This window comes from Bombus vancouverensis, unplaced genomic scaffold (assembly GCF_051014615.1).
Source record: "Bombus vancouverensis nearcticus unplaced genomic scaffold, iyBomVanc1_principal scaffold0029, whole genome shotgun sequence".
Taxonomy (NCBI): domain Eukaryota; kingdom Metazoa; phylum Arthropoda; class Insecta; order Hymenoptera; family Apidae; genus Bombus; species Bombus vancouverensis.
In genome coordinates, this window is record NW_027468920.1 from 498,553 (window position 1) to 560,723 (window position 62,171).

General features: G+C 37.8%; 2 protein-coding genes and 2 long non-coding RNA genes across 6 annotated transcripts; 1 reads left to right on the plus strand and 3 right to left on the minus strand.

Annotated features, from left to right (window-relative positions):
• Positions 1 to 2,571: 2,571 nt before the first annotated feature.
• LOC143304297 (uncharacterized) lies at positions 2,572 to 5,622 on the minus strand. Its single transcript, XR_013061029.1, has 3 exons — positions 5,234 to 5,622; positions 4,369 to 4,451; positions 2,572 to 4,134 (listed from the first exon to the last, which is right to left on the minus strand). It is a non-coding gene; the product is annotated as an uncharacterized LOC143304297 (long non-coding RNA).
• A 17,912-nt stretch (positions 5,623 to 23,534) lies between these two features.
• Positions 23,535 to 26,909, minus strand: LOC143304290 (uncharacterized). Its single transcript, XR_013061022.1, has 4 exons — positions 26,630 to 26,909; positions 25,762 to 25,844; positions 25,438 to 25,527; positions 23,535 to 25,337 (listed from the first exon to the last, which is right to left on the minus strand). It is a non-coding gene; the product is annotated as an uncharacterized LOC143304290 (long non-coding RNA).
• Positions 26,910 to 39,753: 12,844 nt separating this feature from the next.
• Positions 39,754 to 42,331, minus strand: LOC143304270 (uncharacterized). Its single transcript, XM_076626677.1, has one exon. The coding sequence runs from the start codon at positions 40,965 to 40,967 to the stop codon at positions 39,843 to 39,845; it is 1,125 nt and encodes a 374-aa protein (XP_076482792.1). The 5' UTR covers positions 40,968 to 42,331; the 3' UTR covers positions 39,754 to 39,842.
• Positions 42,332 to 42,435: 104 nt separating this feature from the next.
• LOC117162814 (survival motor neuron protein-like) lies at positions 42,436 to 45,587 on the plus strand. Of its 3 annotated transcripts, none has more exons than XM_076626679.1 (6): positions 42,436 to 42,572; positions 42,762 to 42,944; positions 43,070 to 43,184; positions 43,572 to 43,869; positions 43,989 to 44,068; positions 44,137 to 45,587. In XM_076626679.1, the coding sequence occupies exons 1-6, from the start codon at positions 42,528 to 42,530 to the stop codon at positions 44,193 to 44,195; spliced, it is 780 nt and encodes a 259-aa protein (XP_076482794.1). In that variant the 5' UTR covers positions 42,436 to 42,527; the 3' UTR covers positions 44,196 to 45,587. The 3 variants fall into 3 exon arrangements, with proteins under 3 accessions (XP_076482794.1, XP_076482793.1, XP_076482795.1); XM_076626678.1 differs by having other exon boundaries at positions 42,460 to 42,581; XM_076626680.1 differs by having other exon boundaries at positions 42,562 to 42,592.
• Positions 45,588 to 62,171: the final 16,584 nt, after the last annotated feature.

The following is a 62,171-nucleotide window of genomic DNA, read 5'->3' on the forward strand; positions in this document are numbered from 1 at the left end:
GGATCGGAAATCAACATTATCAAGAAACCTGCTATACTCGATTCAGCCATCATCGACGAAAAGGAATCAATCGAAGTGCGAGGAATTACGGCAACGAGCCTGGTCTTCTTAGGGCAGACGGTAATACAGATTGCGGGCCATCCGGTTGTTTTTCATGTAGTCGATGATTCATTGCTAATCGATCAAGACGGAATCCTAGGATCCGAATTTTTTGCAGGTTGTAAGGCTCGTTTAGATTATGAGGGAAAACATATCAGATGGGGAAATATTTATATTCCCTTCGATACTAAAGAAAAAATAATTATACCGAAGCGAAGTTCAATAACGTGTTCGATTAATATCGCTAATCCAGAGATAAAAGAGGGATTTATTCCAAGAATCGAGCCGAACAAGGGAATCTATCTTGGTAATGCAGTTGTGAGGAATCATAAAGGAAAAGGTTACATAAGAGTAATAAATACTACTTCGAGAGATTACGTATTTACAACACCAACGATGGTAATTAAAGAATTTGAAAATCCCCCCCCCCCCCCGCCCCCGCTTCCTAGGACAGCGTGCAATACAGTTCTAAGATCGGAGGAAAGTAGATACGATAAAATAAATGAGTTACTACGACTCGAACATTTGAACGAAGAAGAAAAGAAAAATGCTAAAAAATTGATTCGTAATAATCAAGATAGGTTTCATATTCCAGGAGATACATTGGAAGCAACCGAAGTTCTGGAACATAGGATAATTACAACGGATAATATACCCATCAATACTAAACAGTATCGATATCCACCAATACATCGAGAAGAAATAAATCGACAGGTCCAAGAACTACTAGATACGGACGTAGTGGAACCATCAATATCTCCATATAACTCCCCGTTATGGATTGTGCCCAAAAACCCGATTCGCAAGGAAATAAGCGCTGGAGATTAGTCATCGATTATAGAAAATTGAACGATAAAACGTTTGGCGATGCCTTCCCACTACCCAACATTACAGAAATATTGGATCAATTAGGAAGTGCAAAATATTTTTCCACGTTTGACTTGGCATCGAGCTTTCACCAGATCCGTATGTCACAGGAAGATGCCCACAAAACTGCATTTTCGACACCATACGGGCATTTTCAATTCAAAAGAATGCCCTTTGGATTAAAAGATGCCCCAGCAACATTTCAACGTTTGATGAATTCAATATTATCTGGTCTGCAAGGAATAGAACTATTCGTCTATCTGGATGACATAGTGCTTTATTCCACGTCTCTCCAAGAACACGAAATTAAATTTAATAAATTAATGGAAAGACTGAGGAAAGCTAAATTACGATTACAACCTGATAAGTGCGAATTTTTACGACACGAGGTGAATTATTTAGGACATATAATTAGTGAGGATGGCGTGAAACCCGACCCAAAGAAAGTCGAAGCCGTATCAAAATTTCCACGACCAAAGAGGGCGAAAAATATCAAACAATTTCTGGGACTAGCAGGATATTACAGAAGATTTATACCCCGATTTCCCCAATGTCGCGAAACCATTGACACAACTATTAAAGAAAGACACTTCCTTTAAATGGACAGAAAATCAAGAAAACGCATTCAATAATTTAAAGACAGCGTTAGTGACGAAACCCATCCTGCAATATCCAGACTTTTCGAAACCCTTTAACCTTACTACAGAGGCATCAGGATATGCAATAAGCGGTGTACTGAGTCAAGGGCCAATCGGAAAGGATTTGCCGATTGCGTATGCCTCAAGGCTATTAAATTCCGCCGAACAAAACTACTCTACCATAGAAAAGGAGTGTCTGGCAATTGTTTACAGCGCAATGCACTTCCGACCGTATCTTTACGGAAGAAAGTTTACCATCGTAACCGATCATAAACCTTTAGTGTGGATGCATTCTATCAAAGATCCTACTTCAAGAATTTGGAAATGGAAATTAAAGTTATCGGACTTCGAATTTGATATTGTATACAAAGAAGGCAGGGCGAACGCAAACGCAGACGCATTATCTAGGAACCCTCCGGAAGTTTGTTTACCAATCAGAAAGAGAGAGGAAGTCTCACCGATTCGCTATCCTGTCTCAAAAAGATTCGAAATAGATACGTCAACCGAAGACTCTCACATATTCGAAGCTAAACCACACGTCTTGCCTCAATCCAGTGATTCTAAAAATCAAGGAAAGGGTTTTACCCGAAAACATTTTACAATAGAAGAAACCCCCATAAAATATTTAGACCAAGCATTAGCAGAAATCGATGTAAGTACAGATAGAGAAATAACCAATCGAGAAAAAGAAGGCACGGATACAACAAGCGAAAAAGAGACCTCCACTGTAATTCCAGAACTAATTCAACAACGAGAAAAGGACACGAGACCTACGATAATTGCGGAACTAAGAATTTCAGAAACCCGAGACTCAATTGCGAGAGTAAATGACCATAAAGTAGTATTTATAGATATACATGGCAATCCGATAGATAAAGGAGCCTTACAAATGAAGGAAACGGGAAAATTACCTCGTTATGAAGATTTAATGTTAGAAAAAGCAAGATTGAATTACGATACTGGAAAATACATTGTATTCCTACCGATAAAGGAAAATAGAAATATTCCAATAACACCAGAAAATTTATTAAACTCGCTAAGATCTCTATTAGACGCAGTAAATGAAAAACAGTTAACTTCGTTCAGCATTAGCAAAGGAAACTTGGAGGAAATACCCTGGCGATATACAATCAGAAAATTAAAGGAAATATTTACGGAAAAAACCTTAACCATCACCATTTGCACTGGGGAAGTAATTACCCCATCTGTGGAAGCGCGGAACAACATAATACGAGAAAAACATGAATCAAGCGTAGCAGGACACAAAGGAATAACAAAAACTTATCAAAGAATACGACAACATTACTATTGGGAAAATATGAAAAAGGAAATTCAAGATTACGTAAGAACATGTAAGGAATGTCAATTGAAGAAACTCACAAGAATAAAAGCAAAGCAACCAATGGTACTTACAGACACACCAGGTAAAGCGTTCGATAAGGTTAGTATGGATATTATAGGTCCATTACCAAAAACCCAAAAGGGAAACGAATATATATTAACTATCCAAGACTTATTAACAAAATACTCAATTGGGATTCCACTAGGAGGAATCTCTTCAGCGGAGATAGCGGACGTTCATGTAAAGCGATTTATTTGTCGTTTCGGGTCACCGAGAGCTATTCTCACTGATCAAGGAACGAACTTTACATCCTCACTAATGAAGAAAGTAGCAAAGAGATTCCGCATCAAACAATATACCACGACGGCATATCATCCACAAAGTAACGGTTCAATCGAAAGATCTCACCACGTGCTGATAGAATATCTCAAATTATACATTGAAAATTCCAAAAATTGGGACGAATGGGTAGAATTAGCTATGTTTTCCTATAATACCTCTGTACACGAAGGAACGAAATTCTCCCCGCACGAATTAGTTTTTGGACATCTAGCCAGAGAACCTACTGGTGAAGTAATAATCGAAGAGAACATGGAACCAACTTACGCAGAATATGTCGAAGATCTGTTCGATAAAATTAACACCGTACAACGAATGGCAAGAGAAAATTTGATAAAATCCAAACTAAGATCAAAAGAATATTACGACCGACGAATCAACCCCCAAGATTTTAAAGTAGGAGATTCGATATATTTACTAAAAGAACCCAGTAAAGGAAAATTCTCCGATCAATATACTGGACCATACAAAGTGCTAGAAATCTTGCAGAACCAAAACGTCAAGATCGAAGTAAAAGGGATTCCGCGAACGGTGCATTTAAACAAGTTAAAACTAGCGCATAATCGAAATAAGCAATGAATAAAGCGATTTCAGTGGGCAACGTAGTGCGGTAGTATATGTTATAGTGCTGTTCGTCGAATACTACAGATATCGAACACCTAAAAGGAAAAAGGAAAATTATTATACGTGTTTCAATTATTGCTTAAATATAAAACGTGTTAACTCAATGAACAATTAACTAGTGAAAGTGAAAGTTACCTTGTGAACAAGTGATCAACATACAAGAAAGTGTACGTGCAAGTATAGGTTATGGATCGTTGTTCGTGGAACACAATGTATGACAGCTACCTAAAATAAGTGAATAAATTAGTTTCAATTGTCTCGGTGCAAAATACAAGGTTACTAAATGTTATAATTATATTATGGATAAATCAAAAGGAGGTGTAACACTGTTCGTCGAATAATACAGATAGCGAAAACCTAAAAAGAAAAAGGGAAAATTATTATGTGTACTCCAATTATTGTTTGAATATACAACATGTCGATTCAATAAATAATTAAAAGAGGGGAAGTGAAAGTTACCTTGTAAACAAGTAATCATCATACAAGAAGGTCTACATGCAAAATAGGTTATGGCTCCCTGCTTGCGGAACACCATGTACCAGCTGAAAATAAACGAACGAATTAACTTCAATTGCCTTAATGCAAAGAGCAGCATCGCTAAATGTTATAACGGTGCTGTGGAGGCGTGGCACCGTTCGTCGAATGACACAGATAGCGGAAACTTGGAAAAAGAAAAGAAGTTTATTACGAGTGTTCCAATTACTGTTTGAATGTAAAACGTGTTAGTTCAACGAATAACGAAAACAGTGAAAGTGCAACTTACCTCGTGAACAATCAATCACCATACAAGGAAGTGTACATGCATGGATTTCGCAGATTAACAAGAAGAAATAAAATAGCTGATAAATATAGAAAGTGGTTAGAAAATAATTAAGATAGATTAATTGAGAGTTAGTAATAAATATAACCGGAGTAAAAGGATATTTTATTATGTATTAATCTACGTAGTATTGTTATATTATTATATCTAACATGTAGAAATGGATTTTGTACGCATATATGTATATAATTCCAATCCAAGTAGTATTCATAATATTTATTTTCACTGATAACAAGTACGTAAAACCTAAAATAAAACAAAGGTATTAACAATAAAAAAAAAACAAAAAAAAAAGAAAAAGGGGAAGAAGAAAAAAAAAGAAGAAGAAAAAGGAAAGAAAAAAATATAATATATATAAATATAAAATTTTCTTTTTCTATAAAAGGTTATTCCTATTTCTGATAAACTCGAGAAATGAAAACATTGTACCATGATACACTGACGCAAAGATACACACCACACAGAAGAAACTAATAGAGAACGCTTTAAGCTTGGCAAACTTACCGCCCGACGAATTTGCATACACCATAACCAAAACCCAGGACACATGGCTTTGATTGTTATTTAATAAGGTTTTGGGTTTATAAAATAACGATTCACTTAGATTCGTTTTCTCCAATATATTTCAGTCTTATAACACGTCTTACCACACAGGAATCTCCAAGTCAATAGAACAACGTGGTCGACTTCTAAGACAAAAGAGCGTCGTTAGAAGTCGTACCAACTCAGCTTGTAGTAAGCAGCGATCGTACCAACTTAACATTTCTCAACACTCCCCTTTGATCGCTAGTTTCTACAAGCCCCATAGCTTTGGTAAATTGCTGAGTCTTAATCCTATTTAGGCCTTTGGTGAGAATGTCAGCCACATTCTCAGGACTAGGTACATAAGTATAATCTAGTATCCCCCTCGATACGCAGTTCTTAACGTAAAAGTAACGCACTTGGACGTGCTTAGAACTCTCAGCAACTATTTCGTCCTTTGACCATGAAATAGCTCCGATATTATCGCAGAATATCTTGCAGGGGCGAGGGCAATATGACAGTTGACCCAATTCCTTTAACAGTAAAGAAATCCACACTGTTTCCCTTGCTGCTTCCTGCATTGCCACAAATTCCGCTTCGCACGTCGATTGAGCTATAATCGGTTGTTTTTTGGATAGCCAGGATATCGCACCACCAGCGAGTATGAAAACATACCCGCTCCTGGATTTCCTGTCTACCGTACAACCCGCAAAATCCGAGTCGCAAAGCACCTTCAGATGTTGCCCGGTCCTTTGGTATACTAACTTCAAGTCTTTGGTCTTTAGTAAATATCTGAATACCCGCTTCACTGCTTTCCAATCGGATACAGTCGGATTCGCGAATCTTTGGCTTAGTTTCCCTATTGCACACGCAACATCAGGACGACTTACAGTAGCTACATACATTATGTGCCCCACAGCTTGTTCATATAATTTACTGTCGAAAGGCTCATCACGTTCAATATCAAAACCAGCCTCACATTCTCTAGCTAGCGGTGTCGACACTCCCACCACCCCAACCTCACGAGTAATGTCAAACAGATCCAGCATTTGACCTATCTGTACAGATTGATCGAATACTACAGTGGTGCTGTTTGGCTTACTCAGTTGGATGGACAGAAATTGAGTGTCTACACCTAGCATTCTAACATCTAATTTGTCCTTAATCCTAGTTTTGAATATCTCAATCCACTCATTCGTCCCAAACACAAGGATGTCGTCCACATACACAGCTACAATAAATTTTTTAGACGCATCCACATACACACATGGACCACTCACTCATGGGTTCAGACTCATACCTCTTAAAATGCTATTGATGTGTCTAAACCACATTCTTCCAGCTTGCTTCAGTCCATACAGGCTCTTTTTGAGCTTACACACAAATTTAGTTCTGTCTTTACCTGGAACTCTAAAGAGTTCTGGTTGCTCCATGTGTATATCCTCATCCAGAGGGTTGTTGAGATACGCACATTCCACATCGATGTGCTCGTAAACCCACTCATTTTCCGCACATAGAGCAAGCAGAATTCTTAGAGTTCTGCGTTTTGCTATTGGATTAAAGGTTTCTGAATAATCTACTCCAGGCCTCTGCCAGAATCCCCGAGCTACTAGCCTAGCCTCATACCTATCAGGGTCTCTCTTTATCACAAGCACCCACTTACAGTCTATAACGTTTTTATTTAAGGGTCTTTGCACAATGTCCCACACATCTTTACTTTTTAGATTGTCTAGTTCCTTCCTTATTGCATCAGTCCATTTTTGAGCGTCTGGCCCCCTCAGGGCTTCATACACATTCACAGGTACACACACGTTTTGAGTTTTACAAACAGTCGCAGTGTGAGCACAACAATCACATATTCTTGGTTTGTGTAGTCTTGCCGACCTCCTCGGCACAAACGGTACACTCACAGTATTCACTGGATTGTCCTCACACGTTAAACTGTCCATAAAGTAGTCGGTTTCCCCTTCGTCGTTTTCTCCGTCACTCTGTGTCTCGACGTCAGTTTGACCGGCTTCTCCCCTATGTTCAAAGGTTTCTACATCCCATATCCATTCCGAGGACTTATCCTTTATATGGTTAGTTTCCGCCTTAGCGCTCTTGTAGGGAAACGTGTTCTCCTCGAACCTGACATGACAGGATATTATCACCTTTTGGATCTTCGGTAGGTAAATTCTATAACCTTTGACCTGTCTGTCATATTCCACAAATATCCCCTCATCCGCTCTGCTCTCGAATTTTCCTCCGCTTGGACTCTTTAGATGCCAGACTCTGCATCCAAACACTCTCAGTCTGTTTATCTCCCCTTGGAGGTCACATCCCTTACCCTTCCATAATTCCAGTGGGATCTTGTCTCCGATGGCAGCGGATGGGCATAGGTTTCTTATGTGGCATGCCGTGTTCACAGCCTCCCCCCACAGATAGTCAGGGAGTCCAGATTGGATGAGTAAACATCTGGACATCTCGACCAGGGTTCTGTTCGCTCGTTCAGAGACCCCATTTTGTTCAGGGTTTCTAGGAACAGTTTTCCTGTGTAAGATGCCTTTCTCCTTCAGGTAGTTCTCGAAGTTTTCTCCTGTGTACTCACCCCCGTTATCTGTTTGAAGGGCACTTATCTTGGATTGGTGTAAAGCCTCCACCTCCGCCTGGTACTCCTTGAAGCACTTGAGTACTTCATTCTTCCTACTGATGATTCTAACGTTGACACATGTGGTGGGCTGTCTTCGGAAATGGTACTTTTGTCATTTTCCCTTTCACGCAGACCCCGCATGGTTCCTCATGTATCCTAGAGCCCTCCTTCACGTTCCTCACAGGGATCTTTCTCATCGCGTCCCCATGTAGATGACCTAACCTCTCATGCCATGACACGATACCTTTGTACGCCTTAGCTTCAATAACCTCGGCGTGGTCGTCATCATTTCCAGGTTCTTCTTGATCGTTCTCCATGGAAACGTTTGCTACATGCCTCTCAGGTGGTATTGTCTCTAGGTAGTACACGTTGTCTCCTACCTTTGAGTTAAATACCACATCCCCATGCCAATTGAGTGATCGAGATTAGATTTACATCTAATTCAGGCACCCACAGGGCGTTCGACAAGGATAGACTCCACCCGCCACAGGCTTTGGTCATCTTCACGACGATCGTGCCTTTTCCCTTGACTTCCAGGTACCCCTTACCAATCCGGATCTGTCCAGTCGCAGGCACGAAGTCCACGAACCGATACCTATCCGGGGTCATATGGTTTGAGGCTCCCGAGTCAAGATAGCTGATCCTGTCCCTTTCCACGTGGTTGATAGATGATAAAGCCAGTGTGGAGATAAGTCCCTTGGATCTCGGTTTATCTTCCGATCCTTTCTCCACTTTGTTTTCTGGGTCTTTCTCTTCCTTGTCTTCTTTTCCCTCATGGCAGTTGTACGATATGTGGCCTCGTTTTCCACATTTATAGCATTTTTTATCCTAAGGGTTTTTGTGCTTTTTCTTAGCGCCATCTTGATTTTGTTGGGGCTTGGTCTTCGATTGTTTGCAAGCCGCCATTGCACTGTTCTTCTCGGAGGGACCCATGGCCGCTTCCATTCTCCTTTCCTCAAGTAGGAGATCGGATTTCACGACCCTCGAGGTTAGATTCTTATCGAGTCTCACCGTCCTAAGATATGTCGCGTAGTTTGGGTCCGCCACGAGGCCGGCTAAGATGAAACACGCCATCATGTGGTCTTCGATTCTTAAACCTGCGTTTAATCCTAACTGGATTAATACCGCAATTACAATGCGCGTTCAAAGATAAAATTTTCTTTTTACTTAGTCGCGGCTCTCTTTTCTTGACCGAAAAACTAAAGACACCGAAGCGCAAAATACTATACAAAATTTCTAAAGATGAGCGCAATAACGAACGTAATAACAATGAACACAAAGAGTGAACAAAATAATTATGAACTGTAATAACGAAGATCGCAATAATAATGAACAAAGAATAATGAACGGTAATAACAATGATCACTATAATAATGAGCGAAGAATAATGAACGAAGAATAATGAACGTAATAAGAATGTTCACCGGAATAATAATGAGCAATGAACGTAATAAGAATGTTCACCAGAATAATAATGAGCAATGGACGTAATAAGAATGTTCACCGGAATAATAATGAGCCCTGCTCTACGTTGCTTTGCTTATTTATGCCATCCCCCACGGGGTGGTGGTCCGCTGGGGGTACGCTTATGATTGTGTTTGCGATTTTGATGTTTTTCCCTTTCTTGTTGTTTCCCTAGGTTTCGGTGATCGACGTTCGAACAATGTTTGCGGAGGCATTTCCATCAGAGGTTCCTTATTATTATTATTTTTTTCCTTTTATATGTCTTTTGCTTTTATGTATGATATATATATATATTTTTTTTTAAATGTGATATCTATTTTATGTTTGTTAAATATATGTATTTTTAATTTTATATTTCCCCCTTTTTAATTAATTATATATATATATATATATATATATATATATATATATATATATATATACATGTCGGGTTTACATTAGAATTAGGGTTAGGGGCGTGAATCATCTTACTCGAAGAATAGGGTCTGCGTGTGGCGAGCCACGGGACAGAAACCGTTGGAATGTTTACTGTCGCGTGTCGCCACGAATATTTCTTTTAAGGAGAGCTATAGAATTACTCCATACCTTTGTTAAACAAAGCGTTCATCCCGTAACCGCGGCTACGTTCGGCGACTGGCTGTCGCCTCGAGCCCAAGCTCATTATCACAACTCTCGAACAATTACAATCGGATTGAATAACTACAATTGTTCAATTACAGACTCCGGTGTTCTTTCATCTCCGACATATATATATTTTTTACATTTGTAGTTGCGCACTGATTTTATTAAAGAAAAGTGTTAAGAATGTGTTTTCATGATTTATTTCTCGCGACTGACTTCCATTAATCCCTAATATTCCTGTCGCAATACGCGTGTAAATCTAACATGGCTGCTCATAAATGTCATCAGTAAAGTTATAGTGACGGGTCTTTAGTTTTGCTTGATATCGAAGTAATTTTCCGTCTGCCGCTCGTTTTTCCTTATTCTACCGCAATTAGAACATTTATTTATTAATATTGTTTTAAAGTGACAAAAGTATTGTTCGTGTGAATATACGTATATATATATATATATATATATATGTCGGGTTAACATTAGGATTTAAGGCGCGTAACGATTCTTCGTTTGAATTAGCCATTGTTTTACAAAACAGAGAATATATTTACACGAATAAACAAGGTTTTACAAATATTATGAATAATGAATTCTTATAAATGATATGATTGATTAACAAATGATAAATTAGATTATTAATTAGATTAAAGAATAATAAGTTTTATCGAACAATAAAATAAACGAATAATATATCTTACGATTTACTAATTTAACGAATAATGAAAATTAACGATTGATAAATTTACAAATATTGAATTTAATTTACGCTATAAACAATGATCCGGGGTTCAAACGAATCCACGGTCAACGGGAAAACTTTAAACAATTTTTATAACACAAAAAATACGTTTGCTGAATCACTCGGAAAATTACTCGATGTATCACTTTCCAAGGCGATCACACGAATGCTCTCTGATTAAAATCTTTTTCGTAATCCGACTGCATTTGTTTTTTATATTCTCGCTGGAAACATCGAGAAGGTTCCAATCGTTGTTGCTAGGCAATATCTGTCAGAAGTTTGTTATATACTCCGTGGAAACATTGAGAAAGATCCAAACGCCGTTGCTAGGCAGTTTCTGTCTGGAGATTGATTCCTCATACAACGTGTGTCCCATTATATCGACATCTCTAAAGTACAATTCTATGTGATTTCTAGGGAGAACAATACAACCGATCCACACCTTCGTCAGGCAAAACGTTTATCCCGTGACCGTGGCTACGTTCAGCGACCAGTTGTCACCTCGAACCCACTTTCGCTTTTCACAAATGTCAAACAATTACAGATGACAATTACTTAATTACAGTTATGATAAAATCTGGGCTAAAGCATTAAAAGGCTTCCTCAAAATTGCATAGGGAAGGCTCCGGTTTTCATTTCATCTCCGACATATATATATATATATATTTATGTTGTGTGTCATTTTAATATGGCTAATGTTTTGTAATTCTTCGATTGCGTTATTTATTGTTTTGAGTAGTTTATTTTATAGAGTATTCGATAATATAAAACATACGCGCACACATACATATATATATATATATACACGTATTCATATGCATATTTCTCCTGGCAGTGTAGTATTCATACGAAATGAAATGTCAATTATTTATTTATCCTTTACCGGAATGTAGGCCAGTTTTAAGTATGTATCTTAGATTATCGATTTGAATCAATAATGTAGAATGCGCATACATTAATAGTAGTTTAGTTTAGAATATAATTTATATATTTATATATAGACATGCATGTTCCGTAATATAGTTCTTATTTTATAATTCTTTACCGGAATGTAGGCTAGTTTTAAGTATGTATCTAAGATTATCAGTTTGATAGAATTCGCACACATATATATATTTCTGACAATGTAACCTTCATTTCTTTAATAATACAATATTGTATGTTTTATGTATTCGTTAAACTATTAGTTTTTGACTTCATGTATACTTATATTTCATAAATTGATAATATTGTATTTATTGCATAGTATTGGAAGCACTGTCTCTAATATTTACTAGGTTATTACATGTTCGGCATATATGTTTATACTTATATGTAACTCTCCAAATTGATTGATTGAAATATATTTATATATATATATATTCCTGGCGTTTCAATTATTTTCCCCTTTTGTAGTTATTCTTATTTCCTGGTTTATTTAGAATTGTGTGTATATGTATTTTGTTTATTGGTTGGATCCGTCAATCGCCCTCGTTTTGTTAATCCTTCCTTTTGTTTCGTAGTGCCGTGTGTTCGTTTGTGCATTCAAATCCTTATTCGCGTGTTTTGTATAGAATGGTTTTCTTGTTCTTGTTACGGCGCGTGCGGAGCGCGGGACGTGACACCCCCGCCCTTGGAGTTCAAATTTCCAAAGGAAATTTGACTGATGGTATCTCTGAGTTCGCTCAAGGCGGACGTAGATGTCGTTGGTAGTTGAGTGACTACCGGTGTTATCGATATCCCTTGAGGTTGTGCAGTTTGATCATCGATATTTCGTCTTCTTTTGAGGTATAGTAGCGGGTGGGTGACTGAGCCGCATATTGCTCCTAATAGGGCGATTCCGCATTCGTAAGTTTCACGTAACTGGTATCCGTGTGCGGCTATATATATTATTGTCTTGATTAGTTTAAATATTGCGAGTATTCCAAATATTGCTGCACTGACAGTTCCAAATTCCATAAAACCAGTCCATAAGCTTGATACGGTATTTTTCGCTATTGTCGTTAATGTGTTTTGTCCATCATTCCCAGGATGTTTACTGTTCCAGGGACGATTGTTTTTCCTGTTGCTCCTCTGGCCAATGCGTTCAAGACTGCAGATTTTCTGCCGGGAACATGACGTGGTCCCGTAGTGCATCGAGGTCTTTTGGGTATACATTCCGCTCGTGGCCAACGACGATGGTGCTGAATATCGCCACGTTTGGCGCACGTCCGGGCGGAGTTCCTGTGGTGCGATTCCTTTGCCAAACGGGTAGTTCCGAGTAGCATTTTGTTGTATGTCGTACCTTTACTTGTACCGGAATGCATTTGACTATATGGACCGCTTCTCCTGCGATCAAAGCCATGTGTCCTGGGTTTTGGTTATGGTGTATGCAAATTCGTCGGGCGGTAAGTTTGCCAAGCTTAAAGCGTTCTCTATTAGTTTCTTCTGTGTGGTGTATCTTTGTGTCAGTGTATCATGGTATAATGTTTTCATTTCTCGAGTTTATCAGAAATAGGAATAACCTTTTATAGAAAAAGAAAATTTTATATTTATATATATTTGTTAAGGAAATTCGAGGATATGGGAATACAAATTATTGCCTACATTTCCCACACAACAGTTATACATCTATATTACTCTCTGAAGAACGTCTTGCACGCACGCTGGTCGCCAACCGACTATCCTAGATTCTTCTAACATCTGGCAACAGTCTTTTGTCTCCACTAAGACCTTGACGCCCTCTGGCCCTTACACACACACTCTCATGTACAGTGTAAATGTATCACTTCCCTAACAACGTTATATTTTTTTTCTTTCCTTTTTTCTTCTTCCCCTTTTTCTTTTTTTTTTTTTGTTTCCTTTTATTGTTAAAACCTTTGTTTTATTTTAGGTTTTACGTACTTGTTATCAGTGAAAATAAATATTATGAATACTACTTGGATTGTAATTATATACATATATGCGTACGTATTGGTAAGTAGTATAAATGAGATTTGTTTTATTGTTATAAATATATAAGTATATATCATCAATAGGAACAAATATCACAAATGTACCTTGTTTTCGAGTATATATATATATATATATATATATATATATATATATATATATATATATATGTGCGTGCAATGGTAAATATGACGGCTTATTTTTATGAGTCACTTGCATTATCAATGGAAGTGAATGTTATAAATACCGCCTACTTTACAACATGCGTGTATATATATATAGTGGTGAACATAAGTGAAAATTATATGCATAGTTATAAATGTTGTTTGTTTACAGGTGGATAGCATCAGTGTTTGGTTTCGTGAGTGGCGTACAAATACTTTACAGTTCCACTGTGTGGATTGCTATTCATGTCCTTCCATCCGTCGTTCAGAAAATGGTTGATGAGTTCGCCATCAGTTCTGTACACACATATAAAAATAGTTAATGTATATATGTAGTATCGTGAGTGAGAGGCCTGGGAGTTGGCGGGTGAACCGCGTGGAATGTCGCGAGAGCCGAGGCGTTTGTTTTTGATCGCGTAGTTTTGGAAAGAGGAGACCTACGTGATCTTGGCCACGAGCGGTTGCCAAGGGACGGGAGAAAAGGAATCAACAAACGGAGTTTGCGAGTGGCGTTGCCGAGAGAGTGTTGATTGCATTTTGTGAAAGTCGAGTCGTTATCTAATTATTTAGTTGTGCTGTTTTCTGTACGTTTGGTGTGAATAGTTCAGGTTGAACAACAATCGTCTTTTTCTGTCCGATTAACATCTGTATCATCCATTCCTTGTAAATATATTATATCACGATATTACATTTTTGGGGGCTCGTCCGGGATTGGACAAGACAGAAAACGAAACGGTTTAACAGAGCTATTCGAGCTAGTTGTGAATTTACCGGTACGCGGTGCGATAAAAGACGATATCGTTGACTGTTTAAGTTTGTGTAGTGTGAAAAATGGCAAACGTTGGGGACGAACGATTGTCGGGTGAAGAGGGTTCGACGCTGGAGGAGCTGAGGAGTAAGCTCGCGCGAATGAACCTCCCTATATCTGGTGCGTGGTCAGTGCTGATTGCAAGGCTGAATCGGGCGTGTAGGGCTGGACAATCGTATCCTAAGGGATCGACGGGCGGTGAAGAGCTAACCGGTCAACGAGATTTAGGAAATGTACAGAGAGCTGAGCGTGATTGTAACGAAGATGAAAATTTTGAGAAAATGAATACGAAGGAGTTGAAGGAGCGCCTCGCTAGTTTGGGTTTAAAAACGACGGGAAGAAAAGTAGAATTACGCGCACGGCTTCAAGCGGCCATGGATGGTAATGATATAACGTCGGAAGAAGAAAGCGACGACGAAAGTGAGTATGAAGATGACATAAAAGACGCAGGAGGATACAAGAGAGGTACGCGAAGGGTGTATCAGGACCGTGATGAATATTGTCGAAGGGCATGTGTTGGTTCGACACTGAGTTTTAGAGACGTCGAAGATGCATTAGAGTCGTTTAGTGGCAACAAAGGTGAAAATGTCGAACGATGGTTCGAGTCGTTCGAGGAAGTCGCTGATACGTGCATGTGGTCGGATGGGCAGAAGGCAGTCTACGCGAGGAAGCTGCTGAAGGGATCAGCGAAAATATTTGCGAGCTTCGAGTGTCATGCCAGGACTTGGCATGAGTTGAAGAGGGGGCTAGTGAAAGAATTTTCGAGGAAAGTCAACAGTAGGCAAGTACATCAGAAACTTGAAGAAACAAAAAAGGAGAGTGATGAAGCATGTTTGGCTTACATGTACCGCATGCTCGAAATAGCCAACCATGTGGACATAGAGGAGGAAGCAAAGGTGGAATACATCGTGGATGGAATAATAGACGACGAGAACAATAAGGCTATATTGTACGGCGCTACATCAATCAAAGAGTTGAGGAAGAGGTTAGTGATGTACGAAGAGCAGAAGAGTCGCAGAATAAAGTCGATTGTGAAGCCGGCTAAAACCCAGAAGAACGGGAAGCCCAGTCAATCTGTAGATGCAATGAAGAAAAGAAGATGCTTCATTTGCGGTAGTGAGGATCATGTAAGTGTTATGTGTCCGGAGAGGGGAGAAGGTGTTAGGTGTTCCGAGTGCAGCGGATTTGGACATATTGCAGCGAGGTGTACGGCACGACCGAAAGAGACTTGCGTAGTGTCAAGATCCGAAAAGGGGAAGTATGTGAAGGAAGTGGCGATAGATGATTGTAGGTTTGTGGCACTAGTGGATACGGGTAGTGATCTCACGTTCATTCGATCAGACGAGTATGCGAGGTTAGGGTCACCACCCCTAGGTAAATGCACGCTTAAGTTCGACGGTGTTGGTTCCGCTGGCAATGAGACCTGGGGTGAATTCACCAAGGTAATGACGGTTGATGGGTGTAAACTGCCAATCACTTTGCACGTTGTTTCAAACAAAATATTGACGAAGCACGGCCTGTTGTTAGGCACTGATTTTCTGGATCAGGTAGAGTTACGGGTTAAACGAGGCGAAGTGACTTTCTTGCGGCTTGACGAACAGACTAACAAAGACGTGCCGGATGTGTTTAGAGTTAACGTGGTAGAACAGACCGACGAAACAGACCTAACACACGTACGGGAACCGCATTATCGTGAAGCGATTCGCGATATCGTTAGGGGGTATAGGCCGGAGAAAAAGCGGGACGTTGGGATAACGGCAAAAATCGTTTTAAAGAGTGACAAACCTGTGGTTCGAAGGCCGCGAAGATTGGCGCCTTCGGAGAAAAAAGAGGTGGACGAGTTGATGGAATTATGGACAAATGAAGGCACAATAAAACCGTCAAACTCAGAATATGCAAGTCCCATAGTTGTAGTTAGAAAGAAAGATGGTTCTATCAGAGTCTGTGTTGATTTTCGCGAGCTTAATGAACTTATTGAGTGTCCACATTTCCCATTGCCTTTAATTGATGATATTTTAGATGCATTGCAAGGTACTCAGTTTTTCACAACGTTGGATTTAAAGAATGGTTTTTTTCACGTGTGTTTAGACAAAGACAGCCGAAAATATACATCTTTCGTTACGCCATCGGGGCAATATGAATTTTTGAAGTTGCCGTTTGGTTTAAAGATTTCACCCATTGTGTTTCAGAAGTATATTTCGATGATCTTTAAGGAACTAGTAGGTAAAGGTATTGTTATCGTGTATATGGATGACATTATTATTCTTGCAAAGAATTTAGAGGAGGCGTGGGAACGTTTGCAAATGGTCATAGAGTTAGCTGAGCAGTATGGGCTAATTATAAACTGGGGAAAATGTCGTTTTCTGCAGCAGGAAATTGAATATTTGGGGTATATAGTCTCAAAAAATACCATAAGGCCGTCTACACATAAAACTAGGGCAGTAGCAAACTTTCCCAAGCCAACATCTGTTAAAAAGGTTCAGAGTTTTTTGGGACTTACGGGGTACTTTCGAAAATTTATTAGGGGATACGCGAAGATTGCTAAGCCTTTGACGGATTTGTTGAAAAAGGAGGTAAAATTTCAGTTCGGCGATCGAGAAGTAGAGGCCTTTGAAATCTTGAAAACAGCGCTTGTCAACGAACCAGTGTTAAAGTTGTATAGAATGGGCGCGGAGACTGAGTTGCATACAGACGCGTCCGCAGAGGGTTACGGAGCAATTTTAATGCAACTAGATCTGGACGATGGAAAATTCCATCCGGTCTACTTTGCCAGCGGAAAAACAACTCTCGCCGAGGCAAAGTACACCAGTTACGAACTGGAAGTACTAGCAATTGTAAAAGCGTTGAACAAGTTTAGAATATATCTGTTAGGTATGCCGTTTACTATCGTCACGGATTGCCAAGCGTTTGCTATGACAATGAAAAAGAAAGATTTGTGTGTGCGTGTAGCCAGATGGGCCTTGTTACTAGACGAGTTTAAGTATCAGGTGTGTCATAGGCCAGGTAAAAGCACGCAGCATGTGGATGCTCTGAGTAGAAACCCCCTGCCGAGCACTATGTATGTAACGGAAAGTGAAGACGGGCTGATTGCACGGTTGAGAAGTGCACAGAACAAGGACGTTGAAGTCCGTAGGATTTTAGACGCCGCAACGTGCAATCAGGTCGATGGGTATGTAATAAGGAACAATATTTTGTATAAAGAGTGTAAGGATGATGTGTTAATAGTAGTACCGAAGGCTATGCAGGTTCAGGTAGTCAGGCAGGCGCACGAGCGTGGGCATTTTGGGGTCACCAAAACAGAAGCTATAGTCAAGAAGGACTTTTGGTTTAAGGGGCTACGTGAAAAGGTCGAGCATGTGGTATCTAACTGTCTCGATTGTATCCTAGCCGAACGAAAATTGGGCAAGCAAGAGGGATATCTAAATCCGTTAGACAAAGGTGACACACCGTTAGACACTTACCATATTGACCATGCGGGCCCTATGACAGCTACAAAGAAAAGATACGCACACATCTTTGTAGTAGTGGATGCGTTCACGAAGTTTACGTGGCTTTATCCTACTAGATCTACTGATACCGCGGATGTTATCGATCGACTGAAGAAGCAAGCGGCTGTTTTTGGGAACCCACGACGAATTATCTCTGATCGGGGAACAGCGTTCACATCCAACGCGTTCCAAGAGTATTGCGAAGAAGAAAATATAAAGCATTTATTAGTCACGACGGGGGCGCCGAGGGGGAACGGGCAGGTAGAGAGGGTAAACAGGACACTCATACCTTTACTAAGTAAACTGACTGCCCCTAAACCCGATGATTGGTATAAACATGTCGACCAAGTACAGAAATACCTGAATTTTACATTAAATAGGAGCACGGGAAAAACTCCTTTCCAGCTACTTGTCGGGGTCGAGATGCAAACTAAAGAAGACCCACAGATCCGAAAATTGGTTGAAGAAGAATGGGTGGTGGAAAATTGCTGCTACTCAAGAGGAAAATCGGAGGCACTACAACAAAAGAAGAAAAGGTGCGAAACAGTACCTAAGTGGAGAGTTGGTGGCCATAAAGAGAACGCAGTTTGGCCCAGGATTAAAACTGGGAGGAAGATTTTTGGGTCCGTACCGGATAGTGCGAGCAATGCGGAATGATCGCTACATTGTGGAGAAGGTAGGAGAGCATGAGGGGCCAAAACGGTCATCAACTACTGCTGATTTTATGAAACCTTGGGTCATAAACGCCGAAAGTGACGCATCTGATGACAGCGAGATAGAAGGCAACATCTGAGGGCAGATGTTATTGCAGAATGGCAGAGTGTAGTATCGTGAGTGAGAGGCCTGGGAGTTGGCGGGTGAACCGCGTGGAATGTCGCGAGAGCCGAGGCGATTGTTTTTGATCGCGTAGTTTTGGAAAGAGGAGACCTACGTGATCTTGGCCACGAGCGGTTGCCAAGGGACGGGAGAAAAGGAATCAACAAACGGAGTTTGCGAGTGGCGTTGCCGAGAGAGTGTTGATTGCATTTTGTGAAAGTCGAGTCGTCATCTAATTATTTAGTTGTGCTGTTTTCTGTACGTTTGGTGTGAATAGTTCAGGTTGAACAACAATCGTCTTTTTCTGTCCGATTAACATCTGTATCATCCATTCCTTGTAAATATATTATATCACGATATTACATATATATATTATTTATTTTTTTTTATATATATAATTTTCGTTTGGATCTGTTCCTTTGTACGAATACTGTAGCCCTGTATATAATATAATATATATAATATGTTATAATTATGTTAGTTGTTATTTATTATATATAGTTTCCTTAACTCTCTCCCCCTTTTTCTTGTTTTTTTTTTTTTTTTTTTTTTTTATTAGTACCTAACATTGCTATTATGATGCTGTATTGCATTGCATTGGCTGTTATTTGTATGTGCGCGCGACGAATTTTTCAACATGGTCGCTCGCGTGTCTCTTTGGTATGGCGCTGGTTTAATGTCAACAGTAACGTGTTGTTGAAATAACTAATTAATTGTTAATCACTATAATTTTATTTAGTAGTGTTTTGTAATATTGTTTTGTGTTTCATGATATTGTGTGTGTCAATACCGTGTGCTACTTTAATGCGATAGCATGGATTGTATTGTTACCGAATTTCAATAGTCATTGTTTCGATTATACGTGACTTGCATTTATGTAAGTCTCGTTTAATTTAGTTAATGTTTTGTGTATTGTGTTACCAGTTATTTCGTGTAGCATAACTTTATTCCTTTGCACCGAGTTCAGTCATGTCTTGTCGTTAATATTTAGTTAGTCTATCTTGATTAATATATATATTTAACAAATATTTAAGAAACAATGGCGAGTGTAGTGGAATCGTTGGACGAAGAAATGGTTTTGATATTGTCGGAAAAGCGTAAAGCATGGGATGCGAACTTTCGCGATATGAGTGCAAAACTCGCCGAATTACAAAGCGGCTTATTCGAACTTAAAACAAAACAAGAACCTAAAACACCCGTATCGCCGCCGACAACGCAACAAGAGACGGTCCAGCCGAGTGGACATACCCAGCCAATTAAGCTAAAAGATGCGATCGAATCGGTGCCAGTGTTTGACGGATATCGACCATCGGTATTCCACTTTTTAAGAGCTTGTGAACGCGCGCGAAATATGATTCCCAGATATCAAGAACCTCAATTGGTAAAATTGTTAGTAAATAAGCTCCGTGGACACGCGCTCCTCGCCATCGAAGACACAGAATTAATGAGTCTAAACGATTTCGGAAACAAATTAAAGGATCTATTCGGCCCAAAGAAATTTCTTAACGAATATAAAGGGGAATTAGGAACGATATTTCAACGACCCGGGGAAGACATATTACATTATATGGATCGCGTTAGAAATCTTAGATTGGCAATAATGGACGGAGAAAGAGGCGACTACGGCATCATATCCCCCGATATCCAAGATACTATAGATTGGGAAACGAAAGAAGCTTTCGTTAAAGGACTTCCGAACGAGGTATATGTGCGAGTAAAAATAGCAGGGTACCATACTTTAGAAGATGCGTATCGTCAAGCCGTCAAAGCAACACACGAATTGAAACAAATAACCGATAGAACGCGACCCCAACGACCGACACCCTCGAACTATTACAGACGCGACAACGCACATCCTTCGAACACTAACAACAATATCAGGAACAACCGCCAAGATCGAAGATCGCTACCTCCATCGCAGAATTTTTTGAATTCTACAAGACAAAATATCACGTGTAACTATTGCAAAAAACCCGGGCATCTAGTGAAAGACTGTTACAAATTTAAAGCCCGAGTAGATGCCGGATTAATCGTACCCTATGCTTCGAGACCATCGGGAAACCAAACACGTCCTTCGGGAGAATGGGGCGAGCCACGAAGGAACGATACGCCGAATCGCCCAAGAGTACAGGCGGCAACCAGGCGACCGGCGCCGACGGCAACAAACACAACAAGGACAGCCATCCCCGCGAGATCGACTCCACCACCCATAACGAGAGACAGAGCGAACGCAATGCCGACCATAAGATCGAACGAACAACCACTAAATATTGTGGGGGAGTCATCCCACAACCAAACGAGGTCACAGACAGAGAATCCAGAATCTCAAGGCAAAAGGAAAAGAGTGAAGCACAAGCAACCGGCGAAGGAAAATCATCAGGAGTTGAATTCAGATTCGGAAGGCGACCTCTCCGAATTATTTCAATAAAATTTAACGATTCCCCAACGACCCCAACTGCACGAATAGTTTCCCCAGATCTAAAGACTAAGACGAGTTTATTATTAGACTCTGGATCGGAAATCAACATTATCAAGAAACCTGCTATACTCGATTCAGCCATCATCGACGAAAAGGAATCAATCGAAGTGCGAGGAATTACGGCAACGAGCCTGGTCTTCTTAGGGCAGACGGTAATACAGGTTGCGGGCCATCCGGTTGTTTTTCATGTAGTCGATGATTCATTGCTAATAGATCAAGACGGAATCCTAGGATCCGAATTTTTTGCAGGTTGTAAGGCTCGTTTAGATTATGAGGGAAAACATATCAGATGGGGAAATATTTATATTCCCTTCGATACTAAAGAAAAAATAATTATACCGAAGCGAAGTTCAATAACGTGTTCGATTAATATCGCTAATCCAGAGATAAAAGAGGGATTTATTCCAAGAATCGAGCCGAACAAGGGAATCTATCTTGGTAATGCAGTTGTGAGGAATCATAAAGGAAAAGGTTACATAAGAGTAATAAATACTACTTCGAGAGATTACGTATTTACAACACCAACGATGGTAATTAAAGAATTTGAAAATCCCCCCCCCCCCGCCCCCGCTTCCTAGGACAGCGTGCAATACAGTTCTAAGATCGGAGGAAAGTAGATACGATAAAATAAATGAGTTACTACGACTCGAACATTTGAACGAAGAAGAAAAGGAAAATGCTAAAAAATTGATTCGTAATAATCAAGATAGGTTTCATATTCCAGGAGATACATTGGAAGCAACCGAAGTTCTGGAACATAGGATAATTACAACGGATAATATACCCATCAATACTAAACAGTATCGATATCCACCAATACATCGAGAAGAAATAAATCGACAGGTCCAAGAACTACTAGATACGGACGTAGTGGAACCATCAATATCTCCATATAACTCCCCGTTATGGATTGTGCCCAAAAACCCGATTCGCAAGGAAATAAGCGCTGGAGATTAGTCATCGATTATAGAAAATTGAACGATAAAACGATTGGCGATGCCTTCCCACTACCCAACATTACAGAAATATTGGATCAATTAGGAAGTGCAAAATATTTTTCCACGTTTGACTTGGCATCGGGCTTTCACCAGATCCGTATGTCACAGGAAGATGCCCACAAAACTGCATTTTCGACACCATACGGGCATTTTCAATTCAAAAGAATGCCCTTTGGATTAAAAGATGCCCCAGCAACATTTCAACGTTTGATGAATTCAATATTATCTGGTCTGCAAGGAATAGAACTATTCGTCTATCTGGATGACATAGTGCTTTATTCCACGTCTCTCCAAGAACACGAAATTAAATTTAATAAATTAATGGAAAGACTGAGGAAAGCTAAATTACGATTACAACCTGATAAGTGCGAATTTTTACGACACGAGGTGAATTATTTAGGACATATAATTAGTGAGGATGGCGTGAAACCCGACCCAAAGAAAGTCGAAGCCGTATCAAAATTTCCACGACCAAAGAGGGCGAAAAATATCAAACAATTTCTGGGACTAGCAGGATATTACAGAAGATTTATACCCCGATTTCCCCAATGTCGCGAAACCATTGACACAACTATTAAAGAAAGACACTTCCTTTAAATGGACAGAAAATCAAGAAAACGCATTCAATAATTTAAAGACAGCGTTAGTGACGAAACCCATCCTGCAATATCCAGACTTTTCGAAACCCTTTAACCTTACTACAGACGCATCAGGATATGCAATAAGCGGTGTACTGAGTCAAGGGCCAATCGGAAAGGATTTGCCGATTGCGTATGCCTCAAGGCTATTAAATCCCGCCGAACAAAACTACTCTACCATAGAAAAGGAGTGTCTGGCAATTGTTTACAGCGCAATGCACTTCCGACCGTATCTTTACGGAAGAAAGTTTACCATCGTAACCGATCATAAACCTTTAGTGTGGATGCATTCTATCAAAGATCCTACTTCAAGAATTTGGAAATGGAAATTAAAGTTATCGGACTTCGAATTTGATATTGTATACAAAGAAGGCAGGGCGAACGCAAACGCAGACGCATTATCTAGGAACCCTCCGGAAGTTTGTTTACCAATCAGAAAGAGAGAGGAAGTCTCACCGATTCGCTATCCTGTCTCAAAAAGATTCGAAATAGATACGTCAACCGAAGACTCTCCCATATTCGAAGCTAAACCACACGTCTTGCCTCAATCCAGTGATTCTAAAAATCAAGGAAAGGGTTTTACCCGAAAACATTTTACAATAGAAGAAACCCCCATAAAATATTTAGACCAAGCATTAGCAGAAATCGATGTAAGTACAGATAGAGAAATAACCAATCGAGAAAAAGAAGGCACAGATACAACAAGCGAAAAAGAGACCTCCACTGTAATTCCAGAACTAATTCAACAACGAGAAAAGGACACGAGACCTACGGTAATTGCGGAACTAAGAATTTCAGAAACCCGAGACTCAATTGCGAGAGTAAATGACCATAAAGTAGTATTTATAGATATACATGGCAATCCGATAGATAAAGGAGCCTTACAAATGAAGGAAACGGGAAAATTACCTCGTTATGAAGATTTAATGTTAGAAAAAGCAAGATTGAATTACGATTCTGGAAAATACATTGTATTCCTACCGATAAAGGAAAATAGAAATATTCCAATAACACCAGAAAATTTATTAAACTCGCTAAGATCTCTATTAGACGCAGTAAATGAAAAACAGTTAACTTCGTTCAGCATTAGCAAAGGAAACTTGGAGGAAATACCCTGGCGATATACAATCAGAAAATTAAAGGAAATATTTATGGAAAAAACCTTAACCATCACCATTTGCACTGGGGAAGTAATTACCCCATCTGTGGAAGCGCGGAACAACATAATACGAGAAAAACATGAATCAAGCGTAGCAGGACACAAAGGAATAACAAAAACTTATCAAAGAATACGACAACATTACTATTGGGAAAATATGAAAAAGGAAATTCAAGATTACGTAAGAACATGTAAGGAATGTCAATTGAAGAAACTCACAAGAATAAAAGCAAAGCAACCAATGGTACTTACAGACACACCAGGTAAAGCGTTCGATAAGGTTAGTATGGATATTATAGGTCCATTACCAAAAACCCAAAAGGGAAACGAATATATATTAACTATCCAAGACTTATTAACAAAATACTCAATTGGGATTCCACTAGGAGGAATCTCTTCAGCGGAGATAGCGGACGATCATGTAAAGCGATTTATTTGTCGTTTCGGGTCACCGAGAGCTATTCTCACTGATCAAGGAACGAACTTTACATCCTCACTAATGAAGAAAGTAGCAAAGAGATTCCGCATCAAACAATATACCACGACGGCATATCATCCACAAAGTAACGGTTCAATCGAAAGATCTCACCACGTGCTGATAGAATATCTCAAATTATACATTGAAAATTCCAAAAATTGGGACGAATGGGTAAAATTAGCTATGTTTTCCTATAATACCTCTGTACACGAAGGAACGAAATTCTCCCCGCACGAATTAGTTTTTGGACATCTAGCCAGAGAACCTACTGGTGAAGTAATAATCGAAGAGAACATGGAACCAACTTACGCAGAATATGTCGAAGATCTGTTCGATAAAATTAACACCGTACAACGAATGGCAAGAGAAAATTTGATAAAATCCAAACTAAGATCAAAAGAATATTACGACCGACGAATCAACCCCCAAGATTTTAAAGTAGGAGATTCGATATATTTACTAAAAGAACCCAGTAAAGGAAAATTCTCCGATCAATATACTGGACCATACAAAGTGCTAGAAATCTTGCAGAACCAAAACGTCAAGATCGAAGTAAAAGGGATTCCGCGAACGGTGCATTTAAACAAGTTAAAACTAGCGCATAATCGAAATAAGCAATGAATAAAGCGATTTCAGTGGGCAACGTAGTGCGGTAGTATATGTTATAGTGCTGTTCGTCGAATAATACAGATATCGAACACCTAAAAGGAAAAAGGAAAATTATTATACGTGTTTCAATTATTGCTTAAATATAAAACGTGTTAACTCAATGAACAATTAACTAGTGAAAGTGAAAGTTACCTTGTGAACAAGTGATCAACATACAAGAAAGTGTACGTGCAAGTATAGGTTATGGATCGTTGTTCGTGGAACACAATGTATGACAGCTACCTAAAATAAGTGAATAAATTAGTTTCAATTGTCTCGGTGCAAAATACAAGGTTACTAAATGTTATAATTATATTATGGATAAATCAAAAGGAGGTGTAACACTGTTCGTCGAATAATACAGATAGCGAAAACCTAAAAAGAAAAAGGGAAAATTATTATGTGTACTCCAATTATTGTTTGAATATACAACATGTCGATTCAATAAATAATTAAAAGAGGGGAAGTGAAAGTTACCTTGTAAACAAGTAATCATCATACAAGAAGGTCTACATGCAAAATAGGTTATGGCTCCCTGCTTGCGGAACACCATGTACCAGCTGAAAATAAACGAACGAATTAACTTCAATTGCCTTAATGCAAAGAGCAGCATCGCTAAATGTTATAACGGTGCTGTGGAGGCGTGGCACTGTTCGTCGAATGACACAGATAGCGGAAACTTGGAAAAAGAAAAGAAGTTTATTACGAGTGTTCCAATTACTGTTTGAATGTAAAACGTGTTAGTTCAACGAATAACGAAAACAGTGAAAGTGCAACTTACCTCGTGAACAATCAATCACCATACAAGGAAGTGTACATGCATGGATTTCGCAGATTAACAAGAAGAAATAAAATAGCTGATAAATATAGAAAGTGGTTAGAAAATAATTAAGATAGATTAATTGAGAGTTAGTAATAAATATAACCGGAGTAAAAGGATATTTTATTATGTATTAATCTACGTAGTATTGTTATATTATTATATCTAACATGTAGAAATGGATTTTGTACGCATATATGTATATAATTCCAATCCAAGTAGTATTCATAATATTTATTTTCACTGATAACAAGTACGTAAAACCTAAAATAAAACAAAGGTATTAACAATAAAAAAAAAAACAAAAAAAAAAAGAAAAAGGGGAAGAAGAAAAAAAAAAGAAGAAGAAAAAGGAAAGAAAAAAATATAATATATATAAATATAAAATTTTCTTTTTCTATAAAAGGTTATTCCTATTTCTGATAAACTCGAGAAATGAAAACATTGTACCATGATACACTGACGCAAAGATACACACCACACAGAAGAAACTAATAGAGAACGCTTTAAGCTTGGCAAACTTACCGCCCGACGAATTTGCATACACCATAACCAAAACCCAGGACACATGGCTTTGATTGTTATTTAATAAGGTTTTGGGTTTATAAAATAACGATTCACTTAGATTCGTTTTCTCCAATATATTTCAGTCTTATAACACGTCTTACCACACAGGAATCTCCAAGTCAATAGAACAACGTGGTCGACTTCTAAGACAAAAGAGCGTCGTTAGAAGTCGTACCAACTTAGCTTGTAGTAAGCAGCGATCGTACCAACTTAACATTTCTCAACACTCCCCTTTGATCGCTAGTTTCTACAAGCCCCATAGCTTTGGTAAATTGCTGAGTCTTAATCCTATTTAGGCCTTTGGTGAGAATGTCAGCCACATTCTCAGGACTAGGTACATAAGTATAATCTAGTATCCCCCTCGATACGCAGTTCTTAACGTAAAAGTAACGCACTTGGACGTGCTTAGAACTCTCAGCAACTATTTCGTCCTTTGACCATGAAATAGCTCCGATATTATCGCAGAATATCTTGCAGGGGCGAGGGCAATATGACAGTTGACCCAATTCCTTTAACAGTAAAGAAATCCACACTGTTTCCCTTGCTGCTTCCTGCATTGCCACAAATTCCGCTTCGCACGTCGATTGAGCTATAATCGGTTGTTTTTTGGATAGCCAGGATATCGCACCACCAGCGAGTATGAACACATACCCGCTCCTGGATTTCCTGTCTACCGTACAACCCACAAAATCCGAGTCGCAAAACACCTTCAGAGGTTGCCCGGTCCTTTGGTATACTACCTTCAAGTCTTTGGTCTTTAGTAAATATCTGAATACCCGCTTCACTGCTTTCCAATCGGATACAGTCGGATTCGCGCATCTTTGGCTTAGTTTCCCTATTGCACACGAAACATCAGGACGACTTACAGTAGCTACATACATTATGTGCCCCACAGCTTGTTCATACAATTTACTGTCGAAAGGCTCATCACGTTCAATATCAAAACCAGCCTCACATTCTCTAGCTAGCGGTGTCGACACTCCCACCACCCCAACCTCACGAGTAATGTCAAACAGATCCAGCATTTGACCTATCTGTACAGATTGATCGAATACTACAGTGGTGCTGTTTGGCTTACTCAGGTGGATGGACAGAAATTGAGTGTCTACACCTAGCATTCTAACATCTAATTTGTCCTTAATCCTAGTTTTGAATATCTCAATCCACTCATTCGTCCCAAACACAAGGATGTCGTCCACATACACAGCTACAATAAATTTTTTAGACGCATCCACATACACACATGGACCACTCACTCATGGGTTCAGACTCATACCTCTTAAAATGCTATTGATGTGTCTAAACCACATTCTTCCAGCTTGCTTCAGTCCATACAGGCTCTTTTTGAGCTTACACACAAATATAGTTCTGTCTTTACCTGGAACTCTAAAGAGTTCTGGTTGCTCCATGTATATATCCTCATCCAGAGGGTTGTTGTGATACGCACATTCCACATCGATGTGCTCGTAAACCCACTCATTTTCCGCACATAGAGCAAGCAGAATTCTTAGAGTTCTGCATTTTAGTATTGGATTAAAGGTTTCTGAATAATCTACTCCAGGCCTCTGCCAGAATCCCCGAGCTACTAGCCTAGCCTTATACCTATCAGGGTCTCTCTTTATCACAAGCACCCACTTACAGTCTATAACGTTTTTATTTAAGGGTCTTTCCACAATGTCCCACACATCTTTACTTTTTAGATTGTCTAGTTCCTTCCTTATTGCATCAGTCCATTTTTGAGCGTCTGGCCCCCTCAGGGCTTCATACACATTCACAGGTACACACACGTTTTGAGCTTTACAAACAGTCGCAGTGTGAGCACAACAATCACATATTCTTGGTTTGTGTAGTCTTGCCGACCTCCTCGGCACAAACGGTACACTCACAGTATTCACTGGATTGTCCTCACACGTTAAACTGTCCACAAAGTAGTCGGTTTCCCCTTCGTCGTTTTCTCCGTCACTCTGTGTCTCGACGTCAGTTTGACCGGCTTCTCCCCTATGTTCAAAGGCTTCTACATCCCATATCCATTCCGAGGACTTATCCTTTATATGGTTCGTTTCCGCCTTAGCGCTCTTGTAGGGAAACGTGTTCTCCTCGAACCTGACATGACAGGATATTATCACCTTTTGGATCTTCGGTAGGTAAATTCTATAACCTTTGACCTGTCTGTCATATCCCACAAATATCCCCTCATCCGCTCTGCTCTCGAATTTTCCTCCGCTTGGACTCTTTAGATGCCAGACTCTGCATCCAAACACTCTCAGTCTGTTTATCTCCCCTTGGAGGTCACATCCCTTACCCTTCCATAATTCCAGTGGGATCTTGTCTCCGATGGCAGCGGATGGGCATAGGTTTCTTATGTGGCATGCCGTGTTCACAGCCTCCCCCCACAGATAGTCAGGGAGTCCAGATTGGATGAGTAAACATCTGGACATCTCGACCAGGGTTCTGTTCGCTCGTTCGGAGACCCCATTTTGTTCAGGGTTTCTAGGAACAGTTTTCCTGTGTAAGATGCCTTTCTCCTTCAGGTAGTTCTCGAAGTTTTCTCCTGTGTACTCACCCCCGTTATCTGTTTAAAGGGCACTTATCTTGGATTGGTGTAAAGCCTCCACCTCCGCCTGGTACTCCTTGAAGCACTTGAGTACTTCATTCTTCCTACTGATGATTCTGACGTGCATGAAACGAGAAAAATCATCTATGAACGTTACGAAATAATTACCTCCGCCCAGCGACTTGCATTGCGTTCTGCCACTAATATCGCTGTGAACTATTTCTAAAGGACGTTGACACATGTGGTGGGCTGTCTTCGGAAATGGTACTTTTGTCATTTTCCCTTTCACGCAGACCCCGCATGGTTCCTCATGTATCCTAGAGCCCTCCTTCACGTTCCTCACAGGGATCTTTCTCATCGCGTCCCCATGTAGATGACCTAACCTCTCATGCCATGACACGATACCTTTGTACGCCTTAGCTTCAATAACCTCGGCGTGGTCGTCATCATTTCCAGGTTCTTCTTGATCGTTCTCCATGGAAACGTTTGCTACATGCCTCTCAGGTGGTATTGTCTCTAGGTAGTACACGTTGTCTCCTACCTTTGAGTTAAATACCACATCCCCATGCCAATTGAGTGATCGAGATTAGATTTACATCTAATTCAGGCACCCACAGGGCGTTCGACAAGGATAGACTCCACCCGCCACAGGCTTTGGTCATCTTCACGACGATCGTGCCTTTTCCCTTGACTTCCAGGTACCCCTTACCAATCCGGATCTGTCCAGTCGCAGGCACGAAGTCCACGAACCGATACCTATCCGGGGTCATATGGTTTGAGGCTCCCGAGTCAAGATAGCTGATCCTGTCCCTTTCCACGTGGTTGATAGATGATAAAGCCAGTGTGGAGATAAGTCCCTTGGATCTCGGTTTATCTTCCGATCCTTTCTCCACTTTGTTTTCTGGGTCTTTCTCTTCCTTGTCTTCTTTTCCCTCATGGCAGTTGTACGATATGTGGCCTCGTTTTCCACATTTATAGCATTTTTTACCCTTTGGGTTTTTGTGCTTTTTCTTAGCGCCATCTTGATTTTGTTGGGGCTTGGTCTTCGATTGTTTGCAAGCCGCCATTGCACTGTTCTTCTCGGAGGGACCCATGGCCGCTTCCATTCTCCTTTCCTCAAGTAGGAGATCGGATTTCACGACCCTCGAGGTTAGATTCTTATCGAGTCTCACCGTCCTAAGATATGTCGCGTAGTTTGGGTCCGCCACGAGGCCGGCTAAGATGAAACACGCCATCATGTGGTCTTCGATTCTTAAACCTGCGTTGGAAATTTTTTCGCACAGATCGTATATCTTTCCGCAGTATTTTGCGACGTCCATATCGGGGTTTTTTCTATGGTACCCAGTTCCCGTATGCATAGGACAGTGTCCATCGACGTGGACCTTCCATGGACGTCCTCTAGCGCCTTCCAACAATCCCTCGCTGTCTTCAAGGATTTAATTTCTCCGATATATTCGGGGCGAATATGTCGGAAAAGATATGCACGTGCCATGTTATCCTTCCTCATGCATTCTGGGTCCAGCCTTTGCGCTTCCGTAAATCCTGGTTCTATTGCCTCCCAGCAACCCAGGAAAATTAGCGAGGCTTCCGACATTGTCTTCCAATACTCGTAATTCCCCTTTCTTAGGACCGGCTTCATATCGCTGTCCACATCACTTACTTTGTCGTGATCGGCCATGGCGTGGTCTCTTCTCGGTTTGTCTTAGAAAACACAAAAAACTCAAAAAAATAATACCGTTTTTCCCCGCAGTTTACTGCTCTGGGCCCATAACCTGTTATTTAATATGGTTTTGGGTTTATAAAATAACGATTCACTTAGATTCGTTTTCTCCAATATATTTCAGTCTTATAACACGTCTTACCACACAGGAATCTCCAAGTCAATAGAACAACGTGGTCGACTTCTAAGACAAAAGAGCGTCGTTAGAAGTCGTACCAACTTAGCTTGTAGTAAGCAGCGATCATACCAACTTAACATTTCTCAACATTGATCGCAGGAGAAGCGGTCCATATAGTCAAATGCATTCCGGTACAAGTAAAGGTACGACATACAACAAAATGCTACTCGGAACTACCCGTTTGGCAAAGGAATCGCACCACAGGAACTCCGCCCGGACGTGCGCCAAACGTGGCGATATTCAGCACCATCGTCGTTGGCCACGAGCGGAATGTATACCCAAAAGACCTCGATGCACTACGGGACCACGTCATGTTCCCGGCAGAAAATCTGCAGTCTTGAACGCATTGGCCAGAGGAGCAACAGGAAAAACAATCGTCCCTGGAACAGTAAACATCCTGGGAATGATGGACAAAACACATTAACGACAATAGCGAAAAATACCGTATCAAGCTTATGGACTGGTTTTATGGAATTTGGAACTGTCAGTGCAGCAATATTTGGAATACTCGCAATATTTAAACTAATCAAGACAATAATATATATAGCCGCACACGGATACCAGTTACGTGAAACTTACGAATGCGGAATCGCCCTATTAGGAGCAATATGCGGCTCAGTCACCCACCCGCTACTATACCTCAAAAGAAGACGAAATATCGATGATCAAACAGCACAACCTCAAGGGATATCGATAACACCGGTAGTCACTCAACTACCAACGACATCTACATCCGCCTTGAGCGAACTCAGAGATACCATCAGTCAAATTTCCTTTGGAAATTTGAACTCCAAGGGCGGGGATGTCACGTCCCGCGCTCCGCACGCGCCGTAACAAGAACAAGAAAACCATTCTATACCATTCTAAAACCATTCAATAAGGATTTGAATGCACAAAGGAACACACGGCACTACGAAACGAAAGGAAGGATTAACAAAACGAGGGCGATTAACGGATCCAACCAATAAACAAAATACATATACACACAATTCTAAATAAACCAGGAAATAAGAATAACTACAAAAGGGGAAAATAATTGAAACGCCAGGAATATATATATATATAAATATATTTCAATCAATCAATTTGGAGAGTTACATATAAGTATAAACATATATGCCGAACATGTAATAACCTAGTAAATATTAGAGACAGTGCTTCCAATACTATGCAATAAATACAATATTATCAATTTATGAAATATAAGTATACATGAAGTCAAAAACTAATAGTTTAACGAATACATAAAACATACAATATTGTATTATTAAAGAAATGAAGGTTACATTGTCAGAAATATATATATGTGTGCGAATTCTATCAAACTGATAATCTTAGATACATACTTAAAATTAGCCTACATTCCGGTAAAGAATTATAAAATAAGAACTATATTACGGAACATGCATGTCTATATATAAATATATAAATTATATTCTAAACTAAACTACTATTAATGTATGCGCATTCTACATTATTGATTCAAATCGATAATCTAAGATACATACTTAAAACTAGCCTACATTCCGGTAAAGGATAAATAAATAATTGACATTTCATTTCGTATGAATACTACACTGCCAGGAGAAATATGCATATGAATACGTGTATATATATATATATATATATATATATATATTTATATATATATATATATATATGTATGTGTGCGCGTATGTTTTATATTATCGAATACTCTATAAAATAAACTACTCAAAACAATAAATAACGCAATCGAAGAATTACAAAACATTAGCCATATTAAAATGACACACAACATAATATATATATATATATATATATATATATATATATATATACGTATATTCACACGAACAATACTTTTGTCACTTTAAAGCAATATTAATAAATAAACGTTTTAATTGCGGTAGAATAAGGAAAAACGAGCGGCAGACGGAAAATTACTTCGATATTAAACAAAATTAAAGACCCGTCACTATAACTTTGCTGATGACATTTATGAGCAGCCATGTTTGATTTACACGCGTCACGGCGAGAGGAATATTAAGGATTAATGGAAGTCAGTCGCGAGAAGTAAATCATGAAAACACATTGTTAACACTTTTCTTTAATAAAATCTGTGCGCAACTACAAATGTAAAAAATATATATATGTCGGAGATGAAAGAACACCGGAGTCTGTAATGGAACAATTGTAGTTATTCAATCCGATTGTAATTGTTCGAGAGTTGTGATAATGAGCTTGGGCTCGAGGCCACAGTCAGTCGCCGAACGTAGCCGCGGTTACGGGATGAACGTTTTGTTTAACAAAGGTATGGAGTAATTCTATAGCTCTCCTTAAAAGAAATATTCGTGGCGACACGCGACAGTAAACATTCCAACGGTTTCTGTCCCGTGGCTCGCCACACGCAGACCCTATTCTTCAAGTAAGATGATTGCCAGATGTCGATGCGTCTCCGCAGTACATGTTCGGCTAGCCCGAGGGCCCGTTATAAATCTTAAGGTTTAGTTAACTAAAGTCCTTCAAACAGACAAACAGTCTTTGTCCCAACTACGGGAAGATAGGGGAGACATATTTTTCAACGAGCGGCGTCTCCCACTAGCAACTTTCCCTCGAGGGCGGCTAGCATCTTTTTCTAACCACCGATATGGAGATTGACCAATTAGCAGCAACGCCAATTTCCCTTACTTTCTGAACGAAGGCTTTTCTCGACGAACCCGATGATCTCGTATCCTTAGACACACCCCATTATAGTTTTCCACTGTAGCATCATCGGGACGGGAAAGGCATTCTCGCTCGCGATCTCATTGATGAAAGGAGTAACTCTTTACGATCAGTGAATATTACGTGTCCGACTTTGATTTTGTGAGTACGTTCATCTATCATCCCGTCGACCGCGGATTCGTTATTGAACCTAGGATCATTGTCATTAGTTTTTCGAGTACTACCACGGTTACTTGTCCGGTTCTGTAATAATCGTATTTGCACTAGTCAATGTCTTCTCTATTGCATAACGACAACGTGTAACCCAAACGAAGATTCGTTTCACGCCCCTAACCCTAATTCTAATGTAAACCCGGCATATATAATAATTCTATATTGAAAAAAATATGAAATTAACATGATACATACATTACTACATAAGTTATATATAAAATATGTATATTATACCCTTGCCTACTGACTGATATGAATTTCTTTCGGTCTCGAATGCGTTAAAAGAGAGCGCAAAGAAGTCGAAATTACTTATTGTAATTAGTAAAACGACCTGAGTGGCAGATAGATACAAGAAAGAAGGAATATTATATTAGCGGAATTTTTATAGCAATTATATAGGGTTTCGATCGCATAATTAATCAGTATCAACTTACCAGTCTTTAACGGAAGGACAAAAAGAAGAGCAGACGGCACACAGACCGCAATCATGATCATTTTCAAGTAGAATCTCAAACTGCCGTACATCTTTGAAAACTTCGTTAGTCGTAAGGGATCAAAGGATGATGTCCGCGCTGCGGAAAATAGATGAGAAGCGGCTATTTCAACAACCACCGTGTAGGTACTGCACTAGCCAGAAGTATCTGCGACAGAAATCAGAATACACTCGTTTTCGCATGGTTGGATCAATTTCGCGTGGGACTAACCTGATTGAACCTAACGCGGGATAATTGCTCAACTCACGACTTTAACCAGCCCGCTTGTTTCTCTGTAAATGCTTGAAATTGACGCTTGGATTCTTTCCAGATTAACTAGCTTTGCCCCTCCCTCCCTTTATCTATTTTCTTAGATCGACTTAGACTGCCACAACATATTATCTTTCTTCTTTTCTTTTCTTTTCTTTCCTTTTGATCTTTTAAAGCCCTAAATCGCTGGCTATTTTGTATACTATATATTTTGTACACTCAATTACTCTGTAAGTCATAAGTACATATGTTTTACAACGTTATTTGTCATATTTCAGTTAAAATCCAGAAAAGCCAGAAATATATTTTCAGCATATTTTAACGCGCCCCAGGCAAAGATCTCAAAAACGAGTTGCGGCACAATTTAAAGCGACAAATAGCATCGCGTGTCTCGTTGTGGTAACACACGGTTCGCCAGTTTTTTTTTTTTTTTTTTTTGATATCGGTGACTGCCATATTATCTTGAGTTTCTAAATCGTAAAGATTCTTTCCCCAGGGATTGGTCAACTGTGTATGTCCCCATGCGACGTAACTTGCTTAAGGAACACGAGCCGGTGATATGCAGGCAACGTATAATTGAATATCATTCGCTCTGAAACGCTGAAGTAATGACCAGTGCAGTGGTCCAGCGGTCATATTGAATGCCGCTGGATATATCAGCATTTGGCAACCTAACCCAGAGAAGCAGGAAATATGAAGCCACCGAATACCAATTAAGTTCGTAGTTGCACGGTTCACATTCCATCATTTCTGAATATGCGAGGACAGTCTTCTTATTGTGCTTTTAATTCTTTTATTTGTTTCATTTTCAGCAAATATACTGGTTTTTTAAATTAAGCTTCTTTTTATACAGAGTTACAGATTATATTAATTTTATATAGAATATATTTAAGAAAGATATTTAATTTTTTGCTAGTTAAGTATTGATCGATTAAGTTACTGTACCTTTGTTCCGATAAATGCGTGCCATTTCCTCGAATCTAATATCATAGCAAATGCCAATACCTATTTTGCAGCCCTTCACATCGAACGTCGTTAGGGAGTCACCAGGACTGAGTGAATCACTCTCTCGAAAAGTAATCTTATTAGGAATGTCGATGTCGAATAGATGTACCTAATAACATAAAAATGTGGTCGCTAATTCTATTGCTGCAACTTTTGTAATTTAATATCAAAGTTACCAACTCCTAAACTTTAATTGTTTTTTATTTAATAACTGACAGCGATTTTATCACTTTCTTTTATTAAAAAATCTTATCATTTAATAATGTTTAAAAAGGAGAAAAAATAAGTATAATAATATTTTAAGTATGTGAAAAATTTATACAACAACAAACACATTACAACAAAAATGGGCGTTTCCCGTATCATAACGTATTTTATAAACCGTAAATTATAGAATTGGTTATAGTATACGTATGTACATATGTATATTCCTAAATTATTCCTAGATAGAGTCACTTTCTTCACCCCAATATTTTCAAATTCAAAGCCATAAAGGAATATATTACTTATCTTTCGGTGTTTTGCTATCAAAGTTCCCCCCCCAAAGGGACCCCAAATAGTACAGGTATTGTACAATTTATCGCCCTCTATTTCAGGCATCGTACCACCAACTACATAGATGTTGTTTTCTTTAGCTGCGTTCGATGAAGCAACGCTCGTTTCACCATCAGGAATACTCTCGACGTATTTTGGAATGTACTCTGCATTGCAATATTTCAATTAATGAAAAATAACTGTCTTTTGTTCCAACCATAAATTAAATTGAAATGTTTGTCAGTTTTTTATTTTCTAAATTATTAAAATAACTAAGTTTTATATTTCGACTTAATTAAATATGCAATTACTTAGCTAATAGTATATATAATAAATTGTTTCTACAGGTTCAAAATGAAAAATGAATATTTAGAAATATTTAATTACGACAATGCTATTTGTGTTAGCATCAGTGGCTTGTTACTCAACGACTTTGCTAGTACTTTTTGAAACATAAAGTTAGTTTTCAATTAACACTTATACTAGAGGCGGAATTATAAATGCAAAATAATTGATAATACTAATTTATAAGTACCTAATTATTAGTATCTTAAAAAATATATTTATACAAAAATCACGATAATCATGAAAATGGGGAAATCCTATATTCTCGACTCAATTCACAATTTATTTTGTATATTAATTAGATTTGTGACGGATGAAAAGAGAGGGAGAGTTGTGCGTTTCGTCCCGGGACTACCGGTGGACTCGTCAGTAAGGCTATGCCCGGTAGTCCCTGCCTTAGACGTAGAGGGAGTCTCGCTAGGGTCGGTATTTATATCAATCGCTCGTATATTCGACCGCTAGCGAGTTAGACAGACAGACTCGTTGTCGTCGTAGCCCTCTAGTGTTGGCGGTTGGTACCCGCGGATCGCGCGGGAGGTGTTGCACCGCGTTGTTGCCTCGACCTGTCGGCGTCCTGTTGATACCGATCCGCCACAGATTCCGCGCTCATCAGTACGTACTCACTGGCGACATCGAGAAAATGTATCGGCAATTCCTCGTACGACCAGAGGATCGGAAATATCAAAGGATATGTCCTAAATGTCCTACGGTGTCGTTATGGTTTTCCTTTATTGCTTGTATTATTTCGTTTTCGTCTAGTTTTAAGATGGGATTAGGTGCATAAGTAATTTTCTTGTACGTGTCGTTAAAATATATTAGCGTGAGTTTAATCTGTGTTTTCTCTAATTCAGTGAAATCGTTATTTCCTATGCCGATTTTTGTTGTATCTTTAAGAATTTTGTAAAGTCTTCTGATCCAAAGTGTCTCGTCGTATTCTCCTAAGTCGTTTCGAGTTAATTGGTAAAATGTTTGGTCATTTGGTTTAATTTCTAAGAGTTTCGGATTCTCGTTGTTGTCTTTCCATGCGTTGAATGAATTAGTGTGATCAATTACTAGGTCGAGGTTAACTACTTCGTCGCGAGTTACTGCGTGAACTCTAGATAAAGCGTCTGCAGCTGTGTTATCTTTACCCTTTGTATATTCGATTTCATAGTCATATTCTTCGAGTCTAAGTCTCCAACGAATCAGTCTGCTAGAAGGGTCTTTGCAATTGTGTAGCCACTTAAGAGCTTGGTGGTCGGTTCGAATAATGAAGCGTCGTCCTAACAAATATTGTCTTAATCTTTTCACGGCCCATAAGATGGCTAAGAGTCCCTTTTCTGTCGTGGTATAGTTTCGTTCGGGTGGATTCAGTGTTCTTGAAATGTAACAACAAGGATGACCGTCTTGCGACAGTATTGCTCCTAGTCCTTCGTTACTTGCGTCGGTAGTTAAGGTAAAGGTTTTGTTAAAGTCTGGATAAGCTAATATTGGGAAATTACAGAGTTTGTCTTTTAAAGTATCAAAGCTAATCTGGTGTTTGTCAGTCCAATGGAATGGTGTGTCCTTTCTTGTTAAGTCTGTAAGGCTTTTCGCGATTTTGGAAAAGTTTCGAATAAATTTGCGGTAATAACCTGCTAAACCTAAGAATGATTTCACGTCCGTGGCACTGCGGGGTAATCGAAAGTTTTTTACAGCGTCTAATTTCTTGGGGTTTGGTTTGACTCCTTCGGATGAAACTACATGGCCTAAGTATTCTAATTCCGGTTTTATGAATTCACATTTGTCCGGTTGCAATTTAAGTCCTAATTCTCTGAGTCTCTGAAATACTATCGTGAGGTTTTCGTTATGTTCTTGAATCGTTTTTCCGAATATCACTATGTCATCCAAATAAACAAAGCAGTATTTTCCTACAAGTCCAGCTAAAGCTCTGTCCATTAATCTTTGAAAGGTAGCGGGTGCGTTTTTAAGTCCGAATGGCATTCGATTGAAATGAAAATGCCCTTGCGGTGTCGAAAAAGCGGTATATTTTTTAGATTTCTCGTTCATTGGAATTTGATGGAATCCTGAGGATAAATCAAGTGCCGAAAAGAATTTTGCGTTTCCTAGTTGTGTTAAAATGTCGTCTATATCAGGTAAAGGGTAAGCGTCTTGTTCTGTGAGTTCATTTAGTTTCCTGAAATCGATAACTATCCTCCATTTCTGTTTTCCTGAGGCGTCTAATTTTTTCGGAACTACCCATACCGGAGAGTTATAAGGGGATTCGGATTCTTCTATAATATTTTTCTTCAACATGTCTCCTATTTGTCGCGAAATCTCGTCACGGTGACATTCCGGTGGTCTATACGATCGCGTGTTAATAATTTTGTCTTTGGTTAACGAAATTGTGTGCTGAGTTAAATTAGTACAGGGTAAAAGATCGGTTTCTAAATTAAAGATGTCAATATAATGGAGGATAATCTTTTCGATGGATTCACGGATTGGTTTTTCAATGTGATCTGTTCTCACTAGGCTTTTTAGTTTTGATACGTTGGAAAAGTCATGAGAATTTTGAATATTGCTAGAAATTTCAATGTTTTGCTCACCAGTGTTGATAAAACATACTTTAGTTGGTTTGCCTTCCAAATAGATTGTTTGAACTCTGTTTTCTCCAGGAGTCAAATGTATTGGTTTCTGAAATAAAATGGTTTTGTCGTTTAATCGGATTTTGTCATTGGATATTGAATAGTTATACTTCTCTAAACATGGTAGCCCAATGATTCCGTCTTCGATAATAGGGAAATTGTTCGGTACTATGTGAAAAATGTGATTTTGTCCAAAAATTCGTTTCATTACGTATTCGTTAGTTTCGTATTTGTCTCGTCCCATAGAAAATTTTTGTTTAGGCCCTATTTGTATCGCGTTGACAGTTTTGTTACGTTTCACCAGGTTTATTCCTGCTCCTGTGTCGACCAGAAATACTCGCTCTTCGGTTCGGGTTGACAAAGGTATTGCGAGCAGTCTTCCCGTGGCGATGTTGACTCGTATGTCTCGTACGGTTCGTCCATCTCTTGGTTCGATGTTGTTTCTTGTATTTCGTCCCATTCCTGGACTGCCTGAATCCTTGCGGGTGGTTGATCGCGCTGGATCGGTGGTAGAAAATTTTGACACTTGTTGGCAATGTGTCCCAGCTTTCCGCACTTGAAGCACTTCATCTACGCGCGTTCAGCAGGTGATCTATTTTCTACTTGGTTAAACGTAGCAGGTTTCTGAGCTACTGGCGTGTTAGGCGATCTTGATGGTACAGATCGTCTTACCTGCATATGCTGGTTGTCGGGGCGATTACTAACCGAAGGTAAGCGATTACATGACCAATTAGGTTGTCGTTCTTCTCGCAAGTAGCGTTCTACATCGGCTGCCTTTTTTTCAGCTTCCGGAAGATTCAAGGGTTCACTGCTTAATAGTATTCGTCCTATGTCGCGTCTGAGTCCCTTTAGGTATACACGAACAGTCTTCTTCGTGATTTCTTCAGTCATAATTTTACGCGTTAGTGGTTGTGGGTACTCATTGGTTACTGCGTACAGCAAACGGTTGAGTATTCTTCTAAACCGAATATTAAAACTTTGCACTGATTCCTCGCGTCCCTGTCTCAACTCTCGTAATTGTTCTTGGTACTCATCCGAAGTCAGTTGTGCTGCTAAGTTATTTCTCAGTGCGTCGTACAGATCACTGTAACACTCAATAGGAATGTTGCGAATACTTTGGGCTGCTTTCCCCACGATTTTTTCCACTTTTATTGCTTTTAGCAATAGATCTTGCTCCATACAGCGATCCTTCATACTTCTCACTTCTTTGATGAAGTCTTCAACTCCTACATCATCATCTCCGTTGAGCGTTGGGATGTAGCGTATTGCATCCTTAGCTCGTAGAGTGGGAGGAGCGGGCGGAAAATAGCCTCTTTCTTCCACCTCGGGTTGTTCGATGTCGAGGTGGACAGGTGGGGTGTCTGGAGCTGCTAACCCTGACAGTTTGCGTGCTTTTGCCATATTCACGGTGCGATTGATTGCTGTCGACGCACTTTCATTGTCTTCGGTGATAATGGAAGCAAATTCATCGGTCGCAGGGGATCCGAACCCAGTCCGTAGCGCTGCGACGGTTTTTCCGAGATTCTCGATTTCTGCTGCCCTGTGTCTGTTCTCTTCGTCATTTTGCATAGACAAACGTAACATTTCCTCTCGTAAAAGGGCAATGTTCTCGTTCTGTTTTTGAATACTGTCCCATATTGCTCGCAACATTGGGTCAGTTGAGGTTGAAGTTTGAGATTCGTTTGCCTTAGACATTATTGCGCTGATTTATAATTTTCAGACGAAGACGAGTCTTGGCTACTGAAGCTAAATTTTCTTTCACGGTAACGTACAAAGGAATTCAGTTTACCTTTTATTGTTACTTCACTTGGTTCGCGATAGTTACTTTGTTGTTGCGGATGACCGTAGTCCCAAATAATTCGATCTTCCGTAGATGATGAATGTCTTTTGGTTTCCGAACAAACATTTTTCACTATCCTGGCAGGATCGCCAAAATGTCACGTAAAATAACAAAATAAAAAAGGAATTTGAGGTAAAAAAATAAAAAAAGAAAACTTTATTTTTTTTCTAACATCAATACACTTTACAATCTACTTCCGAACTCTAGGCGTGACTTTCTAAGACTGACTCTTATGATTTTATTTTCGATCGGATCCGATTACTTTCTTTTGTCATCCCTCCACATCCCCACCGTCCATGCATTTGCTAGGCGTCCGCGATCGTTGCCACGTGCTCTTTCTTCTAGAACCTTCGGTGGAAGGACCGTTGGGATGTTGATGGTTCATTCATGATGGTTCAGCGATATACATTGTCGCCGAGTGCCGCCACATCTTTATCTCTATCGTCAGTCCGTCGGATTTGAAGTATGCCGGTCGTGACATGCTCTTCGGGCCACACGTTTTATGATACAAGACCAGCAAAATGATCAATGTGTAATTTTACATATCTTACATTTTTTCCAAATGAAATATTGTTTTTATTAAACGTTTAAAACCTCAGGCAACATTTATTTCATCTGATTTCAGTTTTACAAATATATATCTATAATACATATCTGTATAAATTACGGTCTGGTTATATCAAACAGGGACCGACACTCGCTAGGGAAAACTGCCCAAAAATTGAATCGTAAAAACCAATATGAAAGACAACAAATTTCTCGTTCTGCGGAACAAATAGAAATGAGCAGAGTATCTTTATCTTTATCTGAGACATTCAAAGCGTATCACGCATACGCTAAACCTGAAGAAAACTTTCTTGTCTTCCATGTTCATTTTTCCCTTTCCATTTCCGAACGGTTTCTTCTATATTTATTTATATGTTCGTGATTGATGCTATTGACAACATACAACTAAGGGGAAATACGAATAGTAATAGATAGATGTATAATTCATTATGCAATTTTATAGAATTAAATCTTATTTATCTTCAGATATAAAAACTATATTTACCAGCTGAAACACTAACGCATATGCAGTATAATATAATCTACTTAACAATCTCGTTTTAGTTATAATATGTGATTAATTCTTTTGCTATTTCGCTATAAACAGTTTCTTGTGCATACAATATTTTTTTATAGTATTCTAATATATTGTTAGATATTGTAAGGAAAGTAAAATACAGTTATTGAAGTTTGGGAACATTCAATGTTAACCTTGCTTCAAAAAATAATCTTTCGAATGAATGGGGAATAGATTTTTAGTATTATAGTTGGCATAATGTCATCATTGTTTACAATGTGTTAGAGTTAAAGAAATGAGACAAATTAATATTTCAGAAGCAAATTCAATATTTAAATGATGTTATTTTAAAATGGCAGATGATATGAATGTTCTTTTTATACGAGGAAATGGAAACGTATGTATGGTAATGGAAACGTAATGGTTTTAACATTATTTTAGTACAAGATTTTAGCATAATAGTAATTAACAGTATCCACTACCTTTTAGTCAATTTTTGAAAAATGACATATATGATAATTTGCAATAGTTTGATAATAAAATACTTGTATCAATATTAATAACGTATAATTTGCTATCTCAAAAGGATACAGACACAGCCAATGATAATGTTTGGGATGATAGTGCATTAATAGAAGCATATGATAAAGCAATAAATTTAGCAATAGAAGAAGTTATCAAGCGAATGGGAATGGATGTTGGAAATTCTCAACCGAAAGAAAACCTACAAAATCTTAAGCAGCCTAAACACGCAAGTAAATTACACAAGGTTGTGATTTTGATAGAATATTACAAATTTGATACAGAATATTATTAAATATATTGATTAAGAAGCAAATTATTTTATTTTGCTATTTACTTATATTTATTTGTATACACATCTTTTCTCTATAGAAATGGATCATAGGAGCACCTTATCGTGCAATATACTCAGAGGATGGAGAAATTTATGAAGCTATAATATCAAAAATTTACGAAAACAATGGCACGTGTGTTGTAAAATTTGTAGGTAATACCTTTAGCATGATGGTTATGTCAATTAAGAAATGTACTAAAAATACATATATATATGAAGTAAAGGCTTTCGCATAGTCTATCACAGTGTCATTCAGCAGGTCCTTAACTGGGCAGGAGTACCTGTCAATGTCTATGGGGAGACCCGTGGGATATAGGGTCATGAACCATAAACATGCATGTTACTTATTGTTCACTATTAGCTGCTTGGAATATAATTCTCCTCATTAGACGAGTGATTATTACTACATATATCAAGGCAAACATTTATACATATACATTTATGCACGGGAAATTCTAATACATTGCCTGTAAGGACAGTAACTGAATGGCACTCAGTAATTCTATTAAATGACAAAAATTTCTTTTACTTTGTGTTTAGGCTATGGTAATACAGAGAAAGTCGAGTTGAGTTCTCTTTTAGAATCAGAAGGTTTGCAAAGTCAAATAGCACAACAAAAGAAAGCTTTGGAAGAGAAATTCAATGAAGAGAACGATGAGACTTGTGAGACTAATTTTTCTACAAATGTAAATTCGAAAAAATATAATGTAGAAAAAATGGATTGTGACTCTGAAGAAGCAAATGCGTATAAACATCACTTCATACCGGGACCATCTTTCAATTCGATGACTGATATAATGCCACCTGCACCTCCTTTACCACCACAATTAATGGCCAAGTAAGTACAATTTAAAAATTCTAATGGAATGCTGAATACTTCTAATATTAATAAGTAATTTGGAATAAGTTTAACATTTTATTTGGAAAAAAATACGAAATTTTAATAAAATGTACTAGATTACCAGATAATGATACAGACGCACTTTCAAGTATGTTGATGTCATGGTATATTAGTGGTTATATGGTATATTACACAGGTAATTATTTCATATAAGTATTTTATTGTATATTAAATTTTCAATGGACTATGTTATTTCTTTTGTAGGTTATTATCATGGTTTGAAACAAGCAAGAAACAATCAAGAGAACAGGAAGAACTGTTGATTATATCAATTTTTTCAATAACAATATAACAATAATATAAGATATAATAAAATATAAAACTCATTGTATTTATTTACTTCAATTATTTGAAATAAAGAACAGCTTTATTTTCATATAAGACTTTAAGACTTTTTTAAAAATAATTACTAAGATAAGAAAACATAAAAAACATATTTTTGATAAAATACACTCACATATATATGTCGGGTTATCATTAGCATTTAAGGCGCGTAATGATCCTTCGTTTGAATTAGCCATTGTTTTACGAAACAGAGAATATATTTACGCGAATAAACAAGATTTTACAAAATATTATGAATAATGAGTTTAATAAATAATAAGATTAACAAACGATAAGTTTAACTAATAATTAGATTAAAGATTAATAAGTTTAACGAACAATAAGAGGAACGAATAATATGTCTTACGAATAATGAATTTAACGTATAATGAGATTAACGATTGATAGGTTTCACGAATAATGAATTTAATTAACGCTATTAACAATGTTCCGGGGTTCAAACGAATCCACGGTCAACGGGATAACTCTTTACTATGTGTAGAATAATTTTAAACACAAAATACAGTTGCTGAGACACTCGGTAAATTGCTCGATGTATCACTTTCCAAGGCGATCACACGAATGAATATCTGATGAAAATCTTTTTCGCTATACGACTGCATTTGTTTGTTATATGCTCGCTGGAAACATCGAGAAGGTTCCAATCGTTGTTGCTAGGCAATTTCTGTCAAAAGTTTGTTGTATACTCTTTGGAAACATCGAGAAAGATTCAAACGCCGTTACTAGGCAGTTTCTGTCTGGAGATTGATTCCTAATACAACGTGTGTCCCATTATATCGACATCTCTAAAGTACAATTCTATGTGATTTCTAGGGAGAACAATACAACCGATCCACACCTTCGTCAGGCAAAACGTTTATCCCGTGACCGTGGCTACGTTCGGCGACCAGCTGTCACCTCGAACCCACTTTCGCTTTCACAAATATCAAACAATTACAAATGACAATTGCTTAATTACAGTTATGATAAAATCTAGGCTAAAGCATTAGAAGGCTTCCTCAAAATTGCAAAGGGAAGGCTCCGGTTTTCCTTTCATCTCCGACATATATAATACAAGGATATAATACAACCGAATATTTTAAACTTAGCCTATAGCGCGTGCGCGCACACACACGCACACACATGACACACATGACACACATGCGCGCGCACACATGCACACACATGCGAATGATTTCTCGAACGATAATCCATTTATTTATATTTTTCAATACCTGTCCTTACGATTGCGTATTTATTTGTTCCACGTATCATATTTATCTATTTGCATAACTGTAGGTGACATTTTTTTAAACAATTTTGCTAATATTTCATAACTTTTTAATTCATATTTCAAAGTGGTAACAGGTGTTTCTTTCTTTTCAAGTCTCCTCCATATCGGGCTTATTTCTAGTAGCCACGCTTGCTTACAAAGCAATTTTATATCTGCACAAGAATATCTTTCAGTACATTTTACTATGTGGTTTACAATATCTGTATTTTCTAATAAGTGGTTGCTAAGGTATAATTTGAATATACCAAGTCGAGCAACTTCATTGGGTAATGATACGTATATTTGCTTTTCGAGACGCCTGAGTAAAGCTGCATCAATGTCCCTAATAACATATTTACAATAAATATTATCGTTCTATTATGCTAATAATAATGAAGGAATACTTCAAACAACACAATAACATATTTGGAATTTGGAGAAATATTACGATATTTTCTACTTAGAAAACATTGAAATAACGTGATATACGTACCAAGGGGAATTAGTTGTAGCCAGAAGAACTACATTAGAATTCTCATTAGACACTAATCCATCCAATCTAGAAAGAAGTTCTGATCTGAATCTCTTTGCAGGTTCAGACAATATACAGTCTCCTTTATTTGTGGCGATCCAGTCAATCTCGTCGATAAAAATAATTGTAGGCGAATGACTATAGGCAAGTTCAAATAAAACCTGTTCAGTTTAACAAATGTATTATTCATTAAATATTATATTCGAAATTCCTTAAATTCATTGCCTCATCACGAATATGATATCATTTCGTTTTCCAAACAACTATTCTATTTATATATAAATGACGAAAAATAAAATCAAATCTTTTTATACCTAGAGAAGTCTAGTCTCCTTCATAGACAAAGGAACAAAGAAACTTACATAGACAAAGCAACTTACACGTATATACTTCTCGGAATCGCCTCTCCATTTGCTGACCAATGAGCTGGCAGTTATGTTAAAAAAAGGTGCAATGGCATTCTGTCGCGACTGCCTTCGCTAACTTCGTTTTCCCTGTTTTGTATATTTCTTGTAAACACGTACAGAAATGAAAAGAATACGAGTATCTTACCTGTACCAGGTGGGCCGTACAGCAAAATACCTTTCCAGGGGGAAAACGGGCTATCAAAAAAGATATGATACTTAAGGGGATACACAACGGCCTCCTTAACAGCGGTTTTACATTCCTCTAGGCCTATAACGTCATCCCAATGTACATTTAATTTGTTTACTATGATCTCCTGTGACGATACAAAGATAAAATGGCGTCTTCTCTATATTAAGTAAGTGTTACGTAATTTGATATTTGAAGCGTTACTGAAATCATGTCATCGTCGATATACGTTGGACGGTTTATCGACGGGAATTTTTTCGTTTAAAAGGTTTACGATACGTATATTAATCGAAAATAACTTACGCATGAGATGTCCTCAGCAATCTTTCGTAATTCCGGATTATCTGAATAAAGCTTTTCAATGCATTTCAATATCTTCGATTGCATGGATTGTTCCATTGGGACGTTAAATAGCTCTTCTGATGAACGTCCATCACTCTCATTGGGGAATATTGACGTCACTGTCATTGCGAGATTAATATGATTCGTATTGTCATCAGTTATCTTCTGCTGTAGATTCGTCTCTTTCACAGGCTCACTTCTCGCTTGTTTACTAATAGATTTGGCTTTTGTCTCAATACTTCTACAAACACTGGATCATATTGTAATACGATACATTGAATACGATACGTTGAATACGTTGAATACCGTTTAATATCGTTAAATAATTTAAATTCTTCCGTTTTGCTTGCATTTGTCACTTCCCTCGTCATTTCCCTTCCAGTTATTTTCTTACACAATATGGGATATTTTTGAAATTTCATCTTGTAATAATTTTCATACTCTACAACGATAATTTCCAAATCGATGTTGTCGCAGACCCGATGTTCGGGAGATAGACGAGCTTCCCGGAATAATACATCGCTAATGTCTATATACCTAAAAAAATGTAGTTTTTAATTAATTATAGTTTTTAACTGATTAAAAATATTTTTCGCAATGACTGAACACTATAAGATAACCATCAAACAACTGTTTTATCTCTAGGTAAGACAGGCAAAAGAATGCATTTACTATATAAATCCTCGAAGATAATTTCTTGTCTTCTGCTCTTTAATTTCCAATTTTTAGATGGATAAGAATAATTTGAATTTATATTTCATATATTTGTTTATAACTAGTTAATCTACATTATCGATTGAGTTATTCTTAACTACTGAATTACCGATGTCGAATTTTCAAATTTGGCTTCGCCTTCCCTTTCCACGATGTCCACTGATTTCTATTTCGATTGGTCACTGACACTATTCAAAAAAATTGGAACTAGGAATATATTTTAATTATAATATACTCACCCATTGTGTTCCAAATAATCACATACAAGGTATAATATGTTCCGATGACGTTCCGAAATACGACTCTCCTCCTAATATAATTATTTTTTCATTACAATAATATAAGTTTTTTCATGTAATTTTTTGTTACATTTGCGAATTCAACGAGTTACACATGATTTTTCATGAAACACGAACGTTAAAAATATTTGATACAGTCTAATTATAAAAATTGTTAGAAGCAAAAGTCATAGATACTATGTGCGAGTATCGCATGAAACGAACAGCTATTAAGAGAACTGCAGCAATATTACAAATCAAATAACAAAACACACTCGTCTGTGACGTGGAAATTCTAAAATCTAAAATCTAGAATATTCCTTACCTTTTTTCGCAGATTATAAAATATCTTATTCATACTACCTTGCATCGATAAATCACCGTTCATAGTGACACTTTCAAATCGCCTATCGTTTCTCAATGGATACGAGAATTTCCGTTTATTACTTTAAAAACAACCCGTCCATTACGTTTCTCTTAAAAAATTCTTTCAACTCCGTTGAAAACCGAGCATCAAACAAGAGACAAACGATTTGTTGTCATGGAAATGTTTGGTTCACACATAAGCAACGCACAAATATAATGATAGAATAGCTGAGTGTGTGTACTGTATAGTAAGATGGATGCAACATGGAAATAGAAAGAGAACACCATGTATAGATACTTCCTGTCCTTGTTTAATCAAGCATGCACACTAGTGGACACTGACGCTGCTCGTATACCCCTGTTACATATTTCCTGTACAAGTGCGCGTCATTAGACAAGGACGGAACATCCTCTTTCTACTTCTCTATCGCGTTTTTAGTTCGCTCACGCGCTCTGTACTTATATCTATTACATTTCCACCATAAGCAGCGGCCGTGTAGTGACTTACAAAAGTTCCGAACGGTTCCATCCTGGGCGGACGGTTAATTGCGTTCGGTACTTCGAGGCAGGAAGGTGAGTACAGAATCGCTCCTCTTAGTACTCTTATTAGAAGTGTTATCATCGAATATAAGTTTTTTCAATAAATTCTTATCGTTTTACAATCTTTCTAGAATACAATGACGTCAGCAATCGATCATTTTCGCGAATTTATTGTAAATTAATTGGGGGAATATCTGGAGTTCTTTATCGGTTTCGACTGTAAAATCAGCAACTATTCGAATTTTTCATTCATAATTGTGACGTTTTCGACTCTTCCGTTGCCAAGACCCTCTTGAGAGATTTTTGGCACGTTCCATCACCTTTGTTAAACGAATGCACATTGGTGGATATATTGATTTTAAAAACCAATACGTGAACGAGGTTTATTATCTCACTGGGACAAAGAAATCCGTTTTATTCGCGAATTTTCCGTGTTTCTTCTTAATTTTCGTAAGTGTCTGGCGCGGAGCATTATTTGAATGAACTTTTCATCGTTCAGATTATATTTCGTTTAAAAAGATTGAAATTGATGTCGAGAAGAAATGAAACAAGGTGCTCGGGCATTCCATCGTTTCCCGGGGAAAGAGAAATATGAAAAAAACGGTCGTTCTTCCTTCTGCCATTTTCGTCCATTACCAAAATGGTATGACCCAAATGTCCCGGGTCATGAATCAATCAAGCGAATTTTGAATAATTTTTGAATAATATCCAGTTAATAATTTGTGAAACAAATTAATTTCATTTTATCGTTGGAAACAAATTAGTTGGATTTTTCTTTCTTTAGCAGTTTTCGCCGGAGTTGACCTGACGTGCTACTTCAGTTTCCATCTTCGCTTCTCGAAACTTCCAACGTCCTTGGTGTTGGAGTCTCCTTGCCCAGGTGAGTACATAGCTTCTAGATACTCGTCGCTGTTCATCCTTACGAGCCTCTCGAGCTTTAGTTGTCAATTGTTATCGTTAAAGGAAGAGAAGCTCGCGACAGATGTTATCGAACAAATCGTTTGTTCTCGAAAAGTTCGAACTTGTTCGTTGCGTTTGAATATATATGAACGGACTCCATTTTTCATGACATCTTCATGATTTGTCATGTCGTGAGTATAGCTTCTGACTACCATATGTTTGTGATTTATGTGAAATTTGACCACTATACCGTGATAGAAAAATACTTCCAATGAATTATAAATATTTTACATTGTGAATTATAAATATTTGTTACAAATTATATCGTACTTGAGGTGAAAATGAACCATATATCTGCTTATGGAATACGAGGTAGTAAATCATTCGAAACATAATAACGATTAATTAAGCACATATACAATAACGTTTACGAATGAATATTGCGAATTATTGTATGGCTTTAATGCGGTATTTAATGTTTTGATTGCGGTCTTTGAAATGGTATCATAGGTGCTGATATAATATCGCGCGAAAAAGGAAAGACCAGTGGTTAATATTGCAGGTGCACCAGTGCGTTGCGCTCGTCGGGGGTGGTTTTGATGCCGGTGCCGAGGAGAGACGCAGAACGTGTTCGATCGACCCGCGAACGTAGCCCGTGCTCATACTGCGACAGAGTTCGTTTCAGTTAGGCTCAGTCGCTGTTTATCCGTCAACAGCGTATAGTCGCGTCGGCCTACGATTCTTTTTTTCTTCTTGTTTCTTGCGAACTCTCTCGCAACAGCCGTTCTATACGTACGCCGCCAGTATATCGCGTGATCATCGTTCCCGTTGCTTCCCTTACCCTCTCACGTCCCTCGAAGAAGACCTCCCTTGGTTTTTTCCTTGTTTGGAGGGAATTCATCGCTCGGACACATGGACTGCGAAGCACGAGGGTTGATCGAGGCATCAGCGTGATGTACTTTTCAGGTTTCATATTTTCTCTATGATACTTTCTAAGGAGAATTTGGAAGATATACATTTTTAGGAAATAAAGGTTTTTATGGAGTCATCGATAGGTTAGAATTTAATTAACTCTCTTATAACAGGTATTCCAATTTTTTAATATATAAATTTAGTTTCCTCTATGGTGTTAGAGAACATAATGCGGGCATTTTATGATATAACGAATATATTCGTATATATTTTAGTTTATTCATTCGTCAAATTTCCCTAGTAGGCCGGCCTGCAGCTCACATGCAGCACTTAGTAAAAATTTGTTTTGTTAGAGGTTGGCCATTCTTCTTGCTATAAAAATATCGTGAAGTCATATCATATGATAAAGCACCTTCTGAAAGCTAGATGCTCGATAACGAGCCTAATGATTCTCGGTAGTTTGTAATGTCAAGCTTTGAATTGGCGAGATCGCTCTGCTGTCAAACCGCCGTCCAGCGGCGACCACATTCTTTAACCACGTTCAAGGGGTATATCACGCTACAGAAACCATCAAAGGGTTTGCAAGTTAGTTGCCTTTTAGAAGTGGGGCAGTTGGTTGTTACATGTAATCCGTAGTTGCTGGCTGTTCTCCTTAGTCACCATACATCATAGAGACGACAGTTATAGTCGCCAGTTGTCCTTGCTAATGGTTGCTTGTTGTCGCTAGTTAGTTCTCGTTATCGTTATGTATTCCATCAATCACGCGAAATTTAACGTATGGGAATTTATTCTTCTTTATTCTTTCTGTAGGGAGATTTTTTAAGACGAGGAAAATATAGAATATTTTAAGACGACGGTAAGGTTTGAATTTAAGTAACTGTTTTATGATACAACAAAGTGGAAAAACGATTTAATTTTATAAAGTTTAAGGTAATTTTTTAAAAAACTTCGAATTTAAAAGATTCAAATAGATATCTTAAACGTAATTAAACCCTCCATATCGTAAGAAATTAAATGAAATTGCGCAAGAAAGTTAATACATTTAATGTATTATTTTAAACATTTATTTAAAAACATTTATTTAAAATTTAAGTGTAGGCGTTGACGCGCGCGCGCCATTCGAAGCATTTGTCAGTTCGTTACATCTGCGGTAAAAGTTGTAACTACGAAGAAGCTTAACATATGGTGCGTCTTAAGACGACAGTAAAAAGTATTAAGAGATTTTTCGAGATTTTTTCTTTTAAGTTTCCAAGTACTTTTTCTATTTAACTTCTTTTTTTTGCATTTTCTAACAATATTCGATAAATAGAGACGAAATATGACAGTTCTTAGTTCGGGGATTTATTGGTTCGAAAGTTACTTCAAAAGTGTTTCTGGAGTTCGTGCGGTTAATACTTTTAAACTACTGAGTACGACTTATTCCGTATGGCTGGACAAATCTTTGTTGATACTGTAAGCGTAACTGGTCCGGATATTGTCTTGTGGAGATAGAAAAATACACGAAGTATTGATTGAACTACATATTCTTTTAATTCTTTTTTAATTCTTTTAGTTCTTCATATATTGATAATAGAACGATATTCCGCTACTTTGAGCACAATATAGTAATGTTTAAATAAATAATAAAATTTACGCATTTCGTCTTCATGCGTCGATAAGAAAATGCAAAAAAAGTTAAAGAAAGATGATGCGCAGACGCGAAGTTTAGTCAGCAATAATATTTAAAACCTCTAAAATATATTGTACACATTTATTTGCAAATAAGCTCAATGAAATTAAACTGTAACTGTGTTTCCAATAATGTCTTCGATGTATTGCTCGCCATTATGTCGGATTAACAACTCTAAGTGATCGACCTTAATCACTAAATGGCGGCCGTGATTCAGTGGTATAGCTTTACATATGACGGACATCGCAGGCGCTTATAAGACGTCTATTGTGAAACGTTTCCAATAGCACCGTTTATGTGATGGTGAAATCTGAATATATATATATATCGCTGAAATATATATCGCTTATCACTTGAGTCTGACACGATCGTTTTTAAATAGAATCACAATTTTTTATTCTTTACAAAATCAGTCTAAAACGATTATGTGCAAATAAAATAGATAAATAGATAAATGGTTGTACAAACTTATAAAACAGATATTACAAGTATATCTAAATAAATGATATATTTATAAATTGTAATATTTGATCTAAAGTTTAAATAAATAAAAGAGATACTCGTGACTTACAATAAAAGTATTTTTTTTCAATTTTTAAACAAAGCAAAAGTGGATAACAATTTTTCAAAATGTAAAAATCAACACAATGGTTGGTTTCTTTAATTAATCAATAACGTTTAAAGTTAATTAATGTCCAGAGTGGTTTGTACATTTTGTATTTCGCCGTATTTCAACGTTCGATGTGTAAATAAAACTTGATGCCTGAAATATCGAAAAAATAATTAAATCCGATCGTTCCGTCGAATTTGCAAATTGTATACTCGTGTAAAATCGAGTGCGCTTGTGTATGCTGATACAAAAAGTGGTAGTATATTTTTCTTTTTTCGATTATCGTTATCACTTTTTGTGTGGAAAAATTAATTCCGTGAAATGGAAGTGCAATCAATACGGCTTATCACGAAATAATAGCACAACGACGGTACATATTGGTATTGACGTCAGCTTCACAAAATTTCTCGAGTATCTCGGTCGACTATTTGGGTTAAGAATTCATTTTCAAGGTCCTACAAGCACGAGTATCTTATGGATATGAAATTTTCAGTGTACATTTTAATAACCATATTTCATATTGCATGCTGCGGTCCAAGAAAAATTCGCAGTTAATATTCTGCTAATCCCTGCTGCTTTTAAAGACCATAAGTAAGGTCCGTAAGGTCGTCCGTAAGGTTTAAAAGATTTCGAGTAGATTTGTATTACGTATTTTATCTTCTAATTTTTAAAGAGAGGGTCGTGTTTAATTAATTGAAAATGACGAAACTGTAATGGGACATTATTATCAAATATTAAACGTGGTTCCATTGGGTACTTTTATGGTCTTTGCGAGATATATATGTAATATCGTGATGTAATATGTTTACAAAGAGTGGACAATAGAGATGTTAATCAGACAGAAAAGACGATTGTTGATTAACTGGAACTATTCACACCAAACGTACAGAAAACAACGCAATCCACACTCTCTCGGCAACGCCACTCGCAACCTCCGTCTCCGCTCGACTCGCACTCGGCTCCTCGAATCGCACTCTCTGCTTTTCGACTCGCACACTGTTTCTCGACTCGCGCTCTGTTCCTCGACTAACTGTTGTCGCATTCTATTGCCCTTTTCCTAGGCCCACCGCACACGTGTTCTGCAGACGCTCGTGGCCAGGGTCACGTAGGTCTTTTCCACGAAACTATGCACTTGAAAAGACCGATGACACATTGATGGGCCCGACGGCGCCTCGGCTCTCGCGACACTGTTCATAGTTCGTCCGATATTTCCCAGGCCTTTCGTCCACGATACTACATATATGCATTATACGTTGCTATTAGCAACGCGTAGCGATGAACGATGGAGAGCAGTACCTTCGTTATCTCGTCTCGGTTGTGTACATATCAGTAATGCACAGTACTCGGACTAAATATCTTACAAATTCCATACAGATTTTCAGATTAGTTTCGAATAATACCAACACGACCATGATAGTCACAGTACAGTATTAAATAGTGCCACTATGCATAATACACTCTTAAAATGTTTCTACAAATATATTTGTCCGAATATTTTTGTCAGCTACTATATCCTAACCACGATTTATTAAACAATATATAGATTTAAAAAAGAATATATAACGACATTACTTGTTTAGGCTAGATTGGTTTAACTTGTATAGTTTTAATAACTGTGTAAGATCAAACAAGAACTTATCGTTAGTTTGGCGAGATTTGATTACACGAAGCAACATAATTGCTTTGAAACTCAGGACAGAAAACAATGTCAACCGGTAGACGCGTTTGTCTGGTGAACGTGTAACGCGTGAATAATAGATAGCGACAATCATGCGAACGCTAGTTACAGCTGACTTGGCTTACATTGTAGCATTCAAACTAGAGTATACGAGCCGTAAGCGCTATTGAAAGTTCAAAGGCCGACTAGTGAGCTTCATCCTATCTCATTTTTTAATCAGGCGATGGATCGACGAATCGTATTGATTTCGAGGATTATTATAGTTCTGTGGGAATTTTAAAGCGTGGTTTGTCTAATCTTGTCTCGTTAGCTACAGACTCTTTGGCGAGCAGCCTGAAACTTGATCCAGTTTCGAGAAAATGAAAAATTCGTTTCTTCTCTTTGCTTCCCTGTTCCTTCTTTCCTCCTTTTTCCCTTTTTACATCGCGTTAAGACCCGTTAAATAATATTGACTGCCGTGGACGCTGGCTGAGAAGTGCACTTTATAACTAGCTTTAAAATCACTGACGTCGATGAGGACAAAGGAAAGTTAGAGGGTCATTTATCTGAGCTGGTGTTATTCGACCTGAACTCTGCAGCTTTTCAGAGCTTCTTTCGTTTTTCTTTTAAGAGCAGAGATGTTAACTGGTCTTTTGTTACGTGTAAGAAGTATGTACTAAAGCTTATTTAGCACCAATTGGTTGCTCAAAGTCGAGATATACATACCTATATTATATTAATACGTTACAGAAGATTAGGCGTTAGTTAGCTTATGAGAATTTATAGTGTGTCACAGATCACAAAAGCAGAATGACTACTTTTTCATAAACGATATATGTATATGAATTGAAAGTTTAACTATTACGCCACATACTTCTCTCGATAAACGTCGTCGAGTGCATATTGTTAAGGAATATTAGCCATTTGAATTCAATAGTTTCGAAGATACTAATGCTTCTGTGAAGTTTTTGCAGGCTGTTAATTTTTTATTGAGATACTACAAATTTTGAATAACTTCGATTAGAAATAAAAATCACATTACATTAACGCGTAGAATATAACGTAACGTAGATAATGTAAATATAAATTATATTACAAGGAAATAATACGGGTAAGTAATGTGAAACATTCTGGTTAAAATTGCATCCTTTGAAGGCTAGGACACACAGTACTTACGAAGTAGATTAAGTACCAAATGGGGTACTTAAGAAAATTCATGTTGTCATTGTTTAATAAACATCTTTAGCTAATAGCCTTCTGCAAAAGCTGGTTTAAGTTATGCTAACTTATTCCTTATTAATTGCAATTATATTGTTCGTATCTCCTAGAGGATTAACAATCCATTTTTATAATGGATAATAAAAGTAAATTTCTATTAGGTTGTCCCAAGTTTCTTTCGTTTTATAAAGAAATGACAGATGCGCAACATATTTTGTTTTATGTTATTCTATATTATTTTACATTAAATTGGAAAAAGGTGGACCACACGTAATTCAATAAAATAATATAAAACGAAAAATGTTGTACATCTATTACTTTCTTATAAAACGAAAGAAACTTTTGGAACAACCTAATATTTCTCTACTACGACGCTTTTACAGTGCTAAAATATTTGATAAAAATGTTAAGAAATTCTAATATTGATTTAAGCGTATCGATTTATCTGCCCTTTATATTTAATCAAACAGAAATTGTTAATTATGATTTCCACTTAAAAGCGGATTGCATATTATGAGGATAAATTATCAAATTCATCTCTAATATACACATTAGAGAATCATTCATAGCCGCAATCCTGTTTACCGCTAACATTCCTGGTACTCAATAATTCATTAGGTGACTGCTTTACACCTACAAATAATTAATCGCGATTAATATTCCATCGACTTTTGAAAATCCCTCATGTGATCTATTTCATGCGATGAGAATACGTATAAATTGAGATTGCGATCGACCATCCTCAGTCGGATAAATCGAGTGATTCAAATTATAACACAAAAAAAAGTTAAAACTAGTTACATTATCTTTTTCAATTTTTATGTATTATTTGGCGGAAGAAACTTTGGTAATTGGTAAGTAAAGTTCACCTCCTTAATGTTAATGATTTTAATATGTCATTAAGCTCAAAGTTCTAAGGAATTTTCTATATATATATATATATATACATATGCATAACTGTGTGCGTATATGTATAATATACGTATAACAACCAAAGTTCAGCTCTCAAGTGTACGCAAAACTTTTATGTTCATTTTACGCTATACCAGTATGTTTCATGAATTTGTTTGCTAACAGTATCGAAACAAATAACAAGCAGAGGACGAGCTATTCATGAATTGTTTTGCCAGCGTGTACGCTCCCAATATTTTCTATTTGAGAAAACATACTTGTTGCTATTGCAACTACAAATATTTTTACAGTCGACGCTTTTGCCGTGAATCATTGGCTAACATGTAAAATCGAGAAAAAACATGGTTTATTGTGATGGAAATGTGGAAAACCGCAAAACCGATATAGAAGGGAAAATAAAGGAAAGGAAGGTAGATAAGTAGAAGCTTGGGGCCAAGTTTAATTCACTGAAACCGAGCTGCTTGTATTATCACAAAACAAAATTGCCAGTACGTCATTTCCGTACTCTCGTCCTCGCGAAAATGGTTTCGCTTGTTAAGGAAAAAGGAAGAGACAGGGAAGAGAGGAAAAAGCAGACGGAGAGCGCTTTTAAAAAGCTGGCGAACCGTGTGTTACCACAACGAGACACGCGATGCTATTTTTCGCTTTAAATTGTGCCGCAACTCGTTTTTGAGATCTTTGCCAGAGGCGCGTTAAAACATGCTGAAAATATATTTCTGGCTTTTCTGGGGTTTAACTGAAATATGACAAATAACGTTGTAAAACATATGTACTTATGACTTACAGAGTAATTGAGTGTACAAAATATATAGTATACAAAATAGCCAGCGATTTAGGGCTTTAAAAGATCAAAAGAAAAGAAAAGAAAAGAAAAGAAGAAAGATAATATGTTGTGGCAGTCTAAGTCGATCTAAGAAAATAGATAAAGGGAGGGAGGGGCAAAGCTAGTTAATCTGGAAAGAATCCAAGCGTCAATTTCAAGCATTTACAGAGAATCAAGCGGGCTGGTTAAAGTCGTGAGTTGAGCAATTATCCCGCGTTAGGTTCAATCAGGTTAGTCCCACGCGAAATTGATCCAACCATGCGAAAACGAGTGTATTCTGATTTCTGTCGCAGATACTTCTGGCTAGTGCAGTATCTACACGGTGGTTGTTGAAATAGCCGCTTCTCATCTATTTTCCGCAGCGCGGACATCATCCTTTGATCCCTTACGACTAACGAAGTTTTCGAAGATGTACGGCAGTTTGAGATTCTACTTGAAAATGATCATGATTGCGGTCTGTGTGCCGTCTGCTCTTCTTTTTGTCCTTCCGTTAAAGACTGGTAAGTTGATACTGATTAATTATGCGATCGAAACCATATATAATGGCTACAAAAATGCCGCTAATATAATATTCCTTCTTTCTTGTATCTGTCTGCCTCTCAGGTCGTTTTACTAATTACAATAAGTAATTTCGACTTCTTTGCGCTCTCTTTTAACGCATTGAAACTTGATCCAGTTTCGAGAAAATGAAAAATTCGTTTCTTCTCTTTGCTTCCCCGTTCCTTCTTTCCTCCTTTTTCCCTTTTTACATCGCTTTGTTTTACATCGCAATTTACATTTATTTGTAAAGTTTGAATCTCCTCGATATTGAAGATGTTGAAGCTGCAAGTATGTATTTCATTTTAATCCATTCGAGACCGAGATTTAATTGTAAGACGATACCTAGGTGTTGGTACGATCTGAATGTTTAGTTAGAATGATTCTGTGTTTTACGCTCTCCAGGGTATCCTTTTCATACTTTGATTTTAAATCGATGACAATCTTAAATAGTATGCCTCATATTTTTAAAATATAAAATTATATACTATGTTATTCTATAATGTATTATGTACAGTTATATATATATATAATAATTCTATATTGAAAAAATATGAAATTAACATGATATATACATTACTACATAAGTTATATATAAAATATGTATATTATACCCTTGCCTACTGACTGATATGAATTTCTTTCGGTCTCGAATGCGTTAAAAGAGAGCGCAAAGAAGTTGAAATTACTTATTGTAATTAGTAAAACGACCTGAGAGGCAGACAGATACAAGAAAGAAGGAATATTATATTAGCGGCATTTTTGTAGCCATTATATAGGGTTTCGGTCGCATAATTAATCAGTATCAACTTACCAGTCTTTAACGGAAGGACAAAAAGAAGAGCAGACGGCACACAGACCGCAATCATGATCATTTTCAAGTAGAATCTCAAACTGCCGTACATCTTCGAAAACTTCGTTAGTCGTAAGGGATCAAAGGATTATGTCCGCGCTGCGGAAAATAGATGAGAAGCGGCTATTTCAACAACCACCGTGTAGATACTGCACTAGCCAGAAGTATCTGCGACAGAAATCAGAATACACTCGTTTTCGCATGGTTGGATCAATTTCGCGTGGGACTAACCTGATTGAACCTAACGCGGGATAATTGCTCAACTCACGACTTTAACCAGCCCGCTTGATTCTCTGTAAATGCTTGAAATTGACGCTTGGATTCTTTCCAGATTAACTAGCTTTGCCCCTCCCTCCCTTTATCTATTTTCTTAGATCGACTTAGACTGCCACAACATATTATCTTTCTTCTTTTCTTTTCTTTTCTTTTCTTTTGATCTTTTAAAGCCCTAAATCGCTGGCTATTTTGTATACTATATATTTTGTACACTCAATTACTCTGTAAGTCATAAGTACATATGTTTTACAACGTTATTTGTCATATTTCAGTTAAACCCCAGAAAAGCCAGAAATATATTTTCAGCATATTTTAACGCGCCCCTGGCAAAGATCTCAAAAACGAGTTGCGGCACAATTTAAAGAGACAAATAGCATCGCGGGTCTCGTTGTGGTAACACACGGTTCGCCAGTTTTTTTTTTTTTTTTTATATATATCGGTGACTGCCATATTCTCTTGAGTTTCCAAATCGTAAAGAATCTTTCCCCAGGGATGGGTCAACTGTGTATGTCCCCATGCGACGTAACTTGCTTAAGGAACACGAGCCGGTGATATGCAGGCAACGTATAATTGATTATCATTCGCTCTGAAACGCTGAAGTAATGACCAGTGCAGTGGTCCAGTGGTCATATTGAATGCCGCTGGATATATCAGCATTTGGCAACCTAACCCAGAGAAGCAGGAAATATGAAGCCACCGAATACCAATTAACTTCGTAGTTGCACGGTTCACATTCCATCATTTCTGAATATGCGAGGACAGTCTTCTTATTGTGCTTTTAATTCTTTTATTTGTTTCATTTTCAGCAAATATACTGGTTTTTTAAATTAAGCTTCTTTTTATACAGAGTTACAGATTATATTAATTTTATATAGAATATATTTAAGAAAGATATTTAATTTTTTGCTAGTTAAGTATTGATCGATTAAGTTACTGTACCTTTGTTCCGATAAATGCGTGCATTTCCTCGAATCTAATATCATAGCAAATGCCAATACCTATTTTGCAGCCCTTCACATCGAACGTCGTTAGGGAGTCACCAGGACTGAGTGAATCACTCTCTCGAAAAGTAATCTTATTAGGAATGTCGATGTCGAATAGATGTACCTAATAACATAAAAATGTGGTCGCTAATTCTATTGCTGCAACTTTTGTAATTTAATATCAAAGTTACCAACTCCTAAACTTTAATTGTTTTTTATTTAATAACTGACAGCGTTTTTATCACTTTCTTTTATTAAAAAATCTTATCATTTAATAATGTTTAAAAAGGAGAAAAAATAAGTATAATAATATTTTAAGTATGTGAAAAATTTATATTACACATTACAACAAAAATGGGCGTTTCCCGTATCATAACGTATTTTATAAACCGCAAATTATAGAATTGGTTATAGTATACGTATGTACATATGTATATTCCTAAATTATTCCTAGATAGAGTCACTTTCTTCACCCCAATATTTTCAAATTCAAAGCCATAAAGGAATATATTACTTACCTTTCGATGTCTTGCTATCAAAGTTCCATCGGGACCCCAAATAGTACAGGTATTGTACAATTTATCGCCCTCTATTTCAGGCATCGTACCACCAACTACATAGATGTTTTCTTTAGCTGCGTTCGATGAAGCAACGCTCGTTTCACCATCAGGAATACTCTCGGCGTATTTTGGAAAGTACTCTGCATTGCAATATTTCAATTAATGAAAAATAACTGTCTTTTGTTCCAACCATAAATTAAATTGAAATGTTTGTCAGTTTTTTATTTTCTAAATTATTAAAATAACTAAGTTTTATATTTCGACTTAATTAAGTATGCAATTACTTAGCTAATAGTATATATAATAAATTGTTTCTACAGGTTCAAAATGAAAAATGAATATTTAGAAATATTTAATTACGACAATGCTATTTGTGTTAGCATCAGTGGCTTGTTACTCAACGACTTTGCTAGTACTTTTTGAAACATAAAGTTAGTTTTCAATTAACACTTATACTAGAGGCGGAATTATAAATGCAAAATAATTGATAATACTAATTTATAAGTACCTAATTATTAGTATCTTAAAAAATATATTTATACAAAAATCACGATAATCATGAAAATGGGGAAATCCTATATTCTCGAATCAATTCACAATTTATTTTGTATATTAATTAGATTCCGCGCTCATCAGTATGTACTCACTGGCGACATCGAGAAAATGTATCGGCAATTCCTCGTACGACCAGAGGATCGGAAATATCAAAGGATATTATGGCGCAGCGCGAGTGGAGAAACAGAAACATATGAGCTTAACACCGTAATACTCTTATCATAGAAATAGAAGCAGTCCTCAATTCCCGCCCGCTAACTCCTATCTCCACCGATCCAAATAATCTCCTAGCCCTCACTCCCGGACATTTCCTCATTGGCGATTCATTAATGTGCTTACGTGATCGAGATTTCAGAGACATTCCATCGAACCGACTCTCCAAATGGCAGCATATCCAACAGCTTAAACAACATTTTTGGAACCGCTGGCATAAGGAGTATTTGAACGAGCTAACCAACCGCAATAAATGGAGCAAGGGTGGACACAGCATCCAAAAGGGCACAATCGTCATCCTCAGAGAGGACAACGTTCCCTCCATGCATTGGCCTCTGGGCCGAGTTATCAAGGTTCATCCAGGCGCCGATGGTGTCATCCGGACAGCTACAGTTCAGACGGCAAAGAGCATTTTGGATCGGGGCGTCAAAAGGCTTGTCCCACTGCCAATTCAACCCGATCTCGAGAAACCCGAACAACTAGCCACCGAGACGAAATAAGATGGGAACTTCAACCACACCTCGCTAGTTTGATCGGTACCCTCTCAACGGGGAGAGAATGTTACGCCATGCGGCTTACCATAGGTCATATTCTTAAC

Excerpts from the sequence above, each read along its gene's own strand:
- LOC143304270 (XM_076626677.1), bottom strand. The coding sequence starts at position 40,967 with ATGTCTAAGGCAAACGAATCTCAAACTTCAACCTCAACTGACCCAATG.
- LOC117162814 (XM_076626678.1), top strand. The coding sequence starts at position 42,528 with ATGGCAGATGATATGAATGTTCTTTTTATACGAGGAAATGGAAACGTA. Across the intron at positions 43,185-43,571 it reads GTGTGTTGTAAAATTTGTAG|GCTATGGTAATACAGAGAAA; the intron begins GTAATACCTTTA and ends CTTTGTGTTTAG. Across the intron at positions 43,870-43,988 it reads CCACCACAATTAATGGCCAA|ATTACCAGATAATGATACAG; the intron begins GTAAGTACAATT and ends AAAATGTACTAG.